The 72,089-nt window shown below is 40.0% G+C and overlaps 5 protein-coding genes across 6 annotated transcripts; 3 read left to right on the forward strand and 2 right to left on the reverse strand.

Moving 5' to 3' along the window:
* Positions 1–2,994: 2,994 nt before the first annotated feature.
* LOC127753918 (uncharacterized) lies at positions 2,995–7,058 on the reverse strand. 2 transcript variants are annotated; one of them, XM_052279366.1, is made up of 13 exons: positions 6,766–7,058; positions 6,170–6,262; positions 5,972–6,088; positions 5,661–5,885; positions 5,493–5,575; positions 5,285–5,385; positions 4,729–4,807; positions 4,485–4,639; positions 4,264–4,400; positions 4,009–4,179; positions 3,699–3,923; positions 3,374–3,607; positions 2,995–3,268 (listed from the first exon to the last, which is right to left on the reverse strand). In XM_052279366.1, exons 1-13 carry the CDS (start codon positions 7,003–7,005, stop codon positions 3,170–3,172), a joined length of 1,959 nt encoding a protein of 652 aa, XP_052135326.1. In that variant the 5' UTR covers positions 7,006–7,058; the 3' UTR covers positions 2,995–3,169. The 2 variants fall into 2 exon arrangements, with proteins under 2 accessions (XP_052135326.1, XP_052135325.1); XM_052279365.1 differs by having other exon boundaries at positions 4,729–4,852.
* Positions 7,059–10,836: 3,778 nt separating this feature from the next.
* LOC127755178 (uncharacterized) lies at positions 10,837–16,082 on the forward strand. The gene is made up of 2 exons (XM_052280838.1): positions 10,837–11,300; positions 15,208–16,082. Exons 1-2 carry the CDS (start codon positions 10,981–10,983, stop codon positions 15,692–15,694), a joined length of 807 nt encoding a protein of 268 aa, XP_052136798.1. The 5' UTR covers positions 10,837–10,980; the 3' UTR covers positions 15,695–16,082.
* A 113-nt stretch (positions 16,083–16,195) lies between these two features.
* Positions 16,196–17,116, forward strand: LOC127755179 (germin-like protein 11-1). The gene has a single exon (XM_052280839.1). The coding sequence runs from the start codon at positions 16,301–16,303 to the stop codon at positions 16,967–16,969; it is 669 nt and encodes a 222-aa protein (XP_052136799.1). The 5' UTR covers positions 16,196–16,300; the 3' UTR covers positions 16,970–17,116.
* A 3,131-nt stretch (positions 17,117–20,247) lies between these two features.
* Positions 20,248–27,117, reverse strand: LOC127754347 (respiratory burst oxidase homolog protein B-like). Its single transcript, XM_052279850.1, has 10 exons — positions 26,320–27,117; positions 26,081–26,237; positions 25,901–25,949; positions 25,298–25,411; positions 24,359–25,177; positions 24,051–24,262; positions 23,627–23,729; positions 23,340–23,419; positions 21,522–22,033; positions 20,248–20,418 (listed from the first exon to the last, which is right to left on the reverse strand). The coding sequence occupies exons 1-10, from the start codon at positions 26,972–26,974 to the stop codon at positions 20,309–20,311; spliced, it is 2,811 nt and encodes a 936-aa protein (XP_052135810.1). The 5' UTR covers positions 26,975–27,117; the 3' UTR covers positions 20,248–20,308.
* Positions 27,118–67,310: 40,193 nt separating this feature from the next.
* LOC127755422 (uncharacterized) lies at positions 67,311–69,213 on the forward strand. Its single transcript, XM_052281099.1, has 2 exons — positions 67,311–68,078; positions 68,459–69,213. The coding sequence occupies exons 1-2, from the start codon at positions 67,704–67,706 to the stop codon at positions 68,723–68,725; spliced, it is 642 nt and encodes a 213-aa protein (XP_052137059.1). The 5' UTR covers positions 67,311–67,703; the 3' UTR covers positions 68,726–69,213.
* The last annotated feature ends 2,876 nt before the right edge of the window (positions 69,214–72,089 follow it).

Here is a 72,089-nt window from a genome sequence, read left to right on the forward strand (position 1 = left end):
ATTCACGAGTAAAATGTAGAGAAGATTTTTAAGTAAATGCACTTATGAAAGTAAATTCAATAAAGTCTAAAAGTAATTTACATCAATCATAAAACTAACTTAGCACAAAATAAAAGTAAATTGTTACAATATTAGAAGTAAACTCATTGTAGGGAGAAAAATATGGTCTATCTAAAAATTAAATTGAAAGCCCACAAATTATAGAATTGATGACTAAAAACAATAAATATTTTATATAATAATTTAATCAAATCTAAGAGTAATTTATATATATAACAAAAGTAACTTACGTATATAATAAAAGTAATTTACAAACATAAATATTTTTTCATCGTAATATAATCATGTAAGATCTTGTTGTAAAGATTTTAATTGCAACGAACACAATGGTGTAATCAGATTGTAGATCGGATAAGTAATTTGAGAGAAAATTTTATAAGAAGGAAAAAAATACATGCATGTCTATATAGATGTGTAGTATTTCTCTGATGTATGTGGTGTCTCCCGTTAACACTAAATAGAAAGGCCTCTCAATTTAGATTTTACGTTTCTTTTTCGTTCACAAAAAGAATAGAGCTTTATTTCTTTTTTTAGACCATGGCTTGGAGATGTGTCCTGCCAAGCACCGTAAAATCGGCACAAAGAATTCCTAGTATAGTACCACTACCAACTACCCTCTCCATTCTATAAAAAATAAATCTAATACATGATATGAATCTTAGTATTACGAATCTGGAGAGCGACTATCCAAATCTATAATGTATCTGATCAATTATTCATATGCTAAAAGATATTTGAGATGTTCTACGAGAGATGAATTGAGGAGACATGAGAGACAATTTTCTTCGTACAGTTGTCCAAAGATAAAAACAATATTAAGACGATATGTACGACAACGTAGCTTCATGAGATAAAAGAGAACTAATTAATCACATTAACTATATTTAACAAGGGGATATATAAATACAAACAATATGCATATATATTGCAGTAGCATTAATTTCTGCATAAAGCACTTCCACACATGCATGTATATATACTAATAAAATGGAAAATCAGCCGCCCTCTCGTTTTCATTTTCCCTTTCTGATCCCGGCACTTAGCTTAGCCACACAAAGCAAGCAGACATCCTAGCTCATTAATTCGTCCAATCACAATCAAATTAACTATGTAGGCAGCAACAACATGCCAACATGAATGCAACGAGAAACACACACATAGGGACTAGAGAGATCTCTAGTGATACATACACGCACATAGAAAATGACAGTGAAGCTAAGCTAGTGATCACAGCCAATCAAACCAACCAACCAATCGATCTATCGAATTCGAAGTCAATTACAAGCAGCCCAGGGCATAGTTTGGTCAAAGGACGGCAGTTCATAACGCATCAGGAGTCAATTTATTAGTATCCATCATCCATGGCCATGCAAAAATATTGCATATCGATCGATCACACAGTTGCAGACTATTCGTTGGCAACGTGTTGTTACTGGATGGACGACGGATCCACCGGCTGCTAGAAGAGTAGGACAACGTAGATTTGTTTTGTTAATTATTCTAACTTTGGTCGCCGTCGTCTTCTTCTTCTTCCTCATCGGTCCATGGCATGTGCTTGGACTACGTTTCAAATTAAGCTTGCAAGTTGCAACTCCATCTATCTCTCTCTAGATTTCTCTGTGCCTCTTTTTGAGAGTCTATCGGTGGGTCTAACAAGTCAAAGAAAAACCAAAATTTAAATATTTAAAGTTAATTTTAAGATATTTTTCAACGTAATTTCTTTTTAATTAGCGTTGGCTTTTAACTCGCTACGAACAAATATATAAAACTTTTACCTATAAATTATAAATTAATTTTTATTTCCTAATAAGCCAGCAACCGATGAGGCTCTGAAAGTCTCCAGGCTGGTTGCAATTGTACAGGGTTCAACATGGATGATATATGATAATAGTATTAGTTACCTAAAATTGACCATTGTTATGGAGTTATCGACTTATCGTTGTGTGTGTTGGTCTCTTGCAATCAGCAGCAGTTCTTTAATTTTTTTCTGGATGCCTGCTGATATCTCTAGAACAACAATAGCCGTAACACTGACTTGTTGGACTATTTTTCCTGATACCTCGGCATTGAATTAGGAGTTGTTCAAACAAAATTAGTTGAAGTTAAGAGCAGATTTCACAAAATTGCACTTTGATATAAACTATGGTAAAGTCGATTCAAGCATATAGTATTACAAGACTCTCGCTTTATTGACAAATCTATCACAAAAGGTTTTGTATCAATATTTATGCCGTATTTTTCCCCCTAGTTTTTAAATATTACACCTTAAATCCATACTACTACCGTTTTTTATATATAACGCCATTGATTTTTTACATCATGTCTGACCATTCGTCTTATTAGAAAAATTAAGTAAATATATTTTCTTTTATCGTGACTTGATTTATCACTAAAGAAACTTTAAACACTACTTATAATTTTTAAGATTTGTATAAAATTTTTAAACATGACGAATAGTTATAAATTGTTGCAAAAGTCAACGTTGTCATATAAGTATTAAAAAAAATGAAGGGAGTAGTATATTTCTGTCTCTAGATCAATCCTAGCCATAATGGTCAATAAAAATGCTCACTTACGGAGCAAAAGCAACGATATTATATCCAATCAATTGTTTTATAAACCCAAACAACGTCTCGACTATATAAAAAAGTCAGTAGGGCAGTTATATAAAGCCTCACTGTTTGACACGTTTTAAGATGCATTGTACCAACTCCTAAAATACTGATATTCTTAGAGTGACATTCTTTATTAATTTTTGCATGCCACAAAATGCAAAGTTGTAGGCACAAAAGCAGTAGCAAACAGCCTCTGTGGTCAGACAATGTGGCCCATTTGGGCCTTGGCCTACCACTACAAGGCCAGAAGTTTTTGGCTGGACCAGCCAACAACAATTTGGGCTTTTTTGGCCCATTCTAGCAGGGCTATCAAGCTGTGTATACATCTGATGAGAAGCTTTCCTGTTACTTTCTCAAATGACTCGCAACTGAGACAAATTCTGTAAGGTCATATATATTACATCTCATGTTTCTCAAGGAAATTAACACAGTGGTCAATCATCTGGAACTTCAGCTTTCATGAAAATACACCATCATCGTCATCCAGCCACTGCTTACCGCTGTATGTCATCTCCCGGTCCTAGATCGTCGATCGCTGGGCGTTGTTTGTGGTGGTCAGTCACAGACTGGTACGCCATTGCCAGAGCTAGAGCCTGCTCCCCAATGCACGGATCAAAATGACAGGTCATCAACTCATCATCACTGTTCTTCATGTCAACACATAAAATGTTTATGTCCTGAGATGAGAAAGAACTTACAACGTGGTCATGGTCAGGAGGAGCGTATATGCCCGTCGTCACGGTGGTTCTTCTCCGCGTGCCGCCTTCTGGTGGGTTCTTGATGCTCTTCAAGCCTGTCGGCACCACAGCCACCGGCATCCCCACAAGGTTTCCAAGACAGACGAGCTCCCAGTCGGTCACATTGCCGATGAATGCGTCGACCGTGAAGCTCTCCCTGACTTCTCTGATCAGTTTACCCCGTGCTCGTTGTGCCTGTTCATCGATCAAAGAACAAGAATATAAGTTATGGTGACTCGCGATCCTATAGACAGGTACACTCCTTCAGATATGGTTAGTAGAGCACCTGTATATAGTCGACTGCGGGGATTAACCGTGCGCGGCGAAGCTCCACTGGCCATTGGTCCTGAGCTTCATAGTCGTCGTCGTGTCCCTCGCGTTGCCAGTTGTCGAAATGCGCAAGCATGTCAACATCCATGGTGATGTTCAGTATGGATTGGACCGATTGAACGGTGTAGTTCAGCTTGAAAGGCACTAGCTTAACACCCTTAGCGGAAAGAACATGAACAACCTGTAGCAATGATCAAATCGAAGGATCAGATCAGGAATGGGTAACAGATAACCAGGCTGATGCACGTAAAAAAACTCTCAATTACCTCCATCTCAGCACTGTCAAGATATCCAACAGTGAGTTGTCTGATGTCAACATGAAAGGGATCCTCGATAGCAACTTCACGAGATGATGGATCGCCGGCATCCTTGCCGCGAATTGCGTCAAGTACAACTGCGCAATCTATCGCGCTTCTGCAGAAAGGACCAAGTTTATCCTGCCATTTAGACCAAGATACTAATTGTTTAAAAGATTGATTTGGATATGACTGGGAAAGCGTAAGACTTTTGAATGGAAATACCAAGCTCTCTGAAATGCTCATGACGCCCGTCCGTGCAACTGTTCCAAATGTTGTGCGCAAAGCAGTTACTCCACATCTAGCGGCAGGATATGTTATGGAACCTGCAGTTTCTGAACCTATTGCAAAAGGAACCATTCCTAGTGCAATGAAAAAACTTCGCTGAGTACTTGACCATATATACTTCATCTCCTTACACATGTAAACATGTTGTATAAATTAACCTGCAGAGGTGCTAGCTGCTGGCCCTGCTGATGAACCAGTAGAAAACTCCTCAATGTTCCAGGGGTTTCTTGTTCTCCCCCCAAACCATATATCATCATAGGCGAGCGAGCCTGTTACAAGTTTTGCTACAAGGACTGCCCCAGTTGACTTCAATCTGAAGGAGGACGGCATACACATAAGGAGACGTAATTAGAATTGATCACATGACTCACACATAAAGTACATAACTGAGAAGAAACAAACCTTTTGTAGACAGAGGCTTCGACATCAAGAATTTGGTTTTCAAAAGTTCTTGAGCCCCAGGTAGTTTTGTATTCTGGTACTGCAATTATATCCTTAAGGCCATACGGAATGCCATGTAAGGGACCTAATATCAATATTTGTCAATGCGATCTTTACTTTTGAGCATAATGTTTTATATGTAACACATTTTCTTCTAGTACGACTCACCTAAAGAGTACCCTACTAATGGTATAACTGAGAGATTTTTTAAAGGCAAACAAAGGAGAGAACTCCCCCTTTGTAACACACACATGGATTCAACTAAAAAAATACCAGTTGTTTAACATTTCGTTCCACAGGTTCTCAGGCTAATAAAAGTGATTGCATCGCAAAATATGAAGCTTCAATGGTGCATAATAATAATAAATGTAGGGTAATTTCCACGAGCATCAATTATGACAGGAAGCTGCTATGGCCATAATATATTACCAACAAAAGGAGAGAAACAAGATCAAGACTAGATTGTATTGCAGTAACAGATATATCACTGAACATTTCAAGAAGATTTACTGCATACCAAGATATTTTCCTTGCTCCAGCAAGTCATCAGCTTCTTTCGCTTGTTTGTATGCTAAATCATCAGTGATAGTAATAACGGATTCGATTATAGGACCATACCTATAAACATACAAGGAGTTACATGATTAAAAACAATACTTCTGAGCCTCTCATAAGTCCATCTGAAAGACTGAAACAAATGAGGAAGACAGAAAAAGGGGTCTAACCTCTTTAATCTCCTTAAGAACACAGCAGTAAGTTCACGCGATGTGACTTGCTTTGTCCTTATAAGCTCCCCGAGCTCAATTATCTGATATGAAGATCAGAAGTTTGAAATAAATATATATGAAGTTTGTAACCAATGTATAATAACAATTGTTAAAAAATAAACTGACCGACATAAAAGCAATATCTTCATCTTTACTAGGGCGATGTACTGAAGATGTATGGGGATATTGAAAGCTTTTGTTCTCACTGATTTTGCTTTCATCGCTCCATGATGATTTAAAGACCAATGCAGACGGGTTATGCAATCCACCATTCTCTAACGCCACCAATTTCCGGTTGTCTCTAAATGCAGGTACATTAAATTCTTTTGCACCATCTTCCATCTCCCGAAGCTAACAGAACAGATAGAAGTGTAGATAAAAAAGATATTAATGCAACTACTTGGTTGTGAAAACTTCAAATAACATTTTGATAGTACTTTTGAATCGTTGAAAAAATCAGCATCGAAGTACTTCATGGAAGCCTTCAATGCAATCACACCACTAATTGGTTCTTTTCTGGAAACATCTTTTGCAGAAACAGCCTCCTTTGTATCCTGAAAATGAACAGACAAATTGCTAAAAAAAAAATTGTCGCAATGAAAATAAACTGAATATTAAAAGGAGAACAATCTTGCCTTCCAGATCTTGTGGTATTTGGAAACAAGAGTATATGAATGGCTCTTCCCACAGGTTGGCCAGGGTAACCATGTGCATTTTGTTGGCCACGCCTGTGTTTAAAACAAAAACAAATAAATAACCATAGTAATAATTTGCAACCTAATAATCTATACAATTGACATTTGGCAAAGTGAATCCCTTAAGAACTAAGTAACAGGAAAAGATGCAGAGTTAAGAAAAAAAATCAGGAGTTCATATGAATATGAATAACTAGTTCTGGGCTTCTGGCCAAAGGCCATTCCTGAACACCTCTATGCCATTAGTCAAACAATAGTCTCGAAAGATCACACACCTAGTCAGAAATTCCAGCACACAAGTGAAATTAAATAATTAATCTACTTGGTAGGTAAAGCCACCTATCTTAGTCAGATTATCACTGTCCTCACAGCCCACCGTTTTCTTTGACCGACAGGATCATAGAGGTAAACCCAATACTAGGACAGCCAAAAGTTCAGAGAAGAACACTGAATACCGATTCTCAGGTGGTGGGGATGCAAAGCTAGCTAGAGGAATCCAAGAAGAGGGGGAGGCGATACGGTATACGAGCGCGTACCATGTCGGCGATGCTCCTCGCGACGCCGCCGCCGCCGGTTCTTGGCGGTGCTCCTGCTCCCGGTGCGGCGGCAGAGGAGGAGAGGAGGGAGACGAGGAGGAGGTGGGGGAGGGGGAGGGGGAGGAGAGGGCGACGTGGCTCCCGCATGGCTGACACCTGGCGGGAAGGCGGGGAGGGAGACAACGAGGGATTTGGTTGCAGGAGGAGAAGAGCAGAGTGGAGAAGACAAAAGGGTTTCATGGCTTCATGCTTGGTTGATGATTGTACATTCGTACTACTACTACTACTACAACTACTCCACGAGTCTCTCGCTTTCTCCTTGTTTGTTTATTTAGTTGGAGATTTGGGGTTTGATTTTGTCGCATCTTATATTGCGTGGGTGACAGTTTGTTTATGATTCACTAAGAGGCATAATCCTATTGAAAACCATGGTCCTATTGATTTTTTTTGACCTTTTTAATTTTTAATTTTATTAGTATTCATTTCCATTTTTTTAAAAAAACTGAGCGTCGTTTAGCCACGCCAGCACAGAGTTATTTGGCAACGCCAAAAGGTTTAGATTTGAAAATATTTTTTTAAATGACTATTAAAAAAATTAAAAAAAATTGATCATATTATACTTTCGATATCCTGTAAAATAATTTTTTATAGAAAGCTACAATTATTTTTTTTGTTAAAATTATCGGCTATTGGCTAGGCGTTTTAGATAACTACAAACAATAGCATATGATTTTATTATAAAACATAACTTATATCGTTTATTACAAAAGGGATCCATTTGTCCTGCACGTATGCAATGTGTCGGAGGGATAAGCTCCAACTGTCATGTGAAACCACGATCTTGGATCGTGGAGGGGTTTAAGGCATTCCGGTGTGCTCCAAACATGCTCGGGAGTAAAGGACGCGAACAAGTACTCCTATATATGTATATATGTTTGGACCTCCTGAAAGATGATACCCTATTCCTATTTGATAAAAATGTCCATATAAAGTTAGGAGCTCTCAAGCTAGCAAACCTAGTTCATGTTGATTATTGAAAAACTAACCCCTTCTAATCAGTTTTGATTGGGCTTTTATACCCACCATCTCTCACTATTAACCGAGAGAAATGATATACTGTTGTAACATATTCATGTCGAAAATAAGTGAAATAGTAAGGAGAGAGAATGTGAACAGATGACTAAATTGTCGTCGGCCCTCCAAGACGAGCCAAAGCTACTGCATCTAATTTCTCCCTGCATGTCACTTGTGATTGGATGGTGAGCTTCCCAAGACAACATGCAGCAGCAGCAATTGGATTACGCATGCAAGCAAAATGTGATCATATCATAGTAGTACATCTTATTATTGTACAAAATAATTTTAACTCAAACCGTATTTGAGGCGGCATGTTTTAGAGTTATCAGCGGGCTGTATCATTGAACTTGCTCTTAGCCTATTTTCTAACCTTTGAGCTTCGAGCCAGTTTCAGTCGTCTATGCAGCCTTTCTATGGGACTCCACACCGAATCCACCTATAAAGGCTCATTGTTTTCACCGTAGTCTTAATGACACTAACTTCGTTATCTTTATGGAGCTTTCTAAAATAGTGTATCACTTTGATCAAGTAAATTAGTGCTTAAAGGGCTTGTTCGGTTGCTTAGTACAACGGCTGCTAGGCAACCCAAGGCAGCTGATCGCAAGTTGTTTTGCTGCATCTACAAGCAGCTGCTTGGCTGCTAAGAAGGGCGAACAAACCAGTATGTAGTTTTGTACTTTTGTTGACTTAAACAGCAAAGTGATTAGTATTGTGATAGGTTTTCTACTGTTTAGATTATTCTATACTTGTAATAAATATGTACTTGGCTTGCACATTTTTAATATCCTTTGTTCTAAGAGGCAATCACAAATTTACCAATGATTTGAATCGTTATTACAATACTGCCGCTAGAAAATTGCAAAAATATCACCAGAACTGATATTCAAGTGGCATTCTTACAAAATTAAAAAAACAATGGCAAATTTGTAAAATGCCCTTTTTTTTCTAAAAATAGAAGCAAACTAAAAATTTTAAAACCCACAATAGAAGCAAACTAAAAATTTTTAAAACCCACAATAGAAGCAAAATAAAAAAAAAATTAAAACCCACATGGAATCCACATGACACTGAAACAATATATTCCACCTTGTTTATCAATCTCTCCCATCATTTGGTCTTGGTAGCGGTGGTTGTGGTGGAGGTGCGCGGGTAGTCAGGAGGTGAGGAGACGCTAACTAGTGTGCGATGTGCCCGACTGGCGGCAGAGGAGGCCCAGTAGTCGGCGGAGACGCGCCTACAATCCAGGAGTCGATGTCGCCCACTCTTCCTGCCATCGTGAGGGCTTGCTCATAGTGCCGCTTCTTGCACCAGCAAGCAGTAGAAGACGCCACGGGGAGCGGTGTAGACTGGCAGAAGTAGTGGTTGTGCCCGACCTCGACCACGGCCGCTCATCGATGTTGTCGACGGTTGCGAAGCGGCGCATAGATTTGGAGGCTAGGTGGAGTATGGCAGGAGCGGAGGAGGCCTGCGGTACCAAGGCAATGCCATGCTCCCTAGACCTCCCTACTTTCATCGAGCCCGCGCTTCCCCTCATCGCATTGCTGACGACAATGACTCCTAGCTTCCATCTCTCTCCTTTCTCCCCCTATCTTTCCCTCTCTGTTCTCTCCTATCTTCTTGGTGTTGAGGCCTGAGGCACTCACGATGGTGTGATGACAACCTATGAGGATTGGACTAGCGGCGACCGACCTGAGCTTCCACATCTCCACCACCGGTCAGGCTCGATGGTGTAGCCGCCACCGCCACCCAACTCCTCTTCGTTGGTTGCGTCCCTTCTCCTCATCAGTCGCGTGGCCTGGAGGTTTGGACAGAGATGGGAGGAGATAGGGGGAGAGAGAGGGAAGAAGACTTGTTTCACTGATATGTGGGATCTACATACCTTTTTACTTTATGTTTTTATTTTTTCCTCTGGTGCTCTGGGACTATATTTGTATTGGGTTTAAAACATGAAAGGATGCGTTATATATATGGTATTGCGGTTCAAACTCGACTTTAAGATAAGGAACCTAAAGTGAACTAATTCAAAGAAAAGGGAAAACATACCATAACATTGGGGGGCGCCTAGCTGGCGCGTATGCGCCGCTAGCGCGCACCTTCCCCATCTAACCACCTATACTAGTATTAGTTAACACTACTTAACACTAATAATAATAATTAGGAAAGATTTTAAAGATTTTTTTGGAGATATTTTTACTAACAGATTGAAAATTTTTCAAGTTAGAAACTTTCGATTTAAGATTTAAATTTTAAAGTTAAATTTTGAAGACATTCAACTTAGATTTGAAAACATTCAACTCAGATTTAAAAACATTCAACTCAGATTCGAAAACTTTCAAGTCCAGATTTAAAAGTTTTGAAAACTTTCAACTCAGATTCGAAAACTTTTAACTCGAGATTCGAAAACATTCAAGTCCAAATTTTAAAATTTTGAAACTTTCAACTTGAGATTTGAAAATTTTCATATCTAAATTTGAAAATTTTAAAGTTAAGATTTAAAAATTACTAGTAAAAATAGGAAACTAATCTAAACTAATTACGATTTTTTTTATCCGTACGGCAAGGAAAAACAAACGGTGAAAAGAAAATGAAAAAAGAAGAAACGCGGGCATAAAAAAAAAGAAAAAAAAAAGAGAGAAGCGCAAGCGCGCGTGCATGGGACTTGTGGGCCGGCGTGCGCGCCGGCAACGCTCACGCGCGAATTAGCCTTTCCGGTAACATTGCAGCCTATGACAAATCGTTCATGGGCCGATTCATCGTAGGCCCAACTGACCCATTCCAGTCCGGGCCCACCTCCACTCCCCGAGGGATAAACACCACGTGTTCACACTCGCCCCACCCCCCCGAGGGACAGCCTGGCACAACTCCCCACCGTCCGATCCAGATCCGACCGCTCACATCGCCCCAGCCACGTCACCTCCACCTCCACCTCCACGCGGCCACGTGTCCCCCGCCTCCCCAAACTTTTTGGGAAGATGGCATTTGCGAGAGAAGATGGCAAATAGTCAAAAATCCCCGCTTCTCCTCCTCCCATCTCGCCGCACGCCGCCGCCAATAAAACGACGCGACGCGGCGCGGCGCGGCGCGACCCGATGCGACGCGACGCGGCGAGGAGAGGGAGACGAGCTGAGCAGCGGCGACATGGCGAGGGGGAGCAGGAGGAAGGGGTGGGCGCGCGGGGCGGTGGCGTTCGCGGCGGTGGCGGCGGCGGTGGCGTTGGGGAGGCGGTACGGGTGGGACGGGGAGGCGGCGGTGGCGGCGTTCCGGGGGCGGAGGGACGCGCTGGGCCCCTGGGCGGCGCCCGCGTACGTCGCGGCGCACGCGCTCACGCTGGCTCTGTGCCCGCCCTACGCCATCCTGTTCGAGGGCGCGGCGGCGCTCCTCTTCGGCTTCCTCCCGGGCGTCGCCTGCGTCTTCTCCGCCAAGGTGCTCGGCGCCTCGCTCTCCTTCTGGATCGGGAGGTACGGGACGAGTTCCTCCTCCTCCTCTTTCTTCGCTTCCGTTTCGGTTGCTCGTAGCGCTCGTGGTGGATGTTGCGCAGGGATTTGTAGACGTCGAGATCTAGACATACCGTGTTCAGTTCGTGCGTGCCCTGATTTGATTCCTGTTTCGCACGATCGAGAAGATCTGACAAGAATTGTGATGAGAGTCGTATGATCGGAGATGGGTTGGAGGAAAAAAAATAGGCTGGCATTTGTGCTTTCTCGTGTCCTTCGAGGAGGAACGTTGCGAGATTCTTTGCTTGTCTGTGTAGAATTGTTGGAATTTTTTTGCTTTATATGGAATCTGGTTATGATGTTAGAGAAATACTGCGGCCGAAGGAAGACTGATTTGTTTGCACTTTTTTTTGGGGTGAAAGGTGGTTGGTAGGTTCAAGAACTGAAAATTGCAAATAAAATTGGAAACTCTCATCCTTAGTCTGTTAAACTGTATAAGAATATATAAATTCAGGAGCTGCTGGGATGAAAAGCTAATCAGCTATGCAATCTTGTGTGTACAAGCGTACTTTTGTACACTGGTGATAGTTAATGGAGTAGTAATGCTAAGTGAACTTGAACATGAGATTCAGGAGGACAATTTAATGGTTTTGGGAACAGAAACCAAGAGTACGCTGTAACTTAGCATATGGCCCATTGATTGATTCTGGTTGAAATTTCCTGTTTGGAACAAAGGAGTTCCATTGAAATGCTAGGGGATATGGCCTGTTCTGTTCCCAGGATACATTGTCATTTATCTTTGATATCATACGATATCTTTGATATCATATGTTTAGTTGCACCTTGTTTATAACTACAGAACAATACTAGGTTGATACTTTAATCTTTGATATCATACATCTTTGGTAAGATTAAATAAGAAAATGGATCCTTTGTGATATAAACATGTGATTGTCACACGTAACTTTAATTAGAATAAACCTTTGTGGTGAGGAGGCCTCTAATTTGGCAGCCCAACATCTGAGAGCTCTCCCGATCAACATACCTTTAGCGATGATGCTGGTTACATACTGTCACAATTATATTGTTGCCATGCTATGTATAAATGATGGATCAATGCTTATTGTTTATAATACTAACTTTTTAGTCATATTGCACTTGATTGGTTTGTATAATTGAATTTTTTCATAATCAAATTCTGAATCATTACGCTCCAATATTGCTTACATCATTCCTTCAAACAATCCAATAAACAATTACTTAGAAAACGGCTCCAATTGAACATGTTAATTCTGAGTAAGTTAATAAACTAACCAAACCTGAAAGTTATCTTAACCATAGATAGTAGAGGTCAGGTTGGTTGTTGAGCAGCCTGAAGAGCTACAACTTCACGGAAAGGACCTTGAGAGGTATAACTGCAGCTTGCCTAAGAACTTTCAAATATATGTAGTGCTGGCAAAGTTCCACCTTTTTTGGTGACTTTGTGGCTGCTCATAGACACGAGAGAAGCAAACTATCTCTCACTAAGGCAATGAATGCGATTAGTATCGAAGAGCCACCCTGTCAAGGAGCAAGTCAAGCAAAAAAAACAAAGGGTTAAAAGTCCCAAATGAACAAGTTTAAGACAAGAAGCGGAAGAATTTTTCCCTGATCAACTCTACGCGGTCATGCTGACCATATTAGGGTTGTGTTTACAAAAGGTTACAAATAATTCGCAGAATATGTTCCCTTACAATTCCAATAGCCCCCTTCTTGTTCTGGGAAAAGTTCTTACCCTTATTTTTCTTAACCTTGTGGTCCATCTGGCACTTGTAAGCCTTGTTTTGCTTCACTTGCTCCTTGGCATCTATAGCTGCTGTCATCTCAGTGATCTCTTCGATACTAATCGCATCCATTAGCTTAGTGAGAGATACCTGCTTCTGTCAATTGGCATCTATGAGCAGCCACAAAATCACTCAAGATGGTGGCAACTTTGCCAACACAACACATGTATGAATGCTCTCCAGAAGGCTGCAGTCATACTGTCAAGGTCCTCCCCGTGGAGTTGTATCTCTTCAAGTTGCTCCAAGACCGACCTGCCCTCTACTAAATTATACTTAAGATAACTTTCAGATATGGTTAGTTTACTATGTTCAATTGAACCATTTTAAAGAGAGTTGTTTGGATAGTTTTAGAGGAATGCTGATGAAGCAATATTTGAGCATATTAAATTCAGAATTTGATTACATACATGAAAAAAAATCCAAATTGTATAAACCAAGGAAGTAAAAGAGACAAGAACTTCTGCTGCCTTATAAACAAATAAGCACTGATATTATTTATACAACTAGCATGGCAACAATATAATTGTGATAACACATAACAAGTATTACTACAGGTTATGTTGATTGGGAGGGCTATTGGTAGCTAGGGGAAATCCTCGCAGGTTCCTTTAGCTCCATGTGTTTGGCCTTTGAGGCCAGCTCGGCCCAATGGCCTAAAGCAGCCCAAAGGGCCTCATGTCAGAAATCCCGATGGATCGGTGGATAGAACTTCAAACAAACACAAAACACATACTATAGATGATTCGAAAAACAAGGATGAATTTTTCTGTTTACAACCAGAATTAACCGCCTAGAGCGATTTTCACGTTGTGCCTAATGCCACGTCCATCCCCACAACGCATGTCGTTTGTCTCAATCATGGTGAGAGATGCGGGCAGCCATGAGCTAGCCTCGAATGCCCTCCACCAAAACTAACATGCACGACATCTACACAATCTACACATCTACGCACGACATCTCATCGAGATGAATGACGTGCGCCATGGGGATGGACGCGGCATTAAGCGTGGTTTGAGAATCACTCTAGGCTGTTATTTCCTTGTAAGAATCTGGCTTTAAATGCAGCACAAAAGTTCTTCCTTGTTTTTTGGATCATCTACAGTTCGCGTGTGCTGTGTTTGTTCGAAGTTCTATCCGTCGATCCATCGGGATTTCTGATAGGGAGCAATACCACCCACATGAAGTGGCTGTAGTTGTCGACGGTCAGAAGGAAGTATATGCTGTTTGTTTATTGCCATAACATTTAGCACTAACATGATTTTTGCAGCAAATCCAGACATTCTCATGTTTTGCGAAGTACGTAAACTTTTTCGGGTTCACTTGTTCCTCTGTCCATGGAAGTTGGATAGCCCATTATGGACATTTTTGACACTTTTGCTTTTTATTTGGATCAATAAATGAGGTCAAATTTCAGCTAATAAGAAATAATAATCTCTTTACTCTAGCCCATCCTAATCACACTATGCAGGAATCTAGACATCTAGATATAAGGCCCACTATATGTTGATAACTTGATATTATGATCTGCTTTATTTTGCAGATTGATCATCAATATGTCCTGGATACTTTTTTTTTTCTGGTTAAACAAAGAAAGTAAAATCCCATTTTACATGTTTTGAATAAGTGAACTTGGCAACTAAAAATTAGTGTTATAGTTTGCTTTGTGATGCCATGCAAGTGGGTTCTTGCAGTTATGCTGGTTCCATATTGAATATTGATACAGTTAAAAGTGGCCATGCAGTCAGCATCTTCAATTATACTGATGCTCTTTCAGGCACAATAACATCGTTACGTCAACCCGTCTAGTGTATAACGCTGTAATGGGATTTGGATGTACATCCTATTATTTGTCCTGGATCACAATTTTTTTACCTAGATAAAGAAAGTAATTTCCCCATCTTTGTGTGGTTAGGTAAATTGTTTTATAGGTCAGTTCATTTCTCAGTTGTCCATCATCTTCTATATGGCTGTACCCATGGGTTTGTGCTGTTATCATTCATGCATCATATATTTTCCCTTGCAATATTGTTTTTAAAATACTTACTATTTCTTGGTTAGTACCTTTAGTCTTGGCTCTCTTTGCTAATGTATCTTCTTAAAATTTTCAGGGCAATTTTCAGACTCTTTACTTCAGCAATGGATTGGCTAAAGAGTAACAAGTACTTCCATGTTGTGGTTAAAGGGGTTGAACGTGATGGCTGGAAATTTGTGCTACTTGCTAGATTCTCTCCTCTACCTTCCTACATAATTAACTATGCTCTATCTGCCACCGACGTTGGATTTTTCAAAGATTTTCTACTTCCCACAGTTGTTGGCGGCTTACCGATGATCCTACAGAATGTTTCTATTGTTAGCCTTGCTGGTGCTGCAGTTGCCTCAACCACAGGATCTGAGAAGTCTCGGATATACTCCTACTTGTTTCCAGTACTTGGTATCATGTCTAGCATTCTCATTTCGTGGAGGATTAAGCAATATTCTTCTGCCCTTGTTATTCCTGAAGAGCTTAAAAATTCATCTACTAATGGAAAGGCTAATGTGGATGATAAGGCACTGTCTGAAAATACCAACTCTGGGGAAACTAGGAAAAGGAGGTGACCATCACAATTTCTTGCATATTACTGTGAGGAGCTACTACGAATTATCAAACATTTAGAGTAGATGCAGATCAAGATTATTCCACATTGGTCAATGACTAGTAAACTATGTTGTCTGTTTCATGCCATTGTTTTGGGGGCATTTAGCAGATGCGCAGTCAGCTACTGTCTTGTTTCTGTCATCAAGCTTTTCTTTTTCTGACACATGCAGATGTTTCACCTTGCAAACATGGTAGAAGTTCATATGCTGTACATCTAAGTTGGGTAGTTACGGTGGTCTAGGATTTTCTTGTTAAATTATATCTAAGGAAACCGGTTTTGATTTCCTTTCCTACTTGTACTGAACCCATATATGACTTGGTAGAATTCAGTGTTCTAATGGACCAGAATTCAGAACTGTTTCTGCTGTTGCAATGTAGAACAGCTGTATCACACCTTTTTTTATATATATACTCTTCTTTAGCCACAATCCAAAGCAAATTATGCAGTGAACTCCAAGAATGTTGCACAGGATACTCAGTCTTCTGACTTTGGTTGCACTCCTGTCTCAACACAGTATTTAACCCATGTTCTGCTTCACTGTATTTTTGTCCAACAATTCCATGACATGAAGCTCTCCACTGTCCTGTGTTGTTACCTTCTTCTCCTTGGTCTCTTTGCTCCAGAAATCATATCAGATAGCCCTCCTCTTCAGGATGTATGCCCTATGGCACCCCAGGGTGAGAGGAAACTCTTCATGAATGGTTTCTTCTGCAAGAGCCCAAGCACCATAATGGCCTCTGATTTCAAGACATTGCTGCTCAACCATGCCGGGGACCTGGACAACATGGTCCGGTCATCGGCGAACATCATCACCGCCACCGAGTTCCCTGGCCTGAACACCCTTGGCATTTCAATGGCGCGGACCGACATCGCGGCCAGCGGGGCGGTGCTTCCCCATTCCCACCCAAGAGCTTCAGAGATGATGTTTGTTCACAGTGGAAGTGTGGTGGCAGGCTTCTTTGACACCAAGGGGAAGCTGTTTCAGAAGACCCTTGCTGAGGGGGATGTGTTCATCTTCCCCAGAGGTCTGGTCCATTTCATCATGAACTATGGTTTTGGCCTTGCGACAACTTTTTCGGTACTCAACAGTCAGAACCCTGGTGTTGTTGGGATCACCCATGCGATGTTTGCGCCAGATTCAGAGGTAGCTGAAGGGCTGATGGCCAGGATGTTGAGTTTCAGAGATATGGGAATGGATGACAGTAGCAGTGTTGATTCACCATGGTTTTACTGATCATATTGGGTTATTCAATATAGTAGTAGATACAACATGGATGAAATTGCTAGATGGATGATGTTTTCTAGTTTCTTTCTGACGATTTCAGTCAGTTTGGTGTATAACAGTGTTTGTACTATGTGATGCAGTTGATTCATTTCTCTAGCTGTTGTGGTCCTGAGTATGAAAGATCAGCATCTCACCACACAAGGATTAAGACCAAAATTTTTTATATATTATCCCCCTACAGGTGGCTAAAACATAGATCTTATGCCTTATCTCTATCTGTCTGCCATCTCATTTGTTCTTCACGACTTGTGAAGGCAATTGGGCGCAATGGGTACAGGTAGTGCCTACCCATACCCATACCCGTGAGATTATCTGTGTCCGTGGGTATACTCATTACTACATGACGGGTAAGAATGGTTGCCCATGCCCATTGCCCGCGGGCGCCTTATGCCCGCGGGCGTGCCCGTTTACCCGCCACAACAAAAGCAGCTGGCAAAAAGTCTACAAGCTTCTAAGTTCGAATCGAACTTAAAACATCAAATATTCTCTGCCTCGCTGTCGTGTCTCTCCTCTGGCGGCGATAGAGTAAGGGGAGAGAAATAATAAGGGAAATAAAAGGGAAACTGTAAAAAACAAAGAACGTGGCTTATGTTTCTAGTGGATTTTGCTCCTAGCCTACATGTAAGTTCGATTTCGCGGGTAAACGGGCAAAGCGGGCATAGGTAGTGATTACCCATACCTATGCCCATTTACCCATCGGACATAGCTTTTGACCCAATAAGATACTTATGGATATAAAATGGAGAACAAACCCAATCCTAATGGGGTTTTTACCCACGGGTAAACGGGCAAACGGGCATAATTGCCATCACTATTCACAAGCCCAATTGCAGTGTCCAGTCTGATGTCAATTGTGACGTGAAAAGTGCGTCAAGCAACAGCCAAGCCATCCTCCTTGCTTCATCGTCACCAGGCAAGTTTGGCATGCTCTGGACAAGTAGCCTTCCTTTGCCTTTTGCTTTACTCGGTGGAACTCAACACCATTTGTTTAGTGTAATTAGTACTGCCTTTTGCTTCTTGAAAGTGAGGAGCTTCTCTTTCTTTTTCCATGCCTTCCTTTTCACCCTTGAAAGCTCCTCTCTCTGATTAAGCCAGGCAACTTGGGCACCTGGCTAGTTATATACTCCATCCATCTATTTCAAAATATAAGACATATTTTATTTCGTTAGGACCAATAATAACTTTGTTATAGTATAATTTTGTGATATGAAATAGAATTTATTATATTCGTATTTAAAAATATTTAGTTATGATTATGCTTTTAATAACATAAATAATATCCCAATAGAGTAATAATTGTTGGTTAAGCCTCGTCATAACGAGATAAAATATACCTTACATTTGTAACAGAGGAAGTATATGCCACACACTGCTTTGTGAGATGGTGCTGTAACTGATGTTGTTAATCATTGAGGGTCACTGTGCTATATTGCTGATTTGCTGCCACACATGAATGTGTGGATAACTTGTTAGGTGATCAATTGTCTTGGGAGATAGAAGATAACATCAATTTTGAGTCCCTCATGTTCTTGTCAAGCGATTTATTTTTAATTTCTGTTTGATCAGTTACAGTAAAAGTGGGTCTTGTGTGGAAGGTGGTCACCTGGAGAAACTTGTGGAGTTCATGTCTCTGCTTTTCATTTTAGTAGATGACTTGGTTCCTCCATCTTTTTCAGGGATGAATTCTTCATCATTGACATCTTGGGGTGCAAATTTTGGAGGATTTTGAAACGTCGGTTTTGCTTCCAGGACATATTTCCTCGCTGATAGTGATTTTCCATGATTAATGGCTTTTCTTGTTTTCACAAGCAAAAAATTAAGGAAGATTGAAATGAAGACCGTAGTATTAAATAATATATATTGATCAAGAATTAAACAACAGAAGACCAGGTTATTGAAGAGCTTACTAATTAAATGATGGATGAGAAACATTTCTAGGCTTGACCAACTCTCCAAAGATCAACCAAAGGTGTGCAATTTTTTTTCTCTTAAGTAGTAAGAATGGAAAGCACATTAAAACATAAAATATTGAACCTAAGTTTTATTTTTAATAAAAATATTTTAAATAAAATATGATTGATGTTCAGGAACTAGCAGTCTCCAAGTTGATCCTGCAAACAGGAATTTGTCAGTTTATATGTGGTTCTGTCGTAATTGCTATAGAATCATCAACATCGTTATTAATGTAAATACAGTCAGAGTACGCTACTTCGCATTGCAATAATTTATTTATTAAAAATACGCAAGATTTGGATTAGTCAAGTACTTGGTTTTCCCACAAAGTCAAGCTGAAACTTCTTTATCATGAGATTTAGATGGCAATAGGAGTATGATACTACATAATCTTGACCAAGATAACTGTATATGAAAAATATGTTTCATTATCTGATATCGGTAATAAACAACTAAAAAATTGACATCAAGTTTGGATTATCCGGCACACTTGGCAGAATTTGAGACAATTTTTTCTTGGGAGAATTTGAGACAAGTTCATAACCGGATCAGGATCAGATAGAATAGTTGTTGAAATAGTTAAATGGAACTAAAGTTAAAAAAAAAGCTCAGATTTTTATTATTCAACAGTGCATTTACAGCCATGAATTGCAAAAAGTATTATTTTGCGTAATCCCCTCTTTATCATGCACTTCACAGAATACAATGGAATAAAATTGAAGGAACAGAAAGAACAGATATTCCAAAAAGTAAAAACCAAAGACAACTACTCTAGTTGCTATGTGGGCCAGGAGGGTACCATCATGCTCATCATCTTCTAGAACCCTAATATGTTGGCAGTGCTCATTGGTTGTGGACATAGGACATGAGGTTGTTCATGTTTGTTGGTCACCACCATGTGCAGTGCTCCAATATCAGGTGTGTTCTTCAGGTCCACAATTCAGTACCAGCCACAAAAAGTGCAATTTCTTTCTTGCAATGGGCATGATTTTTCTTGTTCTTGGCCAAACATTTGTGATATTTTTGACCTGATTAGGCCTCCATGAAACTCTCTACATGCTACTAGATACAAACTGATTTGATCAAATTGGCTACTCTAAGTATTACAAAGTATTATCTGGGAGAAGATCTGTACAAAGGGGGGCATTGGATTATTCTTCCAGAGCAAAAAACCGATGAAATTATCTGGCCAAGCCTGGCCACAATCAAGCAATACCTACTTTGATCTAATCCCTCTACATTTCCAATATGTATGTCATCATACTTGTCATATGTATAGAACTTTGTATGTACTAAACATGGCCGTGCGAAAACTTTGGTTTTGATTCCAGATAACTAGAAATTCTCCTTGTGGAAGTCGAATTTCGTGCTCGTCTTTCTCGAGAAATCTTGAGCGAGCTCACGCAGTTCCTTCGTCAGCACCGGCGCGCCACAGTAGAACACCCCTGTAATGTCAAAGAAGAATCAAATTTAGTGTCAAAATTCAGAATTCCAACAGTGCATGAACACATGATAGGATTGGATTGAGATGATAGCATCATGCCTGATAATGATACAGTTAGGTAAGGGATCACTTCTTGAAAACATGGCACAGGCATATCTTGGGAATCTTTTTGTGCATATGAACTGAACTTTATGGGTGAAGAATTTTAGGATACCTGACTATGTATTGTTTAATGTATAGCTAGAGCCTAAAGGGACTGTATGCTTAGCGGTTGTAACTATCATCAAGTAACAATGATTGGTCAATCCATAAATTATATAGTACTAATATGATTCCTATTCAACCTAACAAACTTCTCCCCAATCCACAAACTAAGTGCATAAATAAACAAATCTCAAAAGTCTGATGTTGCTAATGTTATGCATGTATTGCTTGTCAAAAGCTTCGATGAAGAAGTATTTAGTATTCCTTTACTTATTAGCTGAAGCTACCAGGAAGCACTAACTTCGAGTATTTTTTTTAGAGAAAAATTGTTACCCAACATTCATTGCAATCTAATTGTCAGTGACAACTAACAGTGATTGATCTGTCCCCATTCCCTAATCTCACCAGCAGGTTCCTGTTCAACCTTGATAACTGCTGCACCCAGTCCATCACTACTTCCAATTGAACACTCAACCTCAAAACTCTGATCATGCTTGTCCCCATCAGCTAGATCCCCAGAAGCAACTTATGCCAACCCCAATGCAGCTCAAAACCAGCTCAGCCTACTATATCAAGAAGTCTAATTTCCCAAAGCATGTAGTATAGATTTAAAATTTCCCCTACTCGCTCGAAAAAAAATTTATCGGTTGGGGATTAAAAAATAAAAATATCCTGACCCGACTTTTCACAGTCTTCAATATGCAAATTTGATTTAAAACTTGTAAAGTCTCTGACCCGGCATTTTACGGTTTTCAAGATGCAATTTTAATTGAAACCCAATTTTTTACGGTCTTCGAGGTGCAACTCTGATCGAAACTTAACGGAATGTTGGGAGAACTAGACAACAACAACGATGATGATGATGACGACGATGATGATGGTGGTGGTGGTGGAGCTTACCGACGCGTTGGTCCCGGTGGTTGAGGGCGATGCGCTTGTAGACGTTGCGCCAGTTGGGGCGGGCGAAGTGGGTCTTGACGCGGGTGCCGGAGACGACGTCGACGCCGTGCTTGGCGTGGTTGAGCGACTGGAGCATGGCGATGAGCGCCGACCGGGCGTCCCCTTCCTCGTACACGCTGGTGCAGTAGTTGTGCAGCTCGATCACCCCCTTCTTGTCCGTCTCCGCCACCTCGTCCATCACCCCCCGGAACCACTCGAACGACCCCTGCTCCCGCGTCACCCAGTAGAAGTAGGCGCGCCGCGTCTTGAACGCCGCCGACGACACCGAGTTGTCGTTGCCGTCGCCGCCCTCGAGGTCGCCGTCCAGCTGCCTCATGTTGTTTATGATGTCCTTGATGATGGAGATCATCGGGGTGGCGCCGATCCCGAGGCCGACGAGGAGGACGATGTCGTACTGCTTGTAGTCCTGCGCCGGTGCGCCGTACGGCCCGTCGATGAGCACCTTGGGGAAGCTGCAGTAGGAAAAAAAATTGATTTTCTTAAAATTTTATTAATTAAGCTAAATTATTACCATATTATGATATTATCTTTGATTAATTTTGATAAGGAAATTGAAATGGTACGGTTTTGTAGACGGATACTTCACTGTTGTTCAGCTAGAAAAAAAATGGGAATCTTTAGTCCTACATTTTACATTTCTAGGATGGAGATAGAACATGAGCAGAGAATATGTGTTTGTTCTCTAGTCACCAAAAAGATTTCATTATTTTTCCCTACAAGACAAGAAATATTCCATTCTTGTTCTACAAAGAGAAAAACAAACTCAATGGAATATATGGCTTGGCAAAAACATCCCCCCTTCACCTTATCCTCAACTAAGGGCCGTCTTCCACAACACAGAAAAAACTCTATTTATCTTCTCTTCCACACTCATATCATCATTATTCAGTTAGTTGCAACCTACTTAACTTACTAGTACTACCACCATCTCACCAAATTAATCACCATTACACCGACTAATTAAATTATCACCACCCTATCTACAAATGTCAAAGATCATGCTCTGCAGAACAGCAAAGGTCAACCCCTACTACACAAGAACTATATATACACACACATGATGAGGATAACAAACACAAGTGTCACCAACAGAAGGGACACAATAATTAAACAAGCCATGTGAAAGCATGCTTTGTACTACTACTATTACTACTACATTTTGCTCATGCCTGATGCAAGAGATGATCTCATTCTCACACCCAGTGCAAGCTTAGGTCAGAGATCATGCATACCATGCATATATACATACACACACAAAAAAAACTATTTAGACAGATATTCCATTGAAAGGAACAATTATTTTAGGTCAGAGATGGTGGCTACCAACTCATATCACACTAGCACTTTACACTAATCCCCATTGTGTGAATCAAAAACCTAGTAGTGGTAATTATGTTTACACGGCCACTAACACTTACTACCAACCACCAACCTACCCTGAGCCACACAAGTGTAAATGTGTGACCAAGCTGACCCGATCGCTCGGTCGCAACCCTGACCGGCGACCCGGTCCGGTCCGACCCACCTCACCTCACCTCACCGGCTGAATCACTTTCCACACGCTCGTTGTAAGGCTGGACCCCATCATGTTGGACCATGCCGACTAGTTTCTCTTTTTTTTTTTTGGGTCTCTTTTATGTGGTTTTTTGAAAAAAAGGGGGGAAAATGTGGTTGACATTTGAGGGAAATGCGGGGAATTTTCGTAGCGGGGAAGAAGAAGAAGGGGGGATTGTTTTGCGTTCGGGGTTGTGTTCTCACCTTGGGTTGGTCATGGCGCCGTCGCGGTCGTACTCCGCCCGGAGCAACCCGCTCTTCCCTTCCGTCGGCGGCCGGCAGACCTGAAAAACATAATATTGTCATGATTAATTCTTTTTTAGTTTGCAAAAAATGTACAAGTCATTTGTTAAGCTAAAATATTAGTGATAGTAACCGTGACAGCGATGATAATAATAATGATGATGAGGAGGAGATTTGTAGGGGCTTAAGGTTGGATAAGATTGCGAGATTTGTGACAAATAGATGGTGAGATGGGACTAGCTGAGTACCCTTGAGAAGACGTTCTTAAGCTCCCGTGTCCAGTCACCGAGCGTCCTGATGTGGACGCTGACGTAGTCGTCCTGTGGGGCCGACGTGATGGAGAATGGGTGCCTGCAGGTGGGGTCACATGGTCAGCATCACATCCTTATTACAGATTATATATATATACACATATATCCAGCTTATCTCCTCTGCTTTGGCTTAGCCGTCCTAATAATTATATGAACGATGATGCTCAAAGCATTCCCACTTAAGGAACTTTAATTGCTTAATCAAATCAACTAGACCCACAGGTGATTTAATTAATTATTAGTCCAAAAGGCATCCTTATGCACTATCCTACTTCCATTTTATTTAGTCATGTGTGCTTTCATACATATATATATATTCTGATAATCCGATCGGACGGCTCAAATCGATCGGTGTGCTTACCATTGGAACGGCGAGACGGCGGCACAGTTGACGAAGATGTACTGCCCACTCTTGTACTTGAAACCCTGTGGCTTGGAGAAGTGCAGCGACAGCACATTTCCGGGGTACACCGCAACCTTGAGTATCTTCACCGGCCTCACGCTCGACCGGAGCGCCCTCGTCAGCCTCTCGCACGCGTACAGGAACATCGGCACCGCCAGGTACATCCACGTCTGCGTCCACGTCACCCACCATCAGCACCGCCACGTAGGATAGAGAGACGAGGGCATGTACAATGGACTAATAGATAAAGGTTTAGTGGTACGTACCGTTTTCTTGTACCAATCCTTGGTAAGGAAGAGGTAGTAGCCGTGGACGATGAGGAGAACGTAGACGATGACGAAGCAGTGGTGGGAGTACCAGAAGGCGTTGAACCCCGTGAGGCGGTTGAGCGGGCGGGGGAGGCGGAGGCGGCCGCGGCGGAACCACGGCGTGGCGAGGGTGAACGCCACCGCCATGAGCACCAGCATCACCAGCCCCGTCCACCCCTCCGTCCCCTTCACGAACCACCAGTAGTTGGGCGGCCGCGTGTCGCCGAAGAACCTCTTCATCGGCTCGTACTCGGCGTCGGTTGCATGGAGCAGCCGTGGAAAATCGCAGGTAAGGTGAGAGATGACGTGCAGCCCGGCCCCCACGGTGATCCCCACGGCGATCACCTTGTGGAAGTTGAGGTTGTCGTCGAACGGCACGACGCGGGCGACGGCGGCGCGGTTGCGGATCCAGGTGACGGTGTTCCGGCACACCGGGAGGAGGATGAGCGCCATGTTGAACTTGAGCGTCTCGGCGCCGCCCTTGGCGACGCAGACGCAGTAGCCCATGACGTGGAACACGGCACGGTGCCGGTACTGGATGAACTTGTAGGTGAAGAGGCCCGCGCAGATGGCGAGCCACAGGAGGAGCACCCAGACGCGGCGCCAGTTGTCCTCGAGGAAGTAGGAGGCGCGGCGCCACCACCGCCGGAGCGGGTTGGGCTCCGCCGTCGGCCGGAGGTTCTGGCTCAGCATCTGGCTCAGGTTCCGGCTGTTCGTCGTCCCGATCCTCACCGACTGGCTCGGCGCCTGCAGCAGCAGCATCTCCAGGTTGTACAGCTGCAAAATCACAAAATTATTATCGGCCATTGTTGCCGGCGACATTGACGGTGACGTCGTTTCTGGACCGAAATTGTTTGAGAATTTAGTGAAATTTGACTGAATTTTGAATATATGTACCTCGATGTAGCCGAGGTTGCTGGGGTCGAGCTCCTCCATGATGAGGCGAGCGTACTCCTCGGACTGCTCCTGCACCTTGGACAGCTTGTTGGCCGACGCGCTCAGCGTGATAATCTGGAAGGAAGAACACAATAGTTTTAATTCTAATTCTAATTAATTAGCCAAAAAAAAGGATTGAATCTTTCTACAAAAGAAAACAAGAACTTGATCCAAAAGGGGAGGGAAAAGAAACACGATCTTTCTCTATCAAAATTTGATCCGGTAACAATAATCAATTTAAGAATGCGAGTCTGGTTGGCCATTGCGATCGAGACACGACACGAGGAAAAGAACTTGAATTAGAAGTCACATTAAAAAAAAAGTCAAGCAAGAACTTTGCTGTCCTCAAGAGAGCAGGATGTGCAGTTGTGGAGAACTGGTCGATGATGCTGATGTGCATGTGCCAACTAAGAAATTGAGCTTCAAGCTATCCAAGCTACTACTATCTTAACTAGAACAAGAAACAGAGATCGAAACTGATCGAAAACCGCTTGGAATTTCAGAGAAAATCAGCAAATTTTTCTGTTCTTGGAGGGACAAAAAAGCTGGGTATGTTTGAATTACCTCTTTAACCTCCTCTTCTGTGATCCTGCCATCCGCGTTCTTGTCCACCCTGGTCCATTAATTACCAAACAAGACAGTTGATTAATTCAGCCATTGACGAGTTAATTAGTCAAAAATTAACTGTTGGTTTAATTGGTGATTAAACAAATAATTAATGAAGTGTGGTTGCTAATTACTTACATGTCGAAGAAGGTTTGGAGACGGCTGTCGAAGCTGGTGTCGGAGATTTGGTCCCAGAATTCCAGCAGCTCAGCCTTGCTGATGCTGTCGCCGGAGATGTTCCGCCGCCTCGCCAGCGCGTCGAACAGCTCGCCGGCGAACTCCAGCTCCTTCATCCCTGAAGCCAGCCAGAGAGAGTGATTGATTAGTTGATGAGAGGAAGAAGACGACGACGATGGAGAAGGTGTTCGAGATGGTACCGATGCACTGGCCGAACTTGGAGCGGGGGAGGAGGCCGTCCTTGGCGAGGTCGTCGAAGCGCTTCTCGACGGCGGGCCAGCCGGCGCCACCGTCGGCGCGGCTGATGAACTTGAGGCCCTTGAGGGCGTGGGCGGCGGCGGACTTGGAGCGGTCGAAGCGGGGACCGCCGGCGCCGCCGCCGCCGCCGCGGCGGTTGACGGAGGCGAGGCGGCGGAGCTCCTGCGACACCTGCTTGATCCGCGACGACGCGTTCCGGATTACCGAGTGGCCGAACGACGACGACCGCTTCTCCAGCGTCCGCGCCAGCAGCGTGACGTCCGAGTCCTCGCCGCCGCCGCCCGCCGGCTTCACGCTGTGCACCGCCACCGAGTCGTCGCGCACGTCGAGGGTGATCTCCACGTAGTCCTCCTCGTCGTCGTCGTTGGCGGCGGCGGCGGCGCGCCGCGCCGCCGCCACCCCCGACGGCGCGGACAGCGGCGCCGACACCGACTCCGCGAACCTCGCGCTCTTCCTCATCCCGGACCTCTTGCTCAGTGGCCCGCTGTGCGGCACCAGCCGCTCCCTCTGCGGCGGCGGCGCCTCCGCCCCGGCCTCCACGATGTCCTCTCCTCCGCCGCCGGCGCCATCGGCGGCGCCAGCCCTGGTATGGTGCATGGCGCAACAACAACAAACACCTCAAGCGCGCTCTCCAATTGAACTCCCAAGAAATGAAACCAAGAAACGGCAGCTGCTCCCTCCAATGGCGGTTTCGATTCGTGTGGGTGGAGGAGGAATGGAGGATGGTGGGGTGGGAGAGGGCGTCTGGCGGGTATATATACCGGAGGTGAGGTGGGTGAGGAGGGGTGTGTGGCGTTTACCAGTCGCCATGGTCGTCGGCTCAGCCCGCTCGTCGGCTCGTGGGGTAGGTGTGTCGCGTGTGTGCGCGTCTACTGCTCTGCTGCTGCGTTACACTCTGCACTACTCGTTCCCTCCTCTCTCCTCTGATACAAAGGAATTTTGACACTCTGCATACTCGTCTTATTATTAAAAAAATTATGTAAATATAAAAAACAAAAAATTATGCTTAAATCACTTTAGATAATAATAGAATAAGTAAAAATAAATAATAATTTTAGATTTTTTTAATAAGACGAATGATTAAATAGTACCAGCAAAATATTAAAATCCATATTAGGGTAGGGAGGGAGTAGCTGCTGCGCTGCGTTTCGTTTTTTTTCTTTTTTCTTTTTTTTTGGTGGGAATAAAATTCTGCGGTCAAGCGGCGGCTGACGCGGAAACGAACGACGTTAAATTAATATATTTCTTGGGCTGAATTTGGGCTCGTGTTTTGTTTTATCTATTTACTTGCCATTTTTTCCCTTCGCTTTCGTTTTTTCTGGACTGCTCTGTTTCGGACCACAGAAGAGTACGGGTAGCTCAGGTTTTTGTATTTATTTTGCAGCGTCGTTGTACAGTACAATGGTGGTATCTCTGGTGTACGTACGTATATACGCTTTCCGTATATACGTTTTTATTGTTTTTTTGGAGGATGCGTTTTTTTTTTTGTTGTCGAGCGTTTGGCTGCGCGTGCTCCTGTGCAGTAGCATTCAGGACTTTTACGTTTCGGCATAGCAAAGGGAGGCTCCATTTTGTGCCGTTTAGAAAGTGCAACGATAAGAGTTGTGTGGTTTCAACCTGATATCCCGTCTTCATTCCCCACTCGCAGTTTCTTTTTAAAAACTATTTAAGAGACAGTACTCCCTTGAAATCTTATTTTTCTAATTTTGTTCCGATTATGATGTAGATTTTATTTTGATTTCCGTCACTATTTTCTTAAACTACTGTACAAATGTATCTCTGGTAAAAACTTTCTTATATATAAAAGTTTCTTTAAAATATCAAATAAATTTATTTCTTCAGTTTGTAATAATTAAAACTCAATTAATTACGCACTAATGATTTTTTTGTTTTGCGTGCATTGTCTTCATATTCATCTTAATTTCTATCTCAAATACTCACTTATTCCCCAAATCGACGGAGGATAATTTAAATTACATCAATTAAAACACCATACATAACATTCTCTTACAATGCATGTATATGATGATCAATTTAAGAAATTTTAAATTCTATTATATGATTATCAATTTGGGAAGTAGCTGGGAGTACCACCTAAGAATCATAATTATGACATTTTGGAAATAAAATTATAATCCCAACAAATTTTCAAAGTAAAGGAACCATGTTTTCTTCTTCTAGAGCCACATTGAACGTACAAGGACGCGCTGGTAACTCTGAAATTTCAGAAGTCGTTCCGTTCAAAAACTGTAGACATAGAGACATTTTTTGCATGTAGAGAGAGAAATTTAATTAACTTATCATTTGTAAGGCTGTCAGATAAATTGAGCCACCATCGATCATAATCAAACACATACTCGTGAGAGAAAAAAAGGATATTAAGTTTCGTTAATGTCCTTAATTATACACTACGATGTTCCTCGAGCAAAATTAATTTGGAAACGGCACTGGGATATGGATGTTCTCATTACCAGGTCAATCCATTCGATCGAGGAGAGTAATTGCATTCTTACGTGCATTGTACGACTTCCCGTGTGTGGGGGCATTCACTCATTCAGTACTGTCCAGAGGAGTATACTAGTAGCAGTACAAGAATCACCGAACCCGCGTTTTTTATTCTCTTTGAGCACGGACTAAAAATCTTGAGGAGAACAGTACAACGTTTCCCATCACCACTATAAAAATCCCCGTACGTATCGTTCTATAGGTGTAGGTTCATTTAAAATCGAGTAGGCGTAGGTTCATTTAAAATCAATATCTATAAGCTTTTCCTTATCTTTACTTGATAAAAAAAATACTTTCTCCGTTTCAGAATGTAAGACTTCCTAGCATTGTCCACATTCATATAGATATTCTGAAATGGAGGGAGTAGAACCGTTACTTACAAAGGATTATATGTGCCGGTTCAATAGGAAAAACCGGCATTAATATTATAGGTGTCTCCATCTCAAACATAACCACTTTTTCTCCATGTATTATCGTAATATTAGACGTACATGCATGCATACATTATCTATCACCATTTTCTCCTCTAAATTCGTGTTGTTATAAATCCTCTATCATCAAACCCCAATCACATTACTTGCAGGTATCGAGGTGATTAAATTCTTTGTTGGCTTTTCCGTTAGTGATGCTTTGTGCATGCCTTATATTTTAAAATAAGGGAGTAAAAAACGAATTATTTGTTTCACACTTCAAAAACTATATTTTCTTAAAAGAAATTCTTTTACTTATTACTTTTGGATCACTTTGTAAAGCTATTTATTTATTAAGTATAATTTTCAAAATATATAATTTCTAGTTATAATTAAATAAATAATCGTATTAACAATCCACTCAATAATATGGTACAAATACATTGAAATTTCAATCGATCTCAGGCAAAACTGACTTGTAGTATTAACCTATACAATAAAAACAACGGAGTATTTTTTTATCTTTACGCATACAATCTGAAAATAAAGAATGGTTCGGTTTGGTAAGGGGCACCTATAATATACTATAAGTACAGTTTTTTAATTAACTGGTATCTATAATATATTAGAGGTTCTGTTTCTTTTAATGACGTAGTGAAAAATTAGACAAAATGAAGTTTTAGTCTAAATTTCTGCTATATATAAATTGCATTTTGATATGGACTATTCTTCCTGGTACATATTTGGTAATGGCATTTTTTTTTACAATTTTTATCATTTTAGTTTTGTACTTAGATTTTATGATATTTTTTGTTTTACTTTGTGGATCATAATGTAATAGAATCGTTGTTTTTAGTTTTTTCCCCAAAATTTTCAATTATTTCCAAACTGACTCATCTTCCTGTTCTTTTTATTTTTTAAGCCTACTTTCATATATTTTGTGGATAATTGTCTGCAAATCAAATTGTTGAGATTTCATTTTATATATTCTCGATTTTATTAAATCTCATATCATTTTTTTTGCATGTACTCTCGTGTTAATGTGTTTTTTAATCCAAAATTTTGATATTTTTAAACAATATATATATGTATAGACTCTTGGAGTTGTATTTTGGTTTTTTTTTTTTTTTCGCCGGGTGTGGGCGGGAAAGACAAGCCCCGATCAAACTTTATTAATATAGGAATAAGTGTTAAATATTACAACAAACATGATTGCGTGTTGTGTGTATTTTGATATTTTTCATCCATATATAGACTCCACTATTTCTAAAGATTTCATCGGTCAAAAGCTTACCAGCAGAGTGTGGAACCATACCACATAGTCCATGTACGTCTCCTGTACGTATCCTCAACCAAGCACATACATACACGTACGTACAACACATATACGTACGTACGTACAATAGTCAATATATAGTTTCCATGCATATACGCCTCGTCGTACGGATCATGTTAGAATATTATCTCTACACAATGGCATGCTCTTTCCTTGTATACCCGGCCGGACGTACTCCTCATTTTCAATAGCGATTCTCTTGTAGTATAAGGGTAATTAAGGAGGTACCGTGGCTACAAGTGCCATGTTAATAATATAACGTATTCCCTCCGTTTCATCATATTTTAAAGTCGTTTGACCAAAATTATTTAGGTTTGATCAAAATTAAAAAAAAACTAGCAATATCCATAATACCAAATTAGTTTCATTATATTTAACATTAAATAAATTATGGTTCAATGTTTGTTTAATATTAAAAATGTTACTATATTTCTCTAAAAACTTGGTCAAACTTAAAGAATTTTTACTAAAAAAAAGTTAAATAACTTGTAATATAAAATGGAGGGAGTACTATATTACGAACCGAGCATAGTTTAACTGGTTAAGTTAAATTTCTTATGATGAAACCTATCCACCTAGGTTAATATTGCGAACTGAACGTATCTTAACTGGTTGGATTTCTTGTGGTGAAACCTATACTCGTATTTTTTTAGTGGTATTTGACATACCGTAATGAGGCGTCTATGATGAGTTCATCGATATTAAGGTACCAAGACCTAATATTTGGAGATGCTCATAGGAATATGGCATATGTTTATAGAGATTAGTGTACACATGTGTATACGATTGTCTGTGAGATATGCTATGTTTTAAAAAATAATATACTATCTGTTGAGTCAATCTATCCGTGGTTAATTGGATCTATGCCATTATAATTTTGTCGAATTGTAAATATTACTACTATTTACGAAATTGGCTAACTATTATTAGTATTTAGTAAGAATTTAAACCATGCCATTATATTCATCTCGGATGACATAGTTGGACCAGTTTTTTACAAACCGTATTTTCAAATATACCAAAATACCTCCAGCCGGATGATGAGCGGGACCCATCTGTTAGACCTACCTTTAACCTCAAGCATTTTATCATGTGTGTGGTATAGGCAAGTGATGGCGGGGTCGGTGGCAGGCAAGTTATGGCGGCCGATCGACATTGGAGCTTGCCGGTGGCTACTACAACCGGCGGGAGACTAAACCGGCGGGAGACTAAATCTAGCTATTGCAACCGGCCTCTTCGATCGAGCTCCTGACCCTCCGCCAGCCTAGGCCGAGTTTAGTTCTAAATTTTAAACCTCTAAAAATGTCACAACATCGAACTTTGTTACACATACAAACTTTCAATTTTTCCATCACACATCATATTAATTTTAATCGAACTTTTAATTTTAAGGTGAAACTAAACACACCCCTACTCAAAGCGCGTGTGGAATTAAGTTCGTTGTGGCCGACGGCTGGGCAGGAGCTCAACAAAATCCTGACCCGCCACTGGCCTCCTCAAGCTCCTAGCGGGCGGCCCAATCATTGTGAACTGATCTTGATTCAGGCCGAGTTTAGTTCCAGAATTTTTCTTCAAACTTTCAACTTTTCCATCGCATCAAAGCTTTTCTACACACAAATTTTCAATTTTTCTGTCACATCGTTCCAATTTCAACCAAACTTCTAATTTTAGCGTGAACTAAACACACCTTGAGCTCTTGCTTCGTCAAGCTCCTGTCCCGCTGCTGGCCACAACAAGCTTCCACGTGCGCTGGTTGCCGCTTCATGAGCTCCCGTGCACCGGTGCACGTACGCCTTGGCCTCATCCTGCTCCCAACAAGCAGTTGGCCTTGCCGAACTAGAGGAAGGGTTGAGGTTAAAGATGTGTCGACCCAGTCCCACTAATATTATCCTATATGAGTTAGGGATAATATTGGTTTATAAAAAAATACGATATGCAAAAAAAAGAATGATCTAATCGTGTCCAAGGCATAAATAATGCCACGGTTTAAATTTAAGAAAAAAGTAAATAGCACTTAGCCGATTTTATAAATAGCAGTGATGTTTTTATAATTGGATAAAGTTACAATGGATGGTTCACATTAACCCATGCATCTATCTATGTGAGCAGACCGATCACATGCTCTACTCGTAGACAAGCTGCAGCTGCTGACTTGCTACCAGTACAATTTACCGTACTACTATGTAGTTACTCTCTCTATAAAAAAAACCAATCTAGATTAATATACTATCTCTTCTACTCTCCGTCACAAAGTATAATAAATTTGAATAGATAAAGACATATCCAAATTTATTCGTACCAGAAAACATTATATTCTATCATGATTTTTTATGGGATGGAGGGAGCAGTATTTAGCACTAATACCTATGAATTCGTAGCTTCGCCGCCGTTCTAGGTAGGAATTGAATTGAAGTTAGAGTCAGGATGTTCACTTTGATGCTATTTTTAACCATACTATTTCTTTTAGCAAAGTTACCATAAAAAATATCTACGTTTAGTTTGTTATTAAATTTGATCAATACATAAGAAATCCTATCAAAATTTTAGTAATAATACTATCTTGTCAAAATTTTAGTATTAACAAAACTTGATAAGATTTATTTTAGCTCCAATCTAAACATGCCCGAGATATTGTGTCGGGTTGGGGTTGGGCACCAAATGGAATCCGGCCACCACATCTCGCGGTTGCACGCATGCATGGTGCGCTGCCACCGAATGGCAGATATGGGATATTTTGGGATGAAACGAGACGAGACGATCGAGGGTTCGGGATATCTCGTGGTAACGTACGTGCATGTGGTGAACAGAAAAATTCAGGCTGATGAAACCAGGAGATAAATATGTGCACTAGCATGTAGTACTGCCAGCAGGGGTCACGGGTTCCAAAAGAAACTGGGATATGATTGGTGAGTTTGGGCTGGTTTGTCTGAGGAACACAAGTCTGCCTTTGTTACTTCCATCGTCTCTAGATATAACTATCTTAGTATTTAAATTTTCAAAACAGTACTTACTTCGTCTCAGAGTATAGCAACCTGCATCAGATAGAACGTATCTCGTCGTAGAAGTATAAATCTGAATCATGGTACTAAAATATATCTTATTTAGTCTTATGTTGATATACTGTGAGACGAAAAGAGTAGATATTTCGATGATATTGTTTTGATGCACACGAAATTCAAGTATTTTTTAACTAATCAGGTGTAGGAGAAGAAGAATGCAAGTAATTCGAAATCTGATCGATGAAATAATTGAATGAGAGTCATTTCGCTTAATTTTATTCTTTGATTAAAATTATAGAATACTTATATTTATAAACGAAGAAAGTAAGTGATAAGAAAATATGGAGCGTATGTATTACACAATCTGATTTTTTTTATGGAATTGCACAAGTATATGGAGTAGGAAGGATAAATGCTTTCACTTCGATTCATCACGTCGAAAGAGAGTGCAATGAAACAGTACTGCATCAGTTAGAACGAGGCATTGTGTGGTCTGACATGAGCATGTTCCCATCTGCGTTCAAGATCTTGTTCACTAGTCTCAAATATCATAATAACTATATTATTTGTAACTATGAATAAGGCACCCTTCTTTCTCGCAAAAAAAAAACTCCCATTGCATTTCCTTATAAAAAAAAGCTTAGTTCGGCCCATGGAAAAACCTTTTAGTTAGTTTCAAAAGTACCTTTTGCAGATTATATGTGTTTTATTGACTCTAACGATATTCATTAAGTTATAAATACCCCATGTGCTAGTGGAAATTGTTCCACAAAATTTGAAAGCTGTCTACTAAATTCTAAAATCAAAACCTATTTAATCCTCCCGGACAGCTGAAATTACATTTGAATTTTTAACATTTATAATTTACTAGAAAAAAATACCCGTGTGTTGTAACAGATAAATGCTATTTTAATTTTATTATTGTTATACAGTTTAGCTACGGTAAAATCCACCATAGGAATTTGCATGAATATTTTTTCAGAAAATCATGAGCTGCAATTAAGAATCCGTATTTCATCTTAAGTTAGCATGCGAGTTTTTTTAAAAGATTTCTTATACAACTCCTTTTATACTTCCAAAAAGAAACAAGCTTAAAATCCAACTTATGGATCTGTATTTCAAAAAACGAGCAAACTTAACAACCGAATTAAATATGGATGACGTACCAAAACACCAGAAAAACATTTTCAATTTTTATAATACTAGAGACTAATAAAAATCTAAAAATGAATTTCTGTTGCATATTGAATCTAAATAAATGAGAAAATTCATAAATAAAGTTATTTCAAGCATAAAAATATTTACTTTCATATAAGGTAGAATTATTTTCTGTAGGCCAATTATTCTTATATAGCTTGAAAAATAATTTAGGTTGTACACACCGTGTAGAATAAGTGATACTCATAATATTTTAACAATTTTCTGATTTCTCTATAATTTTTGAAAATTGAAAAGTTTTTTCAGTCTCGAGTCACAATGTCTCACGCTACCCAAAACCACTTTGAATCTGGTCAAGGATGGAAAGTGAATGGTATGGAATAATGTTTAAACATTGTTCTGTGGAATAAAGTTTGAAGATGAATTCTAGACTTTTAATGGAAGTTCATAAATGGATAAATGGATAATTTAGCAAAAGAGGGAAAGAAGGGAAGAAAGTCCAAACCGAGTTACTCCCTCCGTCCCTAAACAATTGACGCCGTTAACCTTTTTAAGCATATTTGACCATTCGCCTTATTAAAAAATTTTAAGTAATTATTAATTTTTTTATCATTTGATTCATTATTAAATATATTTTTATGTATATATATAGTTTTACATATTTCACATAATTTTTTAATAAGACGAACGGTCAAACATGTTTAAAAAAGTCAACGACATCAAATATCTAGGGAATATTACATTACGTCGCCTGCAGGAATCGATTAGCGAAGACACGGTCCGAGCCGGTCTGCTTCAGAGAAGTTGAGATCGATCGTGTTCCCAGCTGCTGTACACACCTGCTAGTGCTACTGGAAGCTCTGTTCTTGTCGTCTCTATCTAGCTAGTCAAAAAGTTTGCCAAAAAACTTAACAGATCGATCGATCTATGCATCTGCAAATTGAGTGCACATCGCTGTAGCTAGCCGTGAGATCGATCGATCATGAACATGCCAAGTCTCAACGTACGACGACTCTCGAACGTACGCGTGCTGACCGCGTTGCCACCTAGCAGAAAGGTGAGCACCATGGGCAGAGGTCGCTCTCACACTACTGATGGAGCAGCAGCCTCGATCGGCGGCGTCGATGGCGGCGGCGAAGGCCATCCAACTGCTTGATCACACAAGAAAGGGGGTGAGATCGCCGTCGTCCTCCTCTCATCCGGCCAGCTTTAGCTGCCTTCGATCGGTTTGGTTGGGGAGAGGCGGTGTGCGCGCCATGATTGGCGCCTTTATTTCCCGGCGATGGCTACTGCAGATTGCGCGCGCCTTTTACGGATGTGTTACATATATTATTCTGTTTGAAAGGCGATCAAAATGGGGGCGCGTGTTAGGGTTTGGTGTGAGTGCTTTGCCTTTTCTTTTTCTTCGATTACATGGCATACGCATATACAACGTAATAGCACACACTCACACATCCACAAATATACATGGTTTGAAATTTCAGCACCCACCGGCAAGGTCAAAATCTCTCCGAATTTTTCGGGTTTTGCCAAACATTTGTAAATTTGGTCAAAAACATGTAAAAATTCAAAAAATTTGGCCAAAAAATTCCAATTTCGGTGATTTTGGTTCTTTTGGTCCCCATGGACAAAAACACAAGTTCCGAAATTGCAAACCCTGCAAATACATTCTCTAACATTATGCATGGACATAAACCAACAACACATCTTTTATCTCATTAAAAATATCTAATTGAAAATTTACATATATATATATTTAATATTCGTGAGCACTGGAATTTGAAAGCCATATACTCACACGACTCTACTGCCGTATTACCGTATCACTGGTGTTTCCATAGTGCTTTGCCTTTTCTGTTCGCCAGATGGATGGATGGATTGTCCAGCACGTATTGGCATTTGGCTAGGGTGAATAGTCGTTCGCGTGAGCACACTATCCTTCTCTTTGTTAACTTTTGGACATAAGACATTTGACTATTCGTATTTTAACATTCTTATTATTAAAGTTCCCTTATGTGCGACTTATATTTTGTATACAATTACATTCTATATTTTTAACAAAGACAAATAGTCAAACAATTAATATTCAGAAGTCAAGCATTAATATTTTCAAAATAAAGAGAGCGATTTATTGCGTGTTAATATCAATGTTTTAAATCTTCGGCTATAGGTGTTTGAGAAGAGTTCTAACTATTTGCTTATATGTACTCCCTCCGTTCCTAAATATTTGTCACCGTTGACTTTTTAAACATGTTTGACCGTTCATCTTATTTAAAAACTTTTGTGAAATATGTAAAACTATATGTATGCATAAAAGTATATTTAAAAATAAATCAAATAATGGGGAAAAATTAATAATTACTTAAATTTTTTGAATAAGGCAAACGGTCAAACATGTTTAAAAAAATCAACGGCGTCAAATATTTAAGGACAGAGGGAGTACAATTTAGCCGTTATAGCTTCATTTAGCCCGCTATAGCTGTTTGAGAAGATCAACTCTAAATGTCTTAGCCCGCTATTTAAAACATTGGTTAATATACGCTTAACGAACATATAACCAGTGGTAAATATGCTGGCATCATAATTAATTATGTGTGTAAACGTGAGTATCAGAAATTTAAATTCTCACGATTGAGACGAGAGCTTACTCATATTCTACGTACTGTCACGCCGATGATGCTTCCCTATTTCTGTCTATTCCTTTTACTAGCCAAAAACCCGTGTGTTGCAACGGATTATTCAAAATAGAAAAAGAATATCGCATACGTCCTTGTTGAAAAAAATATTAGCTTCTACTTGACGCAAACAATACTTTTTGTCTGAAAAAGCAAAAAGAAAAATGCCATTGCTAGATTTTTTGTACAAATCGATGATTGTATATATGTGTTAACGATATCCCATTTTCATATTATTATAAAATATGTACCTGTCAATAAATTGTGTTGTCTATATCATTTTAAACTGCAATAAAAACCTAAAAAGTTTGTAAGTTTTTTAAATCATGATGGCAAGAAAATTAAAAAAACTGTATTGTAGCAAGAGCAGCTAATGACTCCATACCAGCACATGATAAAGCTGACTGAGCACTCACAAGTTATATCGATACTATGGTCCACATGTCAATGGTGGTGGTGGTTGGCAGACTCACCACCACCACTACTTTTTTTTTTTAAGAAGTAGTATAAAAAATATATTTTTTTAGGACGATGTTTATACTAGCGATTCCATTAAGGTTTGGTTTTTTTTTCTCTTCTCGAGACAATTTTCGCATCTACAATTGACTGGAAATTGATGTTTCTTCGAAAAAAATGTCATCTTCTCTGCTTCAAACAATGCTGCAACCATATGCGCGCCAAAGTTCTTCAAGTCTAGATGGTGTGGTCAAAATTCAGTTTCTTTTCATGGTGATGAAATACGGTCCATATCAATCGAATGTATCATTTTCATTATTTGGAAAAAAAAATCAACTGTATATATAAGTTGTTTTCGTGAGTGTTGAAAATATCAAGACCTAGAATTAGACTGTGCCGAATAGACTATCTTTCTAATCCTGCAGATGCAAGATGACAAACAGAGGCATCCAGTTCATTAACTTGAAATTAAGTTCTCTGAACCAAATTGAATATTGCCACTATCATGAGGTACCCAAAAAGGGCCGTAATGGCACCGGTAAAGCGGCTTTTTTTTTCTTTTCTCTTGTTAGACCAATTTTCTTCCCAATTAAATCACACAAGGAACTTCTTTTTTTTTTTCTGGACACATGCATGAAAATAGCTGTCTTCAGCTGAAGAGTTTGAAAAAAAATCAATCTTATCGACTGAAGGAAATGTTGGTTGAGAGAAAAAAAAACTCAACTAATTTTGCTCTAGAATGTATTCTTTTAAAACTTATCCCTTCCAACAGTTTGTTGATAGTATCAGAATTGAATGTTGTTTTTAAAATTTTCATTTGCATGGGTAGGTGGCGGAACTTATGGTCATAGGGCTCTTAACATAATTTTTTTGTTATGAAACTGGATTTCTTCCCATACTCTTCTGGATAATTAAATTTTATGCAGCAGTACTCTTCTTAAAGAAAAGAATATCAGAAGAATCCCATTTATTGAAAATATCGAGGATGTCGGAATCGAATGATGCACGAACAGTAGACTTGGGAGTTGGAACCATAAACCATTCCCAAATCTTTAATACGAGTAGTAATATAGCGAGAATCCTAACGAGCGATCAATCGCTCCGGACGATCAATCCCCCTCTCTCCACTTTCCTTTTTTTTACCCCACATTACTTTTCTATTTTAAAAAATTTATTCACTTAAAGTTTATACACCTAAAATTTACACATCTAAAGTTTATACACTTAAATATTATAGACCCAAGTTTATAAGTCAAAAGTTTATATATCCGATTCAAATTTAAATTTAGATTTAAATTTAAATTTAAATTCAAATATTTTTTATATATAGTATTTCTATACATCTAAAGTTTATACACCTAAAGTTTTTATAGACCCAAAGTTTATAAGTCAAAAGTTTATATACCCAATTCAAGTTTAAATTTGAATTTGAATACATTTTTTTATATATAGTATTTCTATACACCTAAAGTTTATAGACCCAAAGTTTATAAGTAAAATATTTATATATCCGATTCAAATTTAAATTTGAATTCAAATATTTTTTATATATAAAATTTTCTAACTTTGTTTTTTTATTATTTTAAAATTTATTGTGTAGTAGGAAGAGAAGAAGGGGAGAGGACGTATAGGGGGATGGGGGGTGATCGCTGGCACGCCCATTAGCGTCGCCCGTAATATAGGAGTAATTAGCAATCTTTTTCATGTATCCTACGGTCAGATAACTCTTCAGATATTTTCCAAGCAAGAGAAGATCTGACTAGTGGAGTAGTAACAAACACAGCAGTGATGCTTGCCATCGGAATATTTTTACATCATATTAATTACTCCCAAATTCAGGTCAAAACTTGCAATGTTTTCTCACTGTCAAGATCGTATTACCGTAAGCATGGGCAACTTAATCGATAATATAGTGAGAGTGGATTGCTTAACTGCTATTCATTCCATTCACAAATAATGGTTAGTTTTGACATCAAGTAAATAAACTTTGATTATTTTTAGCGACATCAAACTATTACAGCGAGTATATTTGAATGTAAAAAGTATTAGTTAACTACTTATAATTACAAATATAATGATTCAACTTTTATGCTAAATAGTTAGATTATTTAAAAAATATATTTGTAGTCAAAGTAGGATAACTTAAAATTAAACTACACATTTACCCGTGAACTGAAGGAGCTGAGGGAGTACTTATTATACTACTTATCCCATATACACGGAAAACAAAACGGTGGATTACTGCATGAAAACTTAAAATTTCTTAAAGCAACTTTTTTTAGAAGAAGTTTGGAAAAAAATATGGTTTAACAGTTTGAGAAGCGCAACAGTCTTATTCTGCTTATGCTGTCACCTTCTCTGTTTTAACTGAACAGCCCTGCTTGATCAGCAAACTCTCCTGAGGTCAAACATCTGACAGGGTCTTTGCCTGTCAGCTAGGACAGTCATCTCAGGCATATTACATGCATGCATGTTGGATCTTGTCAAATTGTTTGACCTAATCTAATCCAATCTAATCTGCATCAACATCTGATCAGCAGCAAGAAAGTTCATGGAAGCTAGCTGTGTCCCTGCTGCTAAATACTCTTCTCAGTATCCCACTATATCAGCATGAATTCATGCATGCAGTTTCAGGTTTGGTCCATTCCAAAACTTAGTTGCTGCTTCCATGCAGGCATGTTTCCACACGTGTTTAATTTAACTGTGGAGTTTGGACTTGATTTGAAGTTTCTCAATCTGCACGAGCTTGAATTCAACAACTAGTACGAAATATAGAAGGTCCTTGCAAGTGGCATGAAGAATAAAAGAGAAGCTTCTTGAGAAAATACTTGTCAAGAAACGTTAGTAATGCTTGTATTATTAGTGCTTTAAAAAATTGCAATTTGGCAACTAATCCTTGTTTTCTTCTTAAGCTTCAGAGGGAAGTACTAGTAGAACTATAGGTACTCAAATAGTGGTGAAAGGTAATCCATTAGGAAAAATATATAATCCTTTTTTTTTTCAAGGAGCCCATTGAAACGTACGCCTCCCCTGGTTTCTGACCATTGGGAATTCTATGGAAATGAAGTGACTCACCTACCATGAATCTGGCAAAATTTCTTGGTCATAAATATAGTTTGATGCTATTTTTTGGAGATGGGTTTATAGTTATATACTTTGATGATGTACTGATCGTACAAGAGCTGATATAATATTAACACTATTTGTTTTTAAAAAATAGACATTAGCAAAATCTTAATCATGGTGCTTAAGTACTATTGTTTGACTAGGTATCTATGCTATTCAAGGACCAAAACATCACCTCCATTTGATTCTTTCTTGATAGATGGAAAAGTTCAGAAAGGACTTAGGCCCTTCAAACTTGCAAAAATTCTATCACATCAAATATTTGGACACATGCATGGAGCATTAAATGTGAACGAAAAAAAACCAATTGCACAGTTTGCATGTAAATTGCGAGACAAATCTTTTAAGCCTAATTACGCCATGATTTGACAATGTGATGCTATAGTAAACATTTGCTAATGACAAATTAATTAGGCTTAATAAATTCGTCTCGCAGTTTACAGGCAGAATCTGTAATTTGTTTTGTTATTAGTCTACGTTTAATACTTCAAATGTGTATCCGTATAGTTGAAAAATTTTTGGCACACGAACTAAACACGGCCTTATTTCAAGTTGGTTGCATTTAGACATCAGCAACCAACTTTAACAAATAAAAGCAGCAGGAGAAGGGAAAGAAAAATAAAATGTTAAAGTCTTAAAGACATCAGCAAACACTTGGTCATAGGACTTGAACTACAGGGACCTGGATTCTTTGGATATTATAGTAGTAGTACACACGTCATACATTAATTTAACATACTAAAGTTCCATTTGAAATGGAAGAATCAATTATTCCACCCCAAAACAAAAGGATTCAGTTTATTGGAGAGCCTGTCGATCTGTCCCATTGGTTGGATTAGCAAATATAAAAGCAACAAAAGGAAATGTTTTCTAAAACTCAGTAGCTACATTATCTAGATGATATAGTACACACGTCATGCAATATATATTAATTATGGGCCCCATTTGAAAAATTAGAGAATTTGTTTTTTTTTGTGGGGGTTCATAATTTGGCATTTCGCTCTTATTGGGGCCTAATTTTCAAATGAGAATTCCTCATAAACATTACTAGTCTAATTTCGCGCTTAATTTTCACAGGAAAAGATCAGAAAGAATTAATTGGTCGTAATGTGTCAAAGCCAGAGACAGTAGCAGCCCGGAAATGGACAAGTTGATCTATGGGCATTTGGATAACCACACATGTAATGCAGCGTATGTGATGTATTTAAACTAGAATTGACAAAAGCAATTGGGCTTTTCCTATCGATGGATTGATCACTTGATCCCTATCAAGTAACAGTTCCAGTTGACAAAATAAATTGCATGCCTGTTTTGAATTAGGCCGTGTTTAGTTTCCCCATATTCCCAACTTTCCATCACATCATATCATATCAAAAACTTTTCTATACACATAAACTTTTAACTTTTTTTTCAAACTCCTAACTTTCTTTAAATTTTCAACTTTTTTCAGGAACTAAACACACCCTTAATAGTGAAACTGGTGAGAAAAACAATTTAATTAATTAAAGCTATCTGTCCTAGCTAGCTAGCTAGGCATGCAATTGCCAAGAGGATATATATTTGCATGTAGTTGTCGACATGTCCACGTTAGAGACGGTTAGAATTAACGATAGATGTTTATCTGACATGGACAATAATCTCTGAATTTAGCTAGGCCAATCTTGATCGTAATTAACTGTCCTACTGTAGCATATCTGGATATGTACAATATATCGTGCTGTGATGTGTGTTCTCATGTTATGTAATTAATTATGTGATGGCCATGGCAAAGCTATTTATATGCCAAACTATCACTACTACACAAACGATTTTCCTATAAAAGGAGCTATTTAGATTACAGATGGACGCGGACCATAACTGGTTGCGTCTGTAAAAATCATCCTCCTATTTATGTGTGCGGACCCTTAAGAGGACTGCACGCGAAAAAAATCGATTTTTGCAGGCAGGCCTATTAAGGGTCCGCACACAAAAATAAGGCTAGTTTTGTAGGTGAACCCTCTTAAGGGGCCGCACACGAAAATTGATTTTCACATGCGGGTCTCTTAAGACGCCCGCACGTGAAAATACTCTCCCTCCTCAGACATCTTTTCCCTCTCAACCACTTCAAAAATTTCATCATATCCTCTCTCTCCATCTCTCTTACCTCCTCATGCTTATTCTCATTTCTCCCTGTCACTCACTCTCTCGTCTCTCGTCTTTCACTCACGGGTGGCGGCAGCGCGGCCTCGTGCTTCCCCGGCGGCGAGCGGCGACAGCCCGGCCTCACCCTCCCCGGTTGCGGCGCCCCTCGCCCGCCTGGATCTGGAGGTGGCGCCCCTCTCCCGCCTAGATCCTGCTGTGGGTGGCGGCAACGCGACTGGGAGCGATGGCGGGCTCGGGAGCCGGCCGCGGCGAAGGCGGGCTCAAGAGCGGCGGCAGCGGGAGCGGCGGAGTCGGGCTCAAGAGCGACGGTGGCTTGGAAGGCGGCAACGTCGACGACGACGACGATGGCGGCGGCGATGATGACCACGAGGAGCACGGCATAAGCACCCGCACGAAAAAATCGGATTTTTACATACCCTACGGTGCAGACATATGAGAGATCGGCAAGCGAAAACCCCTTTTCGACCGCACGGAAAATCATTTTTTAGTACTGTATATTAACATTATAGCTTTGTTCAATGAACAGAATATAATCAATCCAATTTACTTTCACCTTTAAATTTTAATATAAACCAGGATATGTTTGTTTTGTATTAAAAAATCAAGCTATTTTACCTATAATTTTGTGATAAGATCACTTTTAGTTTACTGAGGTTTTATATTAATGTTTCTATATGTTACTTATTATGCGGTTGCCAGTTAGTAATAAATTTTAAATCAATTAATATTGTTATATGTTGTTTTTCGCCATTGATGTGATGCAAATGATGAAGCACATATTAAGACAATTTTTCTTGTGTTTTTTTTCTGGTAGTAGAATTATAATCTTCTTTTTTTCTCATATCTAGTGGACCTTGTCAATTTGTATTACTACCTCACTCAACTATAGATAATAGAATTAAGGAGGTTAATTGTTCTTACTGGTAGGAGAAATCATAAACTAGTGGCATAGATCATATTTATTGGCGATAACACTGATAGTAAAATACTACTCCTCCGTTTCATATTATAAGTTGCTTTTATTTTTTCCTAATCAAACTTCTTTAGTTTTAACCAAATTTATAGAAAAATTAGCAACATCTACCAAACCAATTAAATTAGTATGATTAAATATAGCATTAAATATATATTGAAAGTATATTTATTTTGTGTTGAAAATATTACTATATTTTTCTGTAAAATTGGTCAAACTAAAAAATATTACTATATTTTATACTAATATAAAATAGATGGAGTAACAGTAACGGGCGCCATAAAGGACACGTTAAAAATTATCTGGAGTACAGCTTTTCACTCTATATTGTTCATTTGTTTTGACAAAACTTGAATTTGTTAAGTGGACTTATTGTTATATATGCTGGAGGTGTACGTATGTACGTACCAAATTAAAACTAGCCGCATGCATGTACAATTATTGTACTAGCTAGCCATCCAATTATTTCAAGAGACAGGTGATACTTTCTCTTGTCAACTTTCGAAGAAAAAAAAGTAATCGAGCTGTCCAATTATTGTGTATAACGAGCCAGTACAACGACATCTAAAACACGCATTAGTAGCTGCAACAATATAATTAACAGCAGCAACGATGACGACGGCATACAAGAATTCATGAAATCTTATAGGTAGGATAATATATAGTTGCCTACTTAACAAAAGAACATATATGGCTTATACTAAATCTCACAATTTAAATTAGACGCATGCATGATATTAGTAATTACAATATAATTGACATTTTGGATATCAAATTAACAGCAAATATTGTACGTTCTTCCTTGAGCCATCCTCGATCTCCCTTGCGTGTAAGCATGGTGGTGCATATTGCCACAAAGCCGTCGACATCGGAATTGCGAGGAAAATTTGTATCGACTTTATCCATGTCAAAGAGAAAGTTGGTCAAAAACATGTAGATTTGGAGTGTTGCGCCAGTCTTCAAACTGGATGATTTGTATATATATGTATGGCCTCATGTTAAATCTAGAAAAGGTTAATCACGGTTAGTTAATTAATTGCCTTGATTAATATTTAAAGTATATATTGAACGATTGATGGATTCCTGGATTGGTATGCTACGACTCCTGACTTGTTTTCTTTCATAAAGAAAAAATAAAACTAGCTTGCTACTCAACGGAAACCGAATATGTTGACCTCCAACAGGCAAAGATTAGCTATACCTATATATATATATATATAGTCAAGTAGTAAGAATCAAGCACGTCGAATAATAATTGTTGTGTATAAAAATGGTTATTTATTTTTAATAGACGGATCTATCGAATATTAATTAGTTGCTGCTAATGGAGCTATGATATATCATACAATTAATTCATGCATGAGTTTACTTTCAGTCCACAAATCAATCGGTGATGGTCGTTTCCCAATTTATATAGCTCAGCCAAATAGTTTCAGCTCCACCAGAACTGGGAGTGGAGTTGGGTGGAGCTCTCTCACAAAATGTACTAGAGTTGTGGAGACTCCTGAAGTTATATTTAGGAGTTGGAGCTGTACCAAACAGGCCCAAAGTTCAGAATTCGTTTAATGTCGTCGTACCAGAACGACGACTCATGTTAATTCCAACTCAACTATGGGAATCGAACCGTTAATTTCGGTGCGACAGCAACGAGCTTCATGTTGCGATGATCTCATTATCACTAGTACGATAACGATTTTTCCTTGTAGCCGAAAGCGATTTTCACATGTGGATCTTCCACCCGTCTGAAACAAAGTGTCTGAGAAAATCCAATTTTTTTCGTGCAGTTGACGCACCCGCACACGAAAATCACGTGCACGAGAAAATAAAAAATCAAAAAAAAAAGAAAATCAAAAGACGCCCTGGAAGGCTGGAACCCTAATCCAACTGCCGCGGCCGTTGCCAGCCAGCACGAGGCCCGCCGCCGTCATCCCTGCAGTCGCCCGCGACGGATCCAAACGCCCGAGGCTGGGAGACCACTACTGCCACCGCCGTCGTCATCGCCGCCCTACTTGAGGCCCGCACCATCGTCCCCACGGTCGCCGGCGACGGATCCGCCCTTCCCGCGGCGCGGTGACCGGTGACGGATCCGCCCTTCCCGTAGTGGCAGGCGACGGACCCGCCCTCCCCGCGGTGGCCGGCGACAGATCCGCCCTCCCCACGGTGGCAGACGACGGATCCGCTCCGCCACCACCACCCTAGCCGATGCCGCCACCGCTCTCACCGATGCTGCCGCCACCGCCGCCCTAGCCGAGGCTGCCGCCATCGCCGGGAGTGGGTAGAGGGGGAGAGGGAGGAGGGAGAGGGCTGGAGAGTGAGAGGGAGATGGGAGGAGTAGGAGGAGAGATGGGAGGATGAGAGGGAGAGGGAGAGGGAGTGAGAGTGGCCGAGTGGGAGGATGGGAGGAGATCTAGTGGCACCGGGAGCTAAAAAGGTGGGTGGGCTATTTTTGCATACTGATCACTTAACAGGTCCGCACGCGAAAATAGGCTTATTTTCGCGTGCGGATCTGTTAAGAGGCTCGTCTGCGAAAATTGATTTTTCTGTGTGGTCATTTTAAAGAGCCGCATGCGAAAATAGAGCACGATTTTTGTAGATGTGACCACTTATAGTTCGTCTGCAATCTAATGTGTCCCGTACAGGAAAATCATTTTTGTACTAGTGTGTGATCTAAACAAATTAAATATCATCATGATCAATCTATCCTTAATTTACTTAATGTAGTCACTAATACTTGGCTTTGAGTTTTTAAATTGAATACACAAAAGTTCGTCTAGTCATTATTATATTACAACGGAATAAAAACAAACCTACATGTGCTTAGTCTCTTGAGGGCTCCAAATTTTGCACATGGTACTCTGAGAAGAAAAAGATCTTCATTTTTTTTACTGTGGTTTTGGTTAAAGTTGTAACGGTATATAATGGCTCGAAATATATATTAGAGCTGTTACATTTGTATGAGAAATGTTCTTATTTATATCTATGTAAATCGAACATTTCAAGAAACTCGAGTTATTCAGAAAAATAAACAGTGCATATGTTTGGCCTTCCATCCAAATGGACCAAATCATGACGGTTTAGACTAAAAGAAGAGTTACACAATTTCTAATATACTAATTGTTTTTTTAAAAAAAATTGCAGCTGAATTATATGAAATCATAAGAGTAGCTAGGTTGATGGGTACAGCTTAATATTTTTTACTATTCAATTTCAGAATTATTACAACTTTCATTTATTAATGTTGAATTTAAAAAATATCCATACCTCTATTAATTGAAAAAGAAATAATAGTTAATTAACAAATACAACAATCCATCTACCGGGACTCCATGCATGCCCTTTTATCATGTACTTCATTGGATTATTGTAACCGATTATTTTCCCGTCATCTATAAAAATAGTATGTTTTCTCATAAAATATTTCGGGTCCCTTGTTCTAAACTATTTGTTTAGTTTATTTATTCATGTATTTAATTTATTCTTATAATCGTGTAGATAATCTATTACAATAATGTAGTTAATAATCTGTTTTAAAGTGTCCTGAATTGTAGTGGTTTATAACATCTAGAAGAAGCATGCACGTCATCTGTTATTCTCTGTAGCTCATATTTATAATATGCAAAGCTATAGATAACTACACAAATTAAGGTCAATTGAGATGACTTATTGTGTGTCGTCCCCTACAAGGATCTTCATCTCTAGCTAAACCTTGCGTGTGAAAAAGCTTGACTAGCCATCGAGCTTAATTTCATTAATCAACTAGCTAGGGCTGACTAATGAGATGATTGATTATCCATCCATTCTAAAATATAAGTAATTTTAGATGATGTAATGTGACACATCCTAGTAGTACTATGAATCTGTAGAGGAGTCTATCCAGATTCATTAAGTACTAAGACGTGTTCCTATCTAAATTTATAGGACTAGTACATGTTACATCCACCTAAAATATATCTATTATATTTTGGTACGGAGGGAGTATATACCTGAAAATGAGCCCGTCACTTCATTATCTCACTATCGTACGGTTGCAGGATTGAGATTAGCTACTAATTCCAAAAGAAGTCCACAAGCTTGCTAGCCTAGCTTGATTTTCTCTTTGGGAGTATACTAGTAATTAACTACGACAAATTTCACCATTTCACACTGCTATCCGGTTAATTTGACGCACGTTTCGCACGTGTCGTCAACGGTCTCTCAGCTGACTAGCTGGCTTCTGGGCGATCCAGTACGTACGTACGGTCGTTAATTAGGTAAATCGGATAGAGATTAGTTTAAGGGGTTAATTACGCATCGGGAACAGTGCCAATGATACTTTTGTCCATAATAGAGCAAGTTTAATAGTATAGCCTACTAATTAGCTTTAATTCATCTATAGTTAATTTAAAAGCCAATTTATACAATAATTGCTTACTATACTATTAGTATATGGTCCCACATATCATACACACATTACGTCTTGGAATCCGTGGTGCAGCTGGCTACAGATCTGTTGCCCACTACTCTTCTCTCTCATCTTTTATCTCATTAAAATATGCTTATAGCTGACTAATATAGTCTGCTATTGTACCTGCTCTAAGCAGGGTAAGTGGCACATGTATTGATAGCTTACTTAATCATTGTTGGGTCAGTGGTCACTTAATTACTTACTCCATCCAAAAAGAAAGTTACACCTTCATCCCAAAATAAATTTATTTTTCACACATTCCATACATGTCAATATAAAATAAAAGGATTAGAATACCCTCACTTTATCAAATCCAAATACAATTATTCTCTCCTTTATATACTCTTAATGTATTTATCTCCTACTTTTACCAACTCCAATACAATGATTACTCAAAATTGAACTTGTTTTAGGACGAATAAGAGAAGCTAAAAATGTACTTATTCCACATTCTGTAGAAGTATATATTGTCTAGCAAATATTAAGGTTTGGAAAAAAATAATAATACCCTAACTAAATTTGAATTACTACTAACTATAAGGTAGATAGAGATACCTTCTTTCCTTAAAAAAAAACTTTAATCACTTTCGTCAAAAAAAAATCACCTTTCTATGATACACTTAATTAATCACATGATCAATCCATTTAGAAAAAGAAAACTGATAGCTGCTCACCAGTTAATTAGTGCTTGCTGGTAGCCAGTCGTTATTCTTGTTTCAAGGGGAAACTAAATGGGATGCCCAAACGATCTCGGACGTCGATTCGCCTATAATCTCAATCTTGGCTGCGTCCATTTCACCATTTCAACCAATTAATCGGTTTCCTTACCCGAGAGAAAACACTAAATTAGATTATAATTAATTAAGTATTAACCTTAATAAACATAAAAATAAACTTATTTAAACTTTTCAAGGAACTTTTATATATATAGCATTTTTTCATAAAAATCATCCCGATTAGTGGCTTGGGAAACGTCCCCGTGGCGTCAATTTTGATGCCTTATATAGATACTTGGTTCAATCTTTTTAGAGATTTATAGAGGTCACTGAGAATGGAAGCTACCTTTCTTCTTCTCTATCTTTTTGTTAGGAACAAGTAACTGCGATTTAATTATGTTCAGAATATTAATTAAATTAGGCCCTACGTCGTTTTGAGGCTAATTCTATCGAGCTGATCGTTGCAGTAACTCATTATTTCTTTGCAGTGGAGCTGGGTCAGATAAGTGAGATGTTGAGCTCTTTTGTTTTATATACATGTCTTTTACTCATCTACTTGCTCCTTGTTAATTAACTGATCAAATAGAGGATTATGTCAATGTCATTAGTCATCACCTGCCTGATTAGGACATTATACAGTAGTTATATATTGATAACATACAGATGTTACAAAGCTAGATATGCACCTTTGATCGCCTGCCCATGATTCTGTCAACTTGTTCATCATGGTGTGTTCTATGTGTAGTGACAGTATAACTGCCAAATTACAGTAATCTAACGAATCAAACAAGGTATCCAGTAGGTAGAAATAAACACATCAAAGGCACCTGTGTGTCGCCTTCCTAGATTTTGCTTTCGTCAAACATGTATGTTAGTTTTGTCACTGACAAAATATATCATAATATGCTTAATAAAACTACAAATCCATTTTGGCACCGGTTGCAACTGTATGATATGAATTTCCAAGCTCTGATTAAAATAAATCAATACACCAAACTTCTTTTTTTATAATAAGGCTGGGGCATTGGAGATTGAACTTTGGAAGTAGTACGGAAGTTTCAGAGATATTGCATCATAGGACGACAAAGAGAAGTGGAACCTTTTGCTTTGCAGAAGTTATTTCACATCATAAGTCATAACGAACTTTGGCTAAAAAAGGAGGAAGAAACATGACGAGATGTCAAAGGTGTGATCATGTAGTTGTCAAATTAAATGTGTATGTCAGCATTTTGTTTCTTTTTGAAGTGGAAATGTATGGATCCACTTGATGAGACCTCGAATAATTCGTGGAAAATATATAAAGATCCAGGACGGCAAAATTTCCGTGCTAAAATGATTTTGGAAATGTGGGTATGGACATGGATGGTTCTAACTGTATTCATTAGTTCCAAGAGGAATTTCATTTTCATTAGTTCCAAGAGGAATTGATCATGTCGGTAGATTGGACGGTTCAGATCAGAAACCTCACTTTCTAAAATATTATTCCCACCTTTTGGCCTTTTCATGGTCAAATTCGTTAGAAAGAGATATTTCTCTGTTCAAAAAGATTTTTTTTTTGTCAATTTGACTATGATAAACGTCAGGACACGCCAGTATTTCTTCCGGTGTTATATATGTCCACAAAGTTATTCATTTTCAGAAATGTTGAAACCAGCAATTTTTTTTAATTGGAGAGTAACAAACAAATTATTCATTTGAGTGTCATTCTATTCCATTATCTAAAAAAATTTGAGTGTCGGTTCTTCACAAAAAGAAATTCAATGAAAATGATACAAACAGAAGTCTGCATCAAATTAGATATGAACAAAAATATCAAAATCATCGGATACATCATAGCCTACTTTTGTTTATTACAGAAAATCCTGAAAATTGTTGTAAAAACTGCTGCCATATTAGGTCTATGCCAAGCAGAGCTTCTTCATGCCTGCCCACTAAGCCACTATACGTTTCAAAAGTTTGAGACAAGAAGATTAAAGAGGAGAAGCTTGACAAGTGCTATGTTGCATCATTCATAGGACGACAAACTGAAGTAAGTCTCCTTTCCTCTCTGATTTCTTAAGTAAAATTTGGGGTAAATTAAGCAGATATGGGCAAACAGATATAATGCTTCAGCTCCAAATAGATGCCCGCATTTTCGGCACAGCCTTTTATCTTTTTCCTGACTTCACACTTTAGTGGAATTTACAAACTTAAATTAGAAAATACTTCTGCATACCCAATCATGGACTTCTCAATTTGAGTTGCGAAAAAAAAATTAAATTCGGTGTCTTTACTAGCCAGATTACAACTGGGATGTGTGTTGGTAATTCTTCTAATATTTTGTACCACTGTTTTTTTCCCCTTCTTATTCCATGTACCACGTTAACAAATTAACAAAAATGTGCAGTTAGAAGATATATATCGTCTTTAAAAAACTCAGTGAAAATGATATCAACAGTTGATGGTCTACGTCATGCAAGAGCTTAGTTTAATAGACAGGTTGCATATGAAACAAATTAAAAGCTTTGGAACAGCAGTAATGGCAGATAATGATCCAAGGAACAAATTGGACATTTGATATATATTTTTTTTAATTTCGCACACCTGTATTGTTTTCCAAATACAACTAGGCCTCTTGATCAGGCTTGCCAGAATATATAAAGGATAATGACAAAGATCACCAACCGTCTCTGTCCTGCACTGTACTATCCTACACCCTATATCTAGCTAGCCAAACAGAAATAAGTTCATTGTGTTAGCTGAGAAACACAAAAACTAGGTTTAAAACTAACATGCTATCTTAAGTTTTTCAAATTAACCTAGTTATTTGAACACTAAACAACCAAAAGAACGGGGTGTATTACCGGCACTAGAGAAGTACCAAAAGATAATTTGTGGTATCTGCTGTACCATTTTTAAAGGCATAAAAAGGCTAAAATTAATATTCTCTCCATCCCAAAATAAATACATTTATAGATTTTCCCTAATTAAAACCATCCTAAATTTAACTAAAAAGAGAAGATTATTAATATTTATAGTGCCTAATAAGTAGACTATAAAAATAAATTCATAACAGATTTAATGATGCTCATCTGATATCAATTATTTTTATTTTTCCATTGAATTGGTCAAACTTAAGATGGTTGACTTAGCATAGAACCAGAAATAAACTTATTTCAGGATGGACAAAGCCAACAAGTAGTTGATGAAACCATAATTTTTTGTGTAACATCTGAACCGTAGTCTATAAATCACCTGCACCCAAATTCCAAATCCAAACCACAAACTCTCTTTTGTTGTGAAATACTCCTCCATTCCAAATTGATCTACATATTTCATAGGTATACCAAGACAAAAAAAAACTAATAACTCTCTCATACTATATTTATTATAGCAACAAACTCGATGCATGCACCATCCCCATTATTTCCTAGCCAATAGCAAATTAAGATATTGCATGTGGGTTATAAATACTTGTGTGCATGGATGCATGCATCAATGTCCATTTACTCCAATGCACAAATAACGAATAGACTTAATGAATAAATACAAATATGTAGATCATTTAAGAATAAAAAGAAAACTATATGTAGATCAATTTGGAATGAAGGGAGTAGTTTTTATGTGTCCATTCTTCAACCCCACCCCCCCCCCCCCCCCTGGTCGTTCTGCTTAGGACATCTCCCACAAATACAGTAACAGCATGTGTTTGAGATTTCAGTACAAAATTTCCGAAATTTTGGACCCACCGGCACGAAACTATTTTTCCCGAAAATTTCATGCTTTTGTGGAATTTAGAAAAGAAATTATTAAATTCAGTCAAAATTTATTCAATTTTCAAATAATTTCGTTCCGGGAATTCGGTCGCCTGATACCAAAGTAGTAAACCCTGGTAACAACATCACAAAAGGTCGCTGACGTAACGCTCGAGTCAAGAACACAACAGCAATCACTTGTACAAAAACCGCAAGAGGCAATTGAATTCACACGAAAGAGATAAGCATGCTGTCACTGACGACGATGCTAACGTACTGTAATCTACTGCTGATTTTGCTCGACAGTAAAACAGCTTGATCGATCACAGTTTCAGAGAATACCCCCTTGTCGCAAACCATGGGCGCATACGATCGATCGTTTGACGCCTGTCGCCAACACGGCTGACGAAGCAAATTTGTTGATGTCGCTGTCGGATTCAGAGGCCATGTTTTCAGTTATGCATCATCTTCAGTTTGTTCTTCAGCTTATTCGATCGATATCTCATATCTGTAAAGTGTGGTCGGTGACCTTTATTTTTTTTCTCCCCATATCCGTTCCTTCTGAAATCAGAAGCTTTCTCCGTCTGAATTGCAACATTCTTCTGGATTAATTTGTGCTGTAAGAACATGTTTTGGTGTCTGAACTCTGAAACCTGAAGCTTTCAAAGAGGATTCAGCTTAGCCGTCATCTAGTCGTAAACGCGTCCCAGCATGCTTGTGAAAAGACTTGCTGGTTGAAATGTTTTGTCCCTTGTTGACATGATAAGGAAAGATCAAAGGTTTGTCCTGTATGTTCTGTTCAAAGTGTGCTCCCAACATGTTTCCAAAGAAGCCAAGCCAACTCTAACAGATTGTCTACAGGACTGTTTCCAATTCTTTTCTGTTTTTTCCAAAAAGAAAATTTTGTTTCAAGATAACACCATAGGAAATGGAAGAAGTCCTAGTTTACTGTCTTGAGAATTTTCAAGATGTATAATTCATGCAGCAGGAGTGTTATAACTATTTACAGTGCCATAGCTCATTGTTGTTGTGGAGGATAAAAATATAAATTCTGCATAATTAGTTCCCAATTATTTTACCATTCACTGATTCACAGGTCATCTTGTTTCCACATGACACCAAGAAGAGAGAGAGAGAGAGAGAGAGAGAAAAGTTGGAAGAATGTTAGGTGAAAAACCAGGCAGTGTTAAAAGTTGTCCATATTTGTGAAGAAGCCTTCAATTCTTGGGTCCAAGTAGCTACATAGAGGCATGTGGCACTACCACCCCTGAAATGGCAGATCTCTGTCCAAACCTGAAGAGTTTTGACTCAATTTTGATTTGGTTTCATCTTTGCATGCATGCATACATACATCCATCATCCATTCCATGCAGCCATATTGGTGGTTGGTGAGGAAAAAGGAGAGAAATTTCTCACACCCTCCTACTGCTTTGATTGGATTCCTTTCTTGTAAACTGCCTATGAGTCATTGAGTCAGTATCAGATCAATTGGGTTTCTTCTTTTAGTCTGAATTTGGGGCATGTCAATATTAATTATAAGATTTCTTGACCTTAGGATCTGAGCTGCTAGGCCTAGTATGGTAGCAATGTTGACCATCACTCTGGTTTCCCTCTCAAGATAATGACTTGTATATTTTGTTTTTGTTCTTTTTGACCTATGATATTCAGGGTTAAGTAGGGTGCAGTTAGCTGGTAGTAAAATTTTCCAACTAGGGGTTATGTTTGGTATGGAGCATATACTGAAGAGATAGAATAGTAGGTGAATGATTGATTTGCAATGCCCCAATCAATTTACCAAACCAATTTTGAGTTGAATAAACTGATTTGGTAGTAGTACATGTGCACTTATGCATGGACAAATCCACTTCAAATTTCAACTGGAGGAGAGTTTGACCAAGAACTGTTGTTTAACAAGCTAGCTACTACAAGTGTGATTTCTCAACAAAGTTCTCAAGGTACCTAATACCTGAAGGTACTAAGTTTTATACTAAAAAATATGATACCTCCTAATACCTTCTCATGAATGTTAAAATTACCTTTTTTTCCCTAGGGTTTTGCTTTTGATAGAGATAGTATATAAGAAAAAGAAAAGAAAAGATGTTTGAACTCTTGAAAAGAATGGTAATTGAAGTTCAGAAAATGGAAGACCACATATGCAGTTGGTCCATGTGCTATTATTGTAACCATCCAAAGTGCTTCTAAACGTATAAAATTAATGCAATAATGAACACTCGATGAAATGGTTTGTTTGAATTTTGTAAGTTTTCATCAATCACGTGGTAAAATTCAATCTTGGTAAGATGCGGCGATCTGTACCTAGGCCTAGGAGAGCATTAGTTATTCACACACATGCCTGACTTGAACAATCTTCTAAAAACACACGCACTATCACTACGAGTGTTGGTTCCAGCTGGTTCGTGACAGCAGCGGAGCAGAAGAAGAGAGCTTTCTCCGTGTTGCAGGTCAGAAATTCAGAGATGTTGCGGCTGTAGAAGGGCAAAGATTTCAATCTTGGCAGCTTGATTTTCTCCTCTTTTCGCTGCATATCTTTGCGTCCTGGCACAACGGGTTTTCACCTGTAAGTTCTGACAGCTGATGCAGAGTTTGGTGAAGTTCCACTGATATTTAGTCTTGTGACAAGTGGAAGGCAAATCATGTTCATGAGATCACCTGAAAATGCCCTGCAGAGCTGCTTCTGCTCAATTTGGAAGTTCTTCAGAGAATGAGAATTCAACCAAATCTTGCAACTGAATGTTTGGTCCAAAAAGAAAAGTTTTGCATGCATAGGATACCAGATGAAGCTACTGATGAAATCATGAAACCTGATCTGAATAATCATTTCCTTGTATTGTTCAGGTGAAGTCTCATTGTCATAGAAACCAAAAGGCAGATGGCTGTAAGCCCTGCAAGAATCTTTGGTTGGCTATCAGATGCAGCAGCCTAAGGGCCCCTTTGATTTGGAGGAAAAACATAGGAATTTTAGAGGATTTCAATCCTATAGAAAAATTTCCTATGAAGCCCTTTGAAACAAAGGATTGAATCCTATCCAATCCTTTGAAATTCCTATGGAATGGACAATCCTATAGAGATTTTGGAGGAAATTTAGCAAGAGCTTCAACCTCTTGCTAACTTTCCTTTGAGTCTATCTCTCTCATCCAATTCCTGTGTTTTTCCTGTGGTTCAATCAAACGGTCATTCCTATGTTTTTCCTGTGTTTTGCAATCCTCTGTTTTATACTTACATTCCTATCAAAATCCTACGTTTTTCCTATTCCTACGTTTTCTCAATCCTGCGATTCAAAGGGGCCCTAAGTAGTTATCACACAAACTAAACCTAATATAATCGGATTTATTTCGGTTCTTGTGAAGAAAATGCTCACGCATGCACCTACCGAAAAGGGCGTGTGCCACAGTACTTAGACACAAAACTAAACTGAAAGTCTGAAAACCAGTTTAGTTTGGTCATGGCCAACGACGACTCTGACTCTGACAGCCGCTTGCATATGCACTCTGAAACCGTGTGTTTTGTTTATGCGGCAAATTGCTGACCTGACCAAATCCTCTTGTCGCATTTGGGAGTTCTCACTGATTTGGTTATGCACTAGTGGTTAATTAGTTCGCTCAAATATGTATTTCCTTTTTTTTACTGCTTAAATGAGTAGCATGGGATGTTCAGTGAAGTTAATTTATTAGAGAGGTTATTCCTGACAGGTTGATTAGATTAAATTGTGAAAATTCCATGGCAGACGTTGCCTTGTGGTTGATGAGAATCAAAATCCAATCTTTGCCCATCTAACACCTACCTACTTCTTTCATTTTCTCGCCTTTGTTAATTAGTGTGAACCGAAGACAAACAACTAGGTATTTGGTGTTGATAGGGCATAAACACACTACTTTTTGCAAGAATACATTGTTTAGTAGTTTGAAAAACGTAAAAATAAAAATTCAAAATGAGGAATTAGAAAAGAACAAAACCTTAATCAAAAATAAAGAAATTTAAGTTAGGACACAACTAAAACTTGTAAACTACTTACAACAATGTGGAACGGAGATAATATATTATGAGTATGGTTACAATTTTACTTATGACAAACTCGATTTGAGAAAAAGAACTTGGCCATTTTACACTCTAGAAGCAACGTCGTCTACCTAAGAATTGCTATTGTGAGTTGGGCCGTTGTTTGGTAGGTCAGGCTTAACACTAGCTATTCTGTAACGGGATAACGAGTATAGGCCCAGTTGTTTGTGCCAGACCATCTAACCAGGATTTGGGCTTTCCATACATATGCATGTACTGCAACCCAACTTTTGTTAGATGGGGCATGTACACACTTGAAGGGTACTTTGTGCCTATCTACAAGTCTGGATTAGTGCTGACACGGTCAAGGTGTGTCACGGCAATGGAGGACGGCTGGAGATGCTCCGGCAATGGCAAGGAGAAGGCACCGTGGGTGTTGCTCGCCGGCGACGGCTCAACGGAGGTGGCATTGGCACTCCCATCTACCGCGTGCCGCCGCATATCAAGAACGGCAATGGCCGGCTGGCCGCCGCGCGCGCCTACGCGCCACAGCTGGTGTCGATCGCTGGGGCGCGCCGCCGGGAGCCGACGAGATGAACAACCATGGTGCTCAGGTTCGTGTCCATGACGGACACGGACAGGCGCCCCCGGAGCTCGGCGACGTACGGCGGCGCGCGTCCTCCGCTCGACGTACGTCTGCCACAGGGGCCTCCTCCACGGCGCGCCACGCGGGACACACACGGCGACGGCCAGAGCCTCCACGACATCGGCTTCCGCCGCGGCGTGCTCTGCCTGCGCGCGCCTCCCGGCCGTCTCCGCCAACGACACCACCGAGCACAAGCTGTTCATCCTGATATGGCGCTGGAGCAGCTGCACGCCGGCGCCGGGAACGAGGTCACGGCGTACATGCATGTTCTTCATGGACAACGTCGTCCGGTCGGCGGCCGACGTGGCCCTACTCTCTCGGCGGCGGATTTAGGAAAGATGATTAGTTCGTGACCGACATGGATTCGGTGCGTGCTCCACGATTTAAAAGAAAGACCAACACCCGGTGAAATCGCACCAACAGAATCCGAGACTTCCTCAACCAATCGCACAAAACTCGCCGCCGGCCGGACATGAACACGATGAACGCCACCGCTGCATCACCGTCGGAGCCCACCGGCGCCGCCACCGTCACCGTCGCATCGCTAGACGAGCTCCGCGAGGTGGCCGAGGATGATCCCCGCGCGTCGGAGGACGGGGGGCTGCGCGTGGCGGTCACCGGCGTCCGCGTCAGCCAGGCGGAGGAGCTGCACGCGCTCGTCCGCGACCACGTGGAGGCGAAGCTCTGGAGCGTCGTCGGCGACGTCGACGCCATGGCGGCGCTCAGGTCCGCGGCCGACGGCGCCGCCCGCCTCGTGGAGCTGAGCCGCGCGCCGGACGCCGTCGTGGGGGACACGGAGGACGGCGTCCCGGCGCCGGCCACGGTGCCCCGCGTCACGCTGCTGAGGGAGCTGGCCCGCTACGTGTCCGCCCAGCGCCCGCCGCCGTTCCTCCCGCGCAAGTACGCCGTCGCCGGCGTCGAGGCGGTGGACATAGGGAGGCAGGCGGAGGCACTGAGCTACCATCGGTTCTCCGGCGACAGATGGACGTCGCCGGAGTCGCTGGAGTACTCGATGGCCTACTTCCGGCGGACGGCGGAGAAGACGAGGGCACGGATCGCTGCCCTGTTGGGGATGACCATCCCGTTCGCGGATCCTCCCATCGTCATCCACATCCTCGAGGCCTCAAGTTGGGAAGCCAGATACTCCAATTCATCATAACGTAGTGTGTAACCCAATTTTTGTTTAATTAGCTCATGTCATTTTAAATATACTGATTCAGATAAATATCGCTACAATTCATCTATTCGTACACTTGTTATCCGAATATGTACAGAATTAAAACCATATCATCATCGTCATGTTTGCCGTCATCATATAGACCAGAATACCTCCAAACGTAGGACCCACGTGTCAGTTCCATCTTTTTGTTTCCAAATGCGGCTACCGGTGAGGACGACGCTGGCGAGGGAGGACAATGACTGAGGGAGGCTGGTGTCGTGGTGGCACGTGACAACGGATTGCCACCGATGGGAGGAGTTCAACGGCAACGATGGCTCCCGAGCCCTCCCGCTACGAATAGGAGAAGGTCAAAGACGACGACGGAGACGGCGATGGCTCCTAAGCCCTCCCGCTGAGGATGGGAGGATGTCGATAAGCGATGGCGGTGACTCTCGAGCCCTCCCATCGTGGATGGGAGGAGGTTGAAGAGGGTGGCGGCGATGACAGTGGTTCCTAAGCTCTCCCACTGCGGAGGTGGTCAACGACAATGGCGGCAACGGTGGTGGACGATGATGCCGCCAAGGTGGTCAACGACGGTGGTAGCAACGGTTGTGGAGGACGATGAGTGCCAGAGAGAGGGAGAGAGAGAGAGGGGGGGTAGGGAAAAGAGAAAAGTGGGGAAGGAGGTGAAGAAGATGGAATACGTGTAATTGAGGTTAGCGAAGATTTTTGACAGTTATCATGATGATGGCATGGTTCCATTCCCCAAATTTCAGTGGCACATAGTCGATATCATGAATAACAGTGGCATATATCTGAATCAGCATATTTACAATGGTATGGATCCAATTAACCTTTTTTATATAAAAAAAATCTATGCATTGAAGGGAAAATATTTATATTGTCAACACTGATTTGCATTTTTTTAGTGACAATATTTCAACAGAGTAGTGTTTTATTATTATTACCTCCTACGGAGTAATTTGTATTTTTTTAGGGGAAACACTATAGGGGAAGCCCCCACAGTTAATATTAAATTAAAAGAAGGAATACAAATAATTTACAAAATGTTTATCCACTGAGATAAAGCTTGTCTCTCAGAAACTTTTAATCTAAAGACTAAAAGGGAAAGATCAATCTTAAAGAGAGCTTTCCAGGAAACAACCGAAGGTGGTACATTCTGAAAAATGAGAGCATTTCGTTGCTTCCAAATGTTCCATGCAGCATAGAGAATTTTTTCAACAAAATGAGTGGATCTATATGAGATCTTTGCCTGCAACAGCATATCATCAAAATTAAGAGAAAGGTTCCAGACAATTCCCAGCTGCGCCCAACAATCTGAGCTGAATTGACATTGAAAGAAAAGGTGGAAAGATGTTTCCCTTGCTTGAGCTGGACAAAGGACACATGCTAGATCAGAATTTTCAGGAGGGTAGTGCCTTCTCTGCAGCATATCATAAGTGTTTAATCTGTCAATTAGGAGAAGCCAAGCAAACACCTTAACTTTCATAGAACATTTGCTTTTCCAAATCCAACTTAAGTACCCAGGGGCTTGAACATGCATGAAATTTATTGCATAAATTTTCTGTGAAGAAAACAGTCCATTCCCCCAGACATAAGCCCAAACATCTTTATCACCAGATAATAAGTTGAGGATTCATATTCCTGGAAAGCTTGTTCAGATAAAGGCAAAGCAAAAAGCTGTGATATGCTTTTAGTAGAAGTTATGCTTACTGAGTCCTTGTGAGAGAGTGCAAAAGAGTGAATTCTAGGGTAAACAGCTGACCTGACTTTACCATTCCAAAAATCATCCCAGAAAAAACAAGTTTTCCCATCACCCACTTTACAACTTGTCAGACTTCTGAAAATATCCACAAATTGCAACACATCCTTCCACCAAAAGGAACCTCTTGGGTGAACAGCATGTGGTAATTTATCAGAGTAATAAGAGGTCCAAATCAAATTAACCCAAGGAATAGGATGCCTGTTGTAAAATTTATGCAAAGTTTTTATTAAGAGAGCAGCATTCTGAAGATTGAGATCAATAACACCCAAGCCTCCTCTATTCTTTGGTTGACAAACTCTCCCAAAGCACTAAGGATTTCCTACTAGAATTTATGTCTGATCCCCTCCATAGGCAATGCCTTCTTGCTCTATCAATACTTTCAATCACAGATTTTGGAAGGGAGAGGGAACACATGTAATAAGTAGGGAGGGATGAAAGGACCGAATTTACCATTGTAATTCTGTCGCCATAAGACAAGAGAGCAGAGGTAGCTGAGAGCCTCCTTTCAATTCTATCAACAAGAGGAGCAAAGTCAATTACCTTTGGTCTGGTGGTTCCCAAAGGGAGGCCCAAATATGTAAAAGGAAGTGATCCAACTGCACAACCAAACAACCTTGAAAGATGCTGGACTTTTTCTGGATCCACATTCAAAGGAATCATGCAAGATTTACTGTAATTAACCTTTAAACCAGTAGAATCAGCAAAGGTGTTGAGGATAGCCTTTAGACAAAAAAGTTCTTTTGAGGAAGCTGTCAAGAAGAGCAAAGTATCATCTGCATATTGTACTACGGGAAAATCATTTTCAGGTGTTGGAATGGGAATAGAAAGTACCCCCTGTTAATAGGCTTTATTAATTACAGCCTGCAAAAGATCAGCACCTAGCACAAATAAAAGAGGGGACAAGGGGTCCCCTTGCCTCACACCCCTTTTGCAATAAAAAGATTTCCCTGGGACACCATTGAGCAGCACTGAAGAGGAAGCTGATGAAAAGATCAAGTTAATCCAACTCAACCATTTAGAGTCAAAACCCATTTGCTTCATAATATTCAAAATAACCGAGTGTTCAATTGTGTTAAAAGATTTTCAAAATCTAGCTTTAATAGCACTATTTCTCTCTTTGACTGTTGGCACTGATGCAGGTACTCAAATGACCAAGCAAGACAATCCTGTATAGTTCTGTCTCTAATAAAACCATATTGATTGTGATGAATAAGTTCTGTGATCACTGACTGCAACCTATCTGCCAGTACCTTGGTTAGAAGCTTTTAAAGCTACACTTTGCAAAGAAATGGGCCTATAATCATTGACCTTTTCAGGAGTTGGCTTCTTTGGAACCAGGGTGATAAAAGACCTATTTAAACTCTTAAGAGACAAAGTACCATTGCAAAAATGAGCACAGAGAGTATAAAAGTCTTGCTTGATTATAGGCCAACAATTTTTCATGAAGCACCCATTAAAACCATCAGGTCCAGGAGCCCTATCAGTAGGCATTTTACTAACAATTTCATCAACCTCCAGAATGGAAAAATTACCTGAGAGATATTCCAGATTGTCATTCCTGGTTATGAGATCCTCAAGATCAAAATGCATAGTTGGAAGAGTAGAAACACCCATTCTCAGCTGAAAAGTTTGAAAGATAACCTCTGCCTTTTCATTATGATCAGTTAAAATCCTACCATCAGTAGACTGCAAATGAGTGATTAAATTTTTTCTGTACCTTTCAGTAGCAGCAGCATGAAAAAATTTAGTATTCTCACCACCAAAAGTAGCCCACCTAATAGTGCATCTCTTTTGCCAATAAATCTGTTTATATCTGAGGTACTGCAGAACCCTTTTTCTAACAATTGATCTTAAATTCCACTCCGCCAGGGTCAAATCTCTTAACTCTTCTAGCCTGTCAATAAAAGAGATTGACAGGTTGCAATTAGCAATCAAATTAGACAGTCTAGAAAGACCCTTACTCCATTTTCTAAGAGCCTTCCTTAAGCACTTAAATTTAGCTGTTATGGATTTAGCAGCATCAGAATCAGAGCCATGATTATTCCAGACAGAGGAAACCAACTGGTAGAAACCTTCATGCTCTATCCAAAAATTCTCAAATCTGAAAAGATCAGCTTTTGGAATGGACGTTTGAATCTGAACCACACAAGGAATATGATCAGAGATTACCCTTGCCAAAGGCTTAACCAAGGTACTAGGGTAGCTGGCAGTCCAAGACACAGATGTAAAAAACCAGTCAAGCTGTTCAAGAAGTGGACAGTTTTGCATATTACTCCAAGTATATGCTCTTCCCTTTAAAGGCAATTCAAGCAGGCCTAGATTACTGATAATACTATTAAAAATCATCATATCATTCATATCACCACCTGCCCTATTTCTATTGTCAATTGATCTATAAAAGTTAAAGTCCCCCATAAGAATCCAATTTTCATCATCAGGGATTTGCAACTCAAAAAGCCACTGAGCAAAAGGAGACCTGTCAGGTTCACTGCATGGACCATAAACAGAGACAAGTGTCCAGGATTCACCAGAATGTTTTGAGCAAAAATTGACAGTCACTGCAGACCTATTAATACATGTTATGTTTGCTGTAAAAACAACCCCAACCCAGCAAACCAGAATGCCCCCTGAAGCCCCCACAGAGGGAGAGAAGGTGAAAGAATCAAACCTTTTAGGGGCCAATTTTTTAATGTAAGCAGTGTCAAAAGCCTCCTTTTTAGTTTCCTGTAAGCAAAAAACTGTACAACCACTCTCATCAACAGCTTGTCTGACAGCTCTACACTTATCAGCAGAATTAACCCCCCTAACATTCCAACATAGAATATTCCAGCTTCTTGTATGATTATTCATAAAGGACATAAAAAAGATATGGCTGACAGAATATAATAAAATTACATTTTGGAAAAGATAGCTGGTAATTGATAATATTTAAGAGAGCAAACAGAGTAGCAGACATAACACAAGCCAAAAGAGACAAGGAGGACACAGAACAACTGAGACTGAAACACACACCAAATCTGAAACCTAAACAGAGGGACAGACACCTATCATTATTCCTGAAAGACCTAATGGGTAACAAGCTAGGACTCAGCATCATCATTCCTTGGAGGAGACAGAAGGCCTTCTTGGGTCACATCCTGAGGAGGGACTCCACAAAGATCAGTTGCCATTTTCTGAAGAAGAGGAATAGGGCAATCAGATGGCACTGCAGCTTCAGCTGAACCAGTTATGTCAGAGAGAGAGTAATTTGTATTTTTAATACACAACGTCTAAGATAAGCTACAATTAGACAACGTCACGTATTAAACTAGTTGATTCCCCGCGGGCATAAAAGAGCAAATTTCTGTGTGCAATATCAGTGCAAAAATCTTAACTAAACTTGCTTACAATTTGCTGAGAATGTCTTATAGTAATTATGATCCACCAATGTATGTATTTAAAATACTCACCTGCAGGTGAAAATTTCCAAATCGAAAAACAAAAGGCTACAGATGAAAGATTTGATTGCTTGATGAAATCTTTTGGTTTTGGTAGAAGAAACAAGATGTCTTTCAATCTTTGAATGGAATTTCATGGAAATTGTGAAAATGCAAATCCTCAAGTTATTGGAGTTCAGAAAGATATATTGGAAAAAGAGGTGTACTAACAGATGGATGTTAATTGGTGAGGAAAATACCAAATTTTTCCAGTCTATTGCAACAGAGAGATATAGAATCAACACAGTGTCTCAGGTTCTTGATCAAAATGGGCAGACTGTACATTTACTTGAGCAAAAGGCCTATCTTTTTCTTCAGTTTTTTAAGAACAGAATGGGAGTTACAAGAGACCCTGAAATGGTTTTTGATTTGAGTACACTCTTCCCAAGACATACAGACCTAGAATGTTTGGTGGACATGTTTTCCACACAGGAAATTGACAGTCTTGTTTCCATTATCCCGGCAGATAAAGCCCTTGGTCCAGATGGGTTTAATGGTTTTTTTATGAAAAAATGTTGGCATATAATAGCTCAGGACTATTACAGACTGGCAACACATTTCCATGCAGAGTGCACTGACTTGGAAATCTTGAATAGCTCTTATATAACCTTCGTTCCAAAGAAGAATTCACCAAAGACTGTCAATGACTATAGACTGGCCTATATCTCTAATGGGGCTTTCTCTGAAGTTCTTAACTAAGCTAATGGCAGACAGACTTCAAGGGGTAATCCTTAAGTTAGTAAGTGAGAATCAGTATGGTTTTATCAAATGAAAGACAATACAGTATTGCCTTGCTTGGTCTTTTGAGTACATCCATCAATGTCAGCAATCTAAGAGGGAAATTGTTCTTTTAAAACTGGATTTTGAGAAAGCTTTTGACACTATTGAGCACTCAGCTATTCTTGCAGTTCTTCAACACATGGGCTTTCCTGAAAAATGGATTCAATGGGTGAAAATGGTGTTCTCTTCTGCTTCTTCTGCTGTCTTGCTAAATAGTGTTCCAGGAAAATCGTTTAAATGCAAGAGGGGGGGGTAAGACAAGGAGATCCTCTCTCACCACTTCTTTTTGTTCTTGGAGCTGAGCTGCTACAAAGAATTGTGAATAAAGCTTTTCAGTTGGGTTTGATCTCTAAGCCAATAAATGAGAATGATGGTAGTGGGTTCCCAATAATTCAATATGCTGATGACACACTCATTCTGCTTAAAGCCTCTCAAAAGAAAGTCTTCTGTTTGAAAGCCATCCTAAATATGTTTGCTCAGTCCACAGGCCTAAAGGTAAATTTTAGCAAGTCGAGCTTATATCCCTTGAATCTATCTCAGGACAATGCATCATTATTGGCTGGTATTTTGGGATGCCCCATTGGTTCCCTGCCTTTCACTTATTTGGGATTGCCCCTTGGTACTACTAGACCTAGAGTGGTTGATTTTGCTCCATTGGTGGATAGAGTGGAAAGGAGGCTGACAGCAAGTTCTATGTTTTTGCCTCAAGGGGGAAGATTAACTTTGATCAACTCAGTTCTTTCCTCCATCCCAACATATTATATGTGCTCTCTGCAACTTCCAGTCACTGTCATCAAGGCAATTGATACAGCAAGAAAGAATTGTCTCTGGAGAGGTAACAATCCTTCTTCAACTAGAAAATCTCTAGCTTCATGGGACAGAGTATGTATGCCCAAAGACAAGGGAGGAATGGGTGTGATCAGCTTGAGAGTTCAGAACACTGCTTTGCTTTTAAAGCATTTGGTCAAGTTTTATAATGGAGCTGACCTGCCTTGGGTCAGGCTCATCTCTCAAACCTACTATGAATCCAGAGTGCCACATCTGGTCCTGAACAAAGGTTCTTTCTGGTGGAGAGACATTGTTTCCTTGTCTGATATCTTCAGAGGTGTAGCTAAGTGCACAGTTCAGTCAGGGAAGTCTGTTCTATTTTGGAATGACTTATGGAATGATGATTTCAAGTGCACAAGCTACCCCAATCTCTTCAACATGGCTTTATTCAGAAATGATTCAGTTTAGGACATGTGCTCACGGCCACTGGAAGATTCTTTTATCTTGCCCCTCTCAGATGCTGCTTATGGAGAGTTCTTGCAGTTACAAGAGGAGTTAAATCACCTACAACTTCAGCCATGAAGAGGTGATGTTTGGAGCTTCATTTGGGGTTCAGATGTGTACACAGCGAAAAGATTTTATAAGCTCAATTTCTCCACACTACATCCCCCCAGGCCTATGATTTGGCTGTGGAAGACAAAATGTGTCATGAAGATAAAGGTCTTTGCATGGCTCTTGTTTTGTGATAGACTCAACACAAGGGACATGCTTGACAGAAGACATTGTGCAAAAGAGGATGATGATCTCACATGTGCCTTGTGCAACACACATCAAAGAGAGACTAGGCTTCATCTCTTTTTTACATGTCCCTTCAGTGTGGCTTGTTGGCAGCAGATAGGCATTTCCTGGAATTGTAACTTGGAGTTTTTCTAAATGCTTGTCTTGGCGAGAATCAGATTTGCTCGAAAGGGTTTCCTTGAAGTTTTTTTCATGGCAACATGGCATATTTGGAAGCAAAGGAATGGATTAATCTTTCAAGCTGTTCAGCCATCAATTCAGCCATGGAAATCTATGTTTGTTAAAGAAGTTCTTCTACATATGTGTAGAATGAAAGATCCACTCAAGCAAACCGTTTCTGATTGGATACAAGCTTTGTAGAATATTTGTTTTGCTTTCCCTTTGTAACTTTGTACATATTTATATTTTATAAAATTTAAACTGCTGGGCAAAGCCCTGGCAGTACTTTCAGTAAAAAAAAAAGAAACAAAATCCTATAAAATTTTAACAAAAGGCACCGTTTAATATAATTTTTAAAATTGCATGCTTCATGCACTGTTGCACTCCTTAGAACATGTAAAGCTATTCAAAATGTGTGTTCAGAACTTGATATAACCAAATTATTTATATATAGAAGCATAAACCATATGCGTAGGTCAGACACGTGACATCTCGATCATAAACACCATCTAATCACTTGAAGTGAATGGAATCACGGACCTGAAACCTCAATTTTCTAGGTAAAATTTGCTACAGGACACTCAAAGTTTTTGTATTTGCTGTGAGACATCCAAAGAACGTGTATTCTCTCATCAACACTGTAAAAATATGGTAATTAGCTGCTGGACACTCGTCTCATTATTTTATTACTTTTAATAGAAACGGAGAGAGAAACATTGGTTAAAGACAGATTTGCCTATGGGCCTACTTATCAATCCCTCTTTCTCTGGGCCTACTTATCAATCCCTCTTTCTCTGTTCATCTTCTTCCTCCTGCAGCTTCGGATGGGGCAGCGGCGAAGTGGGCGCCGGCGCTGCAGCAGCAACTAGAGCATGGGGCGGTGCGCCGCCGCTAGGAGTCCTCCCCAGGGCTCCGCTTCAGTTGGGGCAGCGGCGAAGTGGGGGCCGCCGCCGTCGGCCAAATCTTTGCGCGGGGCGCGTGCCCCATCCGCCATTTCCGCCACGGGTGGATCGACAGGGATGGCTCATTTTTTTCATTTTTTTCCCTTTTGAGATCCCCTCTTATGTCCTTCCTCTCCGTCCTTGACTTCGCAAGGAGCAGTAGTGTGAGCGAAATCAGGGGCATACTGCATACCTGCTCCCCTTGGGGCCCTTCCTGCTCCTGCTGGTGCTGCTCGCACTCGCTAAGGGGTATCGAATCAACGCCATTTTCCGGCTTGCACACGGCTCGGCTTGGCGTTGCTGCTGCTGCAGGTGTCGATACATACGTTCCAGAACGAGGCCAACGGGGACATCTGCTACGCGGGGCTAGCATGTACCTGGATGCCATCGTGCTGCCCTTGCCAGATGGAGCCGTTGGTCTGCTGTGGCATGGCAGTGTGAGAGAAGAAAGAAAGAAGAAGAGAAGCAGGAAGAAAAACAGTGTCAGGGGTATTTTGGTACTTTCAATGCTCTTTCTCTTTTCTTTTCCACCAAAAATAATAAAATAATAAGGTGGATGTCCAGCAGCTAATTACCTTATTTTTACAGTGTCTACGAGAAAATACACGTTCTTTAGGTGTCTCACAGCAAATACCACAAACTTTAGGTGTCTTGTAGCAAATTTTACCAATTTTCTAAGCACTTAATCTATCTGAAAAACCAAAGCACAAAGTGTATACCTAAATACCAATTGCATATAGAACTTTAAAGAAAAGCAGCTAGTATAAAAAGATGAATACTATAGTACTCCCTCGTATTTTTAGTTGACGTTTGAGACAGGTGTGTAAAAATTAAGGATGGTATGAAATGACTATTTTGCCCTTTGTTCTTTCCCCAGTCTCTGTTGTCTCGCACCTGCACGAGTGCTCCACGCAGCACTGGCGGCGCAGATGACTGGCGATGGCAGCGGGGCGGCTGTGGAGGAGGGTGGGACGGGCCGACATGGAGGAGGTCAGGGTGGGGGAACGTGGAAGAAGGCGGCGCAAGCGACCATGGAGGGAGGCGGCAGCGGATGCAGATGGTCGTCGGAGGTTGCGACGCCGTTCCCTCCCCCAACTCAGATGATATCATACACATCCTTGGAGGTTATGCGGTGGATCGGTGACAGCAGCGAGAAGGACATGGCGGAGGATGGGGCGAGCAGCCATGGGGGAAGGGGGGTGGAGTGGCAATGGAGCAAGGAGCGTTGGGAAGCAATGGAGCAAGAGGCGTTGGCCCGTAGCGGCTACGAATCATTTTCGGCGGCCACGGCGTCATCCTCATTGCACGTCGGCGGCGAGTCCTGTTCTCGATCGGTCAAGGACTGCCTTGACTACATCTCCCCAAGATTCATCTTCTCTACTCCTAGCACTAGTTCAGTCCGAATTCATACTTCAATCCTTTCTCACTGAAAAATGAAAAGCACTCATAGCACTAGTTCAGTCAGAATTCAGAAATTTTAGCACTACTACTCCTTCAGTCCAAATTCAGAAATGATAGGCTTGAGATTTTTGGATGTTGGATGGTGAGAGTATTTTGCAATCTTGGATGAAAAGTCGTAAACAATCTTGGAGTATTTGTTAGTTTTTGGAAGAGACATGCACTGAATCCTCTCTGAACTAGCACTTGGAGTACTTGCATGTATAGATTAAACTGAAGATTTAGGCAGTATGATGCGGTATATTGTAAGGTAGAGAGTTAATTAGGCTAAATCATTACAAATTTGGTTTTTTCTAATGGGTTTTCAGGAAAACATGTCGTAAGCATTCCATTTAAACAAGTTGATACTTCTGAATTTCAGAGTATGTCTGTAGCATGAAACAAGTTCAGAGTATTCTTCTTACTCCTGGATTTCTGTTAGAGAACAATGCATGAGTAGGATTATTTCAGTTATTCTTGTTAGAGAACAACGCAATACTCTGAAATGGCCATTAGGTTCAAAGTATTTGGTTTTGGTCTGTTATGGTGAACTTGCTGAAGAATTAATCCTAGAGATCATGCAGTTGTTGACGAAAAAATCGAACACACCGGCCTGGGAGATCTGCTTAGCTCCTGTGCAGGTCCAAGTCTTGATGAGATGCGGGCGTGCCAGTCAGTTTGATCCTGCAACTGACAAGATATGTAAACAGTAGACAAAACAGCCGATCGGCTGACAAGCCGATGGAGTAACTCCAGCCGATAGCCGATATTAGCCGATGCCGATTCCAGCCGATCTCGATAGGGTTTTGATAAATCGGCTATATATCCAATGTTGAATCTGACACTTGATATTAATAATGATATAAAGGCAATCGGCTGATGATGATGTAATAAAATAACAATATAATCCAGTATAAACCAATCGGCAAATAATGATATGATAAATAAGCATCGATCCAAAGGTTAAAGCACACATCGGCTGGAGGTCCAATGTCATGAAATCCATAAGATTAGATTAAACAGTGAAACCTTTGTTGTCATCGGCTAAATCCAACTTATATGTATATGCAATCCTTATGAGCCGATGCAACGTCCAGATAATTCACCGGCTGAAACCCCAATGAAACCCTTATTGGCAATTAAGAAGCAGGCTAGAGATTATGGTTCTAAGCACGACTTAGTAGATTAAACTTAACTGATGCAGCACTAAGTATGAAAAGAAACATAATATCTAGACAATCAAGCCGTTGACTGAGTTTTCAGGGTGGTAGATGTCTAAACTAATCTAATCTAGCAATGCGATTTAGCCGATACCGGCAGAAACCCTAAAACGAGAAGCAGCCGATAGAGCTAAATTGATATGCTAAGACTAGATTAACAGAGACATATGATAAATAGGTAGGCAAATATATCATCCAAACCAGAGCAATCCAAGAGGTCGAATGTACTGATGCAGCCTTGAACGACGCCGACGTAGACGATACAATTGCTTGGACCGGCGGAACATTGGACTTATCCCTTCGCCGGAGATCGAAGACGATGCAGCCCCGCGTTGGGTGTCAAGTTCCGCCGGAACGTAAAAACAAAAGTAGAAGTAAAAAAGGTGGCGATGCGCCGAATTGTATTGATCGTAGCGATAGATTACATAGACCCCGGGTGTACATATTTATACCCATGGGTTGATACAAGTCCTTGTCGGACAAGAAAGAAACTTTCCTAAAAATAAAAGGAAAAGATAAAGTCCTTATATGACACTAAACACACTTTCCTAAAGATAAAAAGAAACTAACAAACTATTCTTAATTAATAGATAACTTGCCATGCCGCATTCTCTTTGAACTCGGTCTCTTCTGGATAAGCTTCCTCTAGTAGATCAATTTACTTAACCGAATATAGCAAGAATCCGACAACTGACGTCTTGACAACTCTCATCGGCTAATCTCAGAACTTCGAAGCCGATGCTGACTCTAAGCCGATGACTACTCCGGGCTTACCAAATTTCACTGTTAATACATGCCCCCCAGTTTTGGAGTATGAGAACTCATGCTTCAAAAATTCTCTTTTTTCTCTATCTTGTAATCGGCTTTCATGAGCTGATACTGATGTGCTCCACCAAGCTGAAACTGATGCGCTTGCCCCCCGAGCCGATATTGTTGTTCCTCCATTAAATTCTCCACTGTGACCATGATCTTGGCATTGACTTCTTCTTCAGACATATGGATATAAAATTCATGGTCCCACTGGGCGTGCCAAAAGCGTGTTGACAGAAAACACGAGGCCTAGGAGATCTGCTTAACTCCAGTGCAGGTCCAAAGCTCGCCTTCGGGTGTGTTAGCGTGCCAGTTGATTTGATCCTGGAATCAACAAGAAATAGAAACAAAGAGATCGCGGTTAAATCTATAAATGATAGCCGATCGGCTAGGTGCCGATGGCATATCATTTATCTTTGAGCCGATGTCATATGTGAATCGATCGGCGGTTATAAATAGATAATAAAGAACTAGACCTACTCAATCAGCTGTAGGTATTACCAATATATAGTTCTTATGTCGATATATACTTAAATCAAGTGATTGGGATAGATCGGTCGCCATGCCGAGACAGTATAAATCACTTAGATCAAAATATATATTAATAATAGGACTATATATGTTTATAGCATAGCCGATCAGATAGATCTAGCATGTATCGGCTAATACCCCGATACTACTCTATATCAAGATATTAAAACAAGTATAAGATATCAAACAAAAGCCTAATATACTTAGATGTAACAATATCTTGGCATAAAGGGAAGATTTAACATGTCAATGAAGCATATAGAGCAAATATAGCTAAATCAGATAAGATCGGCTGAAACTCCGATGCTACTCTAATCGGCAACCAGAAGGTAGGCTAGAGATTGATATTCTAAGCACGACTTAATAGATCAAACTCAACTGATGCAGCATTAAGTATGAAAAGAAGAACAATATCTAGACAATCAAGCCGTTGGAAGTTTCATAGAGTGGTAGATATCTTATATAATCTAGGTCAACATCGCTATTTAACCTAATCGGCTGCCTTCTGTC

This window comes from Oryza glaberrima, chromosome 11, assembly GCF_000147395.1.
Source record: "Oryza glaberrima chromosome 11, OglaRS2, whole genome shotgun sequence".
Lineage (NCBI taxonomy): Eukaryota > Viridiplantae > Streptophyta > Magnoliopsida > Poales > Poaceae > Oryza > Oryza glaberrima.

What these genes read in the sequence shown, in the direction of transcription:
- LOC127753918 (XM_052279365.1), bottom strand. Translation starts at nt 7,005, where the DNA reads ATGAAACCCTTTTGTCTTCTCCACTCTGCTCTTCTCCTCCTGCAACCA. An exon ending in CGAGGAGCATCGCCGACATG is followed by an intron (nt 6,263 to 6,765) that starts GTACGCGCTCGT and finishes TTTTAAACACAG; the next exon opens with GCGTGGCCAACAAAATGCAC. An exon ending in TGAGCATTTCAGAGAGCTTG is followed by an intron (nt 4,180 to 4,263) that starts GTATTTCCATTC and finishes TCTAAATGGCAG; the next exon opens with GATAAACTTGGTCCTTTCTG.
- LOC127755178 (XM_052280838.1), top strand. Translation starts at nt 10,981, where the DNA reads ATGGCGAGGGGGAGCAGGAGGAAGGGGTGGGCGCGCGGGGCGGTGGCG. An exon ending in CTCTCCTTCTGGATCGGGAG is followed by an intron (nt 11,301 to 15,207) that starts GTACGGGACGAG and finishes TAAAATTTTCAG; the next exon opens with GGCAATTTTCAGACTCTTTA.
- LOC127755179 (XM_052280839.1), top strand. Translation starts at nt 16,301, where the DNA reads ATGAAGCTCTCCACTGTCCTGTGTTGTTACCTTCTTCTCCTTGGTCTC.
- LOC127754347 (XM_052279850.1), bottom strand. Translation starts at nt 26,974, where the DNA reads ATGCACCATACCAGGGCTGGCGCCGCCGATGGCGCCGGCGGCGGAGGA. An exon ending in GCCGTCTCGCCGTTCCAATG is followed by an intron (nt 23,730 to 24,050) that starts GTAAGCACACCG and finishes CCCCACCTGCAG; the next exon opens with GCACCCATTCTCCATCACGT. An exon ending in TTAAGAACGTCTTCTCAAGG is followed by an intron (nt 23,420 to 23,626) that starts GTACTCAGCTAG and finishes TATGTTTTTCAG; the next exon opens with GTCTGCCGGCCGCCGACGGA.
- LOC127755422 (XM_052281099.1), top strand. Translation starts at nt 67,704, where the DNA reads ATGTCCTTCCTCTCCGTCCTTGACTTCGCAAGGAGCAGTAGTGTGAGC. An exon ending in ACAGTGTCAGGGGTATTTTG is followed by an intron (nt 68,079 to 68,458) that starts GTACTTTCAATG and finishes TTCTTTCCCCAG; the next exon opens with TCTCTGTTGTCTCGCACCTG.